Source organism: Mya arenaria, chromosome 5 (genome assembly GCF_026914265.1).
Source record: "Mya arenaria isolate MELC-2E11 chromosome 5, ASM2691426v1".
Taxonomy (NCBI): Eukaryota; Metazoa; Mollusca; class Bivalvia; order Myida; family Myidae; genus Mya; species Mya arenaria.
The window spans coordinates 75,481,851-75,551,043 of record NC_069126.1 but is presented as its reverse complement, the minus strand read 5'-3'; the positions used below and the strand labels follow the sequence as shown (position 1 = coordinate 75,551,043).

At 33.6% G+C, this 69,193-nt stretch overlaps 2 protein-coding genes and 3 long non-coding RNA genes across 5 annotated transcripts; 1 reads left to right on the top strand and 4 right to left on the bottom strand.

Moving 5' to 3' along the window:
• Nucleotides 1-22,478: 22,478 nt before the first annotated feature.
• LOC128236169 (uncharacterized) lies at nucleotides 22,479-24,532 on the bottom strand. Its single transcript, XR_008261274.1, has 3 exons — nucleotides 24,166-24,532; nucleotides 23,917-23,950; nucleotides 22,479-22,900 (listed from the first exon to the last, which is right to left on the bottom strand). It is a non-coding gene; the product is annotated as an uncharacterized LOC128236169 (long non-coding RNA).
• Nucleotides 24,533-26,316: 1,784 nt separating this feature from the next.
• Nucleotides 26,317-27,982, bottom strand: LOC128236249 (uncharacterized). Its single transcript, XR_008261301.1, has 3 exons — nucleotides 27,853-27,982; nucleotides 27,233-27,287; nucleotides 26,317-27,022 (listed from the first exon to the last, which is right to left on the bottom strand). It is a non-coding gene; the product is annotated as an uncharacterized LOC128236249 (long non-coding RNA).
• Nucleotides 27,983-37,586: 9,604 nt separating this feature from the next.
• On the bottom strand, nucleotides 37,587-44,545 carry LOC128233718 (uncharacterized). The gene is made up of 5 exons (XM_052947535.1): nucleotides 44,421-44,545; nucleotides 43,255-43,335; nucleotides 41,072-41,565; nucleotides 40,750-40,899; nucleotides 37,587-40,090 (listed from the first exon to the last, which is right to left on the bottom strand). The coding sequence occupies exons 2-5, from the start codon at nucleotides 43,307-43,309 to the stop codon at nucleotides 39,551-39,553; spliced, it is 1,239 nt and encodes a 412-aa protein (XP_052803495.1). The 5' UTR covers nucleotides 43,310-43,335; nucleotides 44,421-44,545; the 3' UTR covers nucleotides 37,587-39,550.
• Nucleotides 44,546-48,342: 3,797 nt separating this feature from the next.
• On the top strand, nucleotides 48,343-59,594 carry LOC128235966 (aromatic-L-amino-acid decarboxylase-like). The gene is made up of 9 exons (XM_052950750.1): nucleotides 48,343-48,543; nucleotides 52,001-52,129; nucleotides 52,670-52,807; nucleotides 53,918-53,984; nucleotides 55,215-55,309; nucleotides 55,622-55,641; nucleotides 57,594-57,675; nucleotides 58,534-58,635; nucleotides 59,388-59,594. Exons 1-9 carry the CDS (start codon nucleotides 48,343-48,345, stop codon nucleotides 59,592-59,594), a joined length of 1,041 nt encoding a protein of 346 aa, XP_052806710.1.
• A 6,433-nt stretch (nucleotides 59,595-66,027) lies between these two features.
• Nucleotides 66,028-67,662, bottom strand: LOC128236020 (uncharacterized). Its single transcript, XR_008261222.1, has 3 exons — nucleotides 67,453-67,662; nucleotides 66,733-66,787; nucleotides 66,028-66,476 (listed from the first exon to the last, which is right to left on the bottom strand). It is a non-coding gene; the product is annotated as an uncharacterized LOC128236020 (long non-coding RNA).
• Nucleotides 67,663-69,193: the final 1,531 nt, after the last annotated feature.

The following is a 69,193-nucleotide window of genomic DNA, read 5'->3' as shown; positions in this document are numbered from 1 at the left end:
AAAATAATTGAAATTAAACTTAATATGTGGAAACATAATAATAAGGAAAGCCTTTTTATGACAAATGTGGTTGCTATGGTCTTGGACTAAAAAAAAATTGTAAAAAATATTATTACATCCTACTTCAATGCCCACTGAACATAACATAGCTATGTCTATTCTTTTAATTTTAACATACAATTGTGTCTGGATATCATGGTAACACTTAAAACTATTGTCATCTGGTAGTAATTTTAAATAGAGCGCCTTATACACAATACATGGATTGTTGATGTATACGTGATTTCCGAAGCAAGAAACTTCAAAATATATATATTCAAAAGGTGAAAAAATAGTCGACGGGCTGAACGCACTAGGGTAGGCCGGGAATCCAGAAATAAACATTTGTGTTTCTCCTCACACCAGATCTTAGATCATTAGATACAACCGACAGTCGTTTTCCATTTGTTGAAACATCACCATTATCGTATTTAGTAACTTGCGTGTGTGAACGTTAAGATCACATTAACATTTGTGAAGGAAGACTACTGATTAATGACCCTCCATGTTTGACTTATGGTTTTTTTTTTCAAAAAAAGGTCAACACTACTTGAATCTGCAAGTAAAACTATCAATCATAATAGATTTAAAATATAATCATATTGGACTATCCCTGTACGTTTCATCTTTTATCATAAGCATTTTTAGTCGTAAAACAAACCTAATACTTCATTGTATGTATTGTAGTCGAGCGTCATCATCTTCTGTAGTATAGTCAATTACTTCAGCATTTTGCCAATATTAACCAAGATCAGGCAACCTAGCCGCATTGTCGATATTCACTTTGACGAGTTTTCGCCCCTCTCGCATAGTACTACAGAATAGACAGGATGGTCCGAGTTTTTACTGGACAGGACGACAAATACGTGTTTTCTCTCCTGATTGGAATTATAGAGACCAAGCTTTCTGCGTCCATGTTTATTAAAACACGTCCCTTTCAGGGCAACAAAAGTTGGCATTTCCGCTCCAATTTTAATCCGGTAGTTCGTTATAATAAGTGTAGAAATTTCATCTTTCGGTTCAAATAATGCAAAAATGCGTGGTCGTTTCCACACTTTCACGTTTTAACGTACCGCAGAATGCCTGGCCAAAAGTAAAGAACCTATAGAGGGTTATCACAATTAATTGTATTATGCAAGCCAGTGGACACAAGGCGCCAGTTATTAAGTTTGTGATGATATAAATATCGTCTAGTATATAACCAAAACATGGAAATTTCACACGCTTCGGTCATCATGAACAGCAGATGTTAAATTTATGTGTCGCGTAACTTTCATACTGTAGCGTTTGTCTCAACGGTATCAGGAATCACGAAAACTTTAAAAAGGTATGTATGTTTCAACTAATGAATGATTTTATGATGCATTCAAAACTTTTGCTAAAAGGCGCAAACTATTGGTTGCTGAAAAGATTTTTTTTAGTTTTAAAAGCACTTGAACAATGCTGAAAATGACAGTTGGTTAAACGCTTACTAACATTTTAGTCTGAAACGATTGTTTAGGAAAAAAAACATTCCGCGCTATTTGTAAACGGGAAAACCATTCCGCAAGGAAACTCGGCTGAGACAGGGATATTACACATATAAACACACCACAAACGCATCAACATACCTCTACCTGTAGACACGTGTAGTAAATAGTTTATTCATAATTACGAGCCCGCACTATTCGTACACAATAGGGAATCATGATAATGGGATCCCGGCGGTTTTGCTTTTAAAAGTGGAAACGTTTCTTAAATAAGGCAATGCCCAATTAATTAGAGCTTCGCGCCGTCTGAATAAAAGTTTTGGACTTAATGCAACCAACAGAAAAATTAAAATATAGAAATAAAAGCATTCATTAAAAAATATAATAAAGTAATTAGTTTATCAGTGTAATATTTACCATGGTAAAATATTTATCTTTAGTACTTTATGAACTTAAAGTTGTATATGTTTGTCCTTTATTTGTAAATTCCTGGATATTTTGAGTGCTTGTTTTAAAAGTGGTTGAGTTATTGTGTATGTTCATTTTTATTTGTTCTTGACAATTGTTTTTTCTTCTTTTTTAGTTGGGACCTGACACTATACGTAGAATGGATTTGGTACGGCCATACTTCTATATACACACAATTCACCCTACGCTCCCTCAACAGTATTTTCAGAAATAAAATAAAGATGGATAGACAGACAAAACGATTTTGAAATCCAGCTGTATTTTGTTTTCGAAGAAGACATTTCGATTGTTAACACGATGGTTAATCGAAACTATGTACAGGTTCCAAACGGAACAATTAAACTCATTGCACATATAGATATGATTAAGTTGGTCCTCACATTTGCTAGATATCATTATTTAATTATGTTAATATAATCTTAGATACAATTGTCCGTGTCAAGTTCGAGTTCGTATTCATGATTGTTCTTGGAATGGTTATATTGTCATGGAACCGAGGAATTAAACGTGATTATAGGGTTTACACACAAAAACACATATTAAACACTGTCAGTGTATTTAAAAATATGTTCAATTCCAACACGTAATATAGAAAAACCGAAATGAGGTTGAATAATTTTAGCAATTAGTGTATAAATAACGTGGAATGGCGATTAATTATTGATCAAATTATTGTGGTAGTTAATTTTACATCCCGTAACATACGTTGGCAGTCAAACCTACTCCATTATTTTGTTTCAGTGTTAAATAGTTCTGTGAATTGTTCTGAAAATCTGTTTGTCAGTTTACATTTCATAACTTAATTAAAGCTAAGCCAATTTTGATATTGTCGATATGTACTAGGGAAACTATTTTATAATGTACATTTAAGGCAACCATCATTTATCTGAATTTGATTGTTTGTATAATTAAAGCCAAATTAAAAAAAAAACAAAAACGTTTATACATAAGATGTCGAAATGAATTCATACTGAATACACATAATGTTTCAACTCGCAGGAGAGTAAGTCGCCAAGATTGCGATTTTAGAGTCAAAGTCAAAATGTGAATAACTAGCATTTAAACTAGCATTTACACTTAAGCATGAACGATAATAATTAGTATTACCACCGCATGTTTCTTCAATACTAATATGAAATGCTACCTATCCACGTAATGACCAAAGCATCGAAACAGTCTGTCCACCAACACGTCAGAATAAACATCTTGATTAGAATTTATAAAGGAAGAGAAACACAATCAAAATGATATTTATTCGAAACAGCAAATGGTAAAAGTTATGCACATTCATTTGATGTAAATCTAAAACAAATAATAAAAACATTGAAGTTCACACCTGCGAACGTGCATGCATGTACAACAGAACCAAATATAATATCATGCATACTCATATAAACAAATGGTCACATCTACACAGCAAAAGGTGCACAAGATAACGATTGAGATTTTATCCCTAAGCATACATTAAATTTACCTTTGCACACAAAATCATACATGGTATCTCATTTTCTCTCAAGGTTATACAAGTGCATCTTTTATAAATTCACCGGTAGACAAGCATATTATTCATTGCGATCACCTCCTTATCTCGCAGCATACACGAACGATATACGAATATACGAACGCTAGGTGCATAACACTTGGTTTTGCAAATATGGTGATTTATGAACTGAATTAGAGTAATGATTCCACAAAATGCACCGATATAACTGTACAGTTCTTTGTAGATTCCGTTACAATGTAGGAAACAATAATGCCATAATGTGTTCAAACAATGATAAAACATAGCTCCTTCAAGCTTCTAAACTTTCTCGACCGGAACCACAACTAATCCTTGTATTTCAATCGATTTGAGGGGTTTGAATGGCACAGATGTCAGCCTAGAGTTTTTGTGGCACCTTTTCCATAGGCGGCGTAGTAGGAAAATAATGGTGATGATCAACAGTATGGCCCCGCATCCAATCAATACAGGTGTGAACCATCCATCCTCCTCCAAACGAGCTGCAGGATAAGAAAGTGTTATTGAAGCACAATGCAAACTGATTTAAAGTTCTTTGTAATCAAGTACACGGTTTAAAAGACTTTGAGGCTTTTTGTTTATACTGAATTTTCAGCCAATAGCATAAGTGTGTTTTATTCGGGATAGTTGGTTAAGAGTGAGATTGTGCACACACTCTAGTTTAAATCCCAAATAAATGTACATTAAACTGACCGTTCTAACAATCCTTAAGTTTGTTTTTCTGCTCTATGTCATTGGCGTTTACTCTGTGCCATTGAAAGGTGTTTATTTTTTTAAGCATTCGATAACTGGACTTGTTTCTGTAGTTTTTCATATTGATATTGGAACAACAAGATCGACGTAAATATTAAGAAATTATGCATAGGTGACGATTACCATCGAATTAAATAAAAGAATAATTTTTATTTAAATTAACATGAAGTTATTTTACATCCTACGTACAGACATACAATATTTGTATCGAGTGAGAAATAGGCAATTGAAAGGCAGTTTGCATTCATAAGTTGCTTGAAAAGTAAATAATCCTATTTTTGGCATAAACAAACCTTTCTCTTGTTCACTGAATCTACCTGCCCATGCGTCCAGTCTCTACAAAGAAAACAAAAGTGACATATATATTCATACATACATTTATATACACACTTATTAACCTACTATGAACGTAAGATCTTTATTTCATTGATTCAAGAATATCATATTATGATATACTTCATTAAAAATCATAACTATACAAACCTTTTGACGATAAACAATATGATCCATTTTCTCTTACTGATTAATGTCTCGTCCTTGTGATAAGGAATATACGACATAAAATGTGATTTGTTTATTTACGTTTTTTTACGTATTGATTTTATAAAACGCGATCCACTTTCTGTTTAACATATTACGAGTACTTATTGTTTCAATACTGATTTAAGTAGGCAATACTGTTAAACCTCAACATGTTATCTGATATGTGTTTTTATGATTTACATGCGTTTCTGACATTAGTTTAGTTTAATAAACTTAGTACGCTCTTTAACTCTTAGGGTTATTTTGGTTTTCGTTATATTTTAACACATAATTTTCTACATTAGTATTAGTGATAAAGGCTTTAAATCTCATAGATTTAAGATAGATGCGTCCGTAAGAATCTTCAAATATTAGATCGTATGAGTTGAACATGTTAAGAAATAATCAAGTTTAAAAACAAACAAATATAAGCCCCGTTTAGATGATGCACAAGCAAGGGCACATATTAGACTTAACGAGAGACACAACATACACACACCACAAACAGACTATGTACACCAGGATCAACATAGCTGTATCAATGAATAGTGGGATTACCGCCTTTGAACGGTCAACAGACGTGAAATTTGAACTTATTTGTCTTCAATAACTTAAATTTGAATTTTTTTCTCTCGAACGTTTATCGGATGGAATATTTGACAAATAGCGAAATGTAAGAAACCCCAAGGCATGAAGGCAAGAAAGACAATTGAAAACTCAATAGGTTTGGCGAGAGAAAGCGGTATTGATGATATTATTGTAACAGGTGATTTCAATCTTAACATTCAAGTTAATAATTCAGGGCGTAAGATTCATTCTCTGTCACAGCAGTTTGGCTTTGAGCAATGTATCTCAGAACCAACACATTTTACTGAGCATTCGTCCTCAATTATTGACCTCTTATTCGTCTCTAACTCAAACTCTCTTGTCCATAGTGGTGTTGGTGAGCCTTTTCTCGAGCAAAACATTCGATTTCATTGCCCTGTATTTGGAATTTGTAGATACCAAAAATCAGTAAAGAAGTTCTCTCGTCGTAAAGTATGGAAATATGATATTGGCAATTATGTACAATTACGACAGAAGCTTTCGGATACTGATTGGACAACTGTTAGAAATGCTAATGTAGATCTGTTTACCTCTAATCTAACACGAACTATTACTGATATTGCCGGCAGTTGTATTCCAAGCAAGGTAGTAAATATTTATCCAAATGAACCTCCTTGGATGAACGCTAGAATTAAATTAAAAATCCGGCAACGAAAACGTGCCTTTAGAAAAGCTAAACGCTCAAATAATCCGACACATTGGACAAGGTTCCGCAGCTTGCGAAACGAAGTAGTTGCTCTCGTCCGTAGTTCTAAATCACTTTATTTTGATAAACTTGCTTCGAATCTCAAATCCAGTGAGCTCAGTTCAAAGGACTGGTGGAAAACTTTAAAATCATTCATTACTCCGACAACATCAAGGGGCATTCCGTCACTAGTCAATCCACTTGATGCTGAACTTGTTACGGATGAACAACATAAGGCGGATATTCTCAATGACTTTTTTGTCCGCCAAACATACGTTGACGACTCTAGTCAAGCTGTTCCCCAACACGAAATTAGAGCTGAACAAGGGAAACTAGAATCCTTAATCATTTTACCATCTGAGGTTGAGGATGCAATTAATTGTCTCAAGACAGGTAAAGCATCGGGCCCAGATGGCATTAATAATCGTATCCTACGTGAAGCATCTGTCCAACTTAGCCAACCTTTATGTGAATTGTTTAATGTTTCGCTTAATTCTTCGGTTATGCCATTAGAGTGGAAATGTTCAAATGTCTGCGCCGTCTTCAAAAAAGGTGATCCTTCAAACCCCTCTAACTATCGCCCAATCTCTCTTCTTAATACAATGGAAAAGGTCTTTGAAAGAATTGTATTTAAACATGTATTTAATTTTCTTCGTGATTCACACTTCTTTACCAGTTTCCAATCAGGTTTTATGCCCGGTGACTCTACTGTTAACCAGTTAACTTATCTCTATAATACATTTTGTCAAGCTCTCGACGATGGACTTGAAATAAGAGTTGTCTTTTTCGATATAAGTAAAGCCTTTGATAAGGTTTGGCATCGTGGTCTATTGTACAAACTTGAACTAGCAGGACTTTCTGGTCGTATACTGTCTTGGTTTTCCAATTACTTAGGAAATAGGTCTCAGCGCGTTGTAATTCCAGGAGCTACTTCCTCATTATCTGAGATTAAAGCTGGAGTCCCACAGGGATCAATTCTAGGTCCTCTTTTGTTCCTCGTATACATCAATGATATTGTTAAGGAGGTTGATTCAAATATAAACCTTTTTGCGGATGATACGAGTCTCTTTGTTATTGTCGACTCCCCTCAGTCTACAGCCTTAAAACTACAGAATGATATTAACAAAATATCTCTCTGGGCCGACAAATGGCTCGTTAAGTTCAATCCATCAAAATCAGAATCAATGGTCATATCTCGTAAAAGAAATAAACCCATTCACCCACCAGTGAATATGTTCGACACAGCTATTCCTTCTGTTGAATCTCACAAACACCTTGGCATTTTTCTCTCTGATGATTGCAGTTGGCATGCTCATATTAACTTTATCAAAGATAAAGCCTGGTCCAGAGTTAATATAATGAAACGTCTTCGTTATCTCCTTGATAGGCGGTCTCTGGAGGTAATATTTCTTTCCTTTATTAGGCCTATCTTGGAGTATGCAGATGCTATCTGGGATAATTATACACAATACGAAAATGACGAACTGGATAAAATACAAAACGAATGTGCACGTATAGTTACTGGTTGTACTAGATTTGTTTCTCTGCATTTACTACAAATTGAATCTGGTTGGGAAACTTTAAGTACTAGACGCGAGAAACACAAACTTCTTCTCTTCTTTAAAATGAAAAATGGTTTTACGCCAGATTACTTGTCGGTTTTGGTTCCCCAGACAGTAGGACAAGCTTCATCAAGAACACTTAGAAATTCATCCAATATATCTAGTTTCCGAGCCCGCACATCTTTGTTTATGAATTCATTCCTTCCTTCTACAATATCTGCATGGAATTCTCTTCCAGTTGACGCAAAGGCTATAAACAATATCGTTAGTTTTAAATCATACCTCTATTCTGATAAGCCCAAAACACTTAGAATATTTTATTACGGGAAACGCCGGCTTCAGGTCCTGCACACTCGCCTACGCAACGATTGTAGTTCCCTGAATCACCATCTCTATGTTAAAAATATTGTTCCCTCACCATTTTGCATGTGTGGAAGACAGGACACTACATACCACTATCTCTTTATTTGTCCTCTCTTTACTGAACTAAGGCAAAATATGTTTAATACTGTTCAATCTCTAACTGAAGTTACCCTCCGTTACTTACTATATGGTGTGACACACTGACTGAAGAGCAAAATAATACTCTGTTTGATGCAGTTCATCGTTTTATTTATTTGTCAAAAAGATTTGAAAGCCAGTGATCGACTCAAACCACCAACACTCACAAATCTTTTACTTTGCCTCTCATTCTTTTCTTCTTCGTTCTTTCTCATACTATATTTTTTTCTACCTCAATACATTTGATTAATTTAGAATAAAGTTGTTGTTTTTTTCTACAATAAATGTTTTTGCATTTAACGTCTATCATTCAATTGCCTAAATTTTAAACATCATTTAATATGAGCTTGTATATTAATATGATTATAACTCCATCACTAGTATCCGCCTCAAATGCTAATTGTAATTTATCATAACAGGGAAAGGAACTCTATTAGTTTATTTCTACCGTTCCAATCCTGAAATTTGATTATGTATTTGTATTGAAATGTTGATAAATTTTGCTCAATAAAATATGTTTAAACCAAGAAAGACAAAATATCAACTACTGCCCTTGGCGATGGTCGGTGTAAAACAGTAACATTGACCACAAAATATTGACGAGCGAAAACCCTGTTCAACTCATGCAAGGACAAGTGTGAGTGAGGGATTTGTCTCACGATTTTGACTAGTGTTTCCATAGACCGTGGCAAGGCGGCCACCCAAATACTTATTAAAACGATATTTTGATATTGATGTAATACGTGTTGGGTGTCTTGTGACGTTTTGTGACTCGCGTTTAATACGTTTAAGGCGTTGATAATGTAGAAGACACCAGGGGCTGTATTCAAAAAGTTTCTTAGTGAATATTTTCAACTTAATGACAATGTTTGAATTTTAACAACACATACGTTAAACACCCCCCCAATTTTCATCAAATGTATTCATACGCATTTATTATTTGGACTTTTGTCTTGCTTATGTTCATATTGTGGAGTGAAAACATTTTTAGTTTTCTTTAACCTTGCAATAAAGTATTTTTTCACTTGGTGGAAAATTTTCACTTAGAAAGTTTATGAAAGCGGCCCCTGAGCAATTTGGGGATTTGCTGAGAGCAGTGTTAATTAAAACCACTTATAATGCACCCATATGCTTTTATTTATTTATTTACAAAATAGTATCCTATCAGTGTATATATGCACTGTGTTGTTTGGGGAGTTTTGGTCTGTTGTTCTATGTTTCTAGTTTGTGATTGTTTTGTTTTGTCTTATATGTCTTCCGCATTTACCCTGTGCCATTAAACGGGACATATGTTTAAACTTTCGGCTACTGAGCTTGTTTCTGTAGTTTTTCATAGAAATTTTTCAATGATTGTTTGATCGAAAATTGACAATTGAAACTACAGGGACAGCCATAGAAGCCATAAAATTTAATGATGACCAAGTAAAGAGGCACGAGGTTAAAAGTCTAACTAAATTAATGCTCAAAGAGAGGCAAGTTTTTTTCACAGTACAACACACACAGAACACATATCCATAACATTATATTTATTGAATAACTATTGATGTTACTACCCTGAAACAGCCCGCGACACAGGAGTTGATTAAGGGCTTTAAATCGGTAAAGGTGTAATCAGCGCTATAAACGTACAATCATTTACATTCAGGGTCTGGAAGTAAACGATTTTAATTATAATGTGAAATTCAATACAAATTTCAACTGGTATTGATAAAACTACTTTGTATAAAAAATATGCTTGCAACAATTTAACATACAAATAATATGCAAAATTGAAGTCAAGTTCTCAGAAAATTGTGGTGTCATCTGAAACTATTGTTACGAGTGGCACAACAACGAGTGAACTTACAGTATTTCTATGATCACGAGAAAAATAAGGTACAACCTTAAATAGAAATCATCAATTTTCTGTCTTTTCCTACGCCGGGTTGTGGAGTGAAATGTCCCAAAAATTTCATTAAATTTACACGTAATTCAGTTAAAACATATTTTTAACTGATGTAAACAACTGTAGTAATTCATTTATGTTCCAAAGAATAACAGTAAATGTAAGAAAGAAATTAAATTGAAAATCGGTATGACACAATTACACTGATCGCCCGTTACTGAATGAAATGTTTGACCGTTCCAAGGAGGTACCTAACAATCATTGATAAACACCCCTAGTTTTTTATGTATTATATATATGTAGTGAGTTGTTTGTACAATTTTGTGCTGCTGTTCCATGTTTTTGGTTGGTGGTTGTTTGTTTTTGTGTTCTATGTCTTTGGCGTTGACCCTGCAGTGCCATTAAACTTTGTTTTAACCTTCGACAACTGTGCTTGTTTCTGTAGTTTTTCATATAAATATTGAACAGACAATAGTGTACATCAAACACATGTGGATTACTTAACTGTGGATTAACAATAGTTTTCCAAGTTATTAAGTTTGTTTCATGGTATATATCATTCTCACTGCCAGATATCAATCAGATTCGCTTGTAGACTGGTCGTTTACCTACAAAAGACCACACCTTGTTGTTGACATTTGACGTGTTTCAGATTCATGGATCTTTTTTGTTCATTTATTGTTTTGTGAGTTTCCTGAAAATTTTATTTAACAAAGTCAAACAGATTGAAGTGATATTAAAATTAGATAATTTAACATTAAATTTATGTTTGAGCATTTACTTAGTCAGATAGAAACAAATGAGCACTCAGCATCAAGAACACATTTTGAAAAACATGATTACCATTTCCGTAATAAACGCTTTGTTTTGTTTATACACTCAACGAAAATATAATGGTACAGTCTTATTATTTTCATATTTCTTAAACTTATTGAATTTATGTTACAAATATTGTCCTTGTATGAATTAACCGAGCGTAGTTGGGCCCAGAGTAATTCACCGTGCTTATAATGACTTTTAATAAAGGAAGAGCACGAGCCCGTCGTCGACTAAAACAAGGGAGACTGCACACTGGACTGGACACCCTATGACATATACTTACGAGTTCGGTAACATTGACTTTGTTTTTCTCAACGGAAATGCAAATGCCACAGCGACAGACCTGTAACAGGAGCAGATCAATGTCCTTAAGTGACCAGCCAAATCTCCTGACCTCAATGCAATTGAGACGATCTTGAGTATCTTTAGCCGTGCAGTACGCCGACATCTACATCCACAGTCTAAAAGCAGCCGAATTACGCGTTGCGTTTGCTGAAGAATGGAGTGCATTTTCGCAGGAACATATCCAGGCAACTTTCCTATCCATGCGGATGCGTTATATTCTATGCATTGCTATCGATAGACTACATATCCTATAGAGACTTAATCTGTGATTTAAGTTTGTACGGTATTTCATTTCACGTGTGATTTAGTGAAACATGTATTCCAAAATAATCTACAATTAAACATATCCAAAATATTTCTTTAAAAAGAAATGATTATTTAAGCATATTATTGACTGTCTCTAATGTGAGGTACTTATATTTGATAAAACGGAAGTAACTACAATTGTTTTTAGGTTGTTATTTCCACTGCTTAGGCTGCAGTAAAACCTTTAATGTTGTTATTCTGATAAAATTAAAATTTCATCGAAACGCATGAAACAAGTTGTTATTTTAATAATTGAAAATGATTGCTAATCAATCGTCTATGATGTATCGCGTTACATGGAATATTGCAAAAGCGCTACAAGGAACTTACGCAAAATTAAGGTATACATTGATCACAGTTCCCAAGCGTAAGCTATGAATCATGGAATTCCGATCGGTCATTCTGCATGATCTAAATAAACTTCCTGTTACGTTTTTGACGGTCTGTTTTCATAAATTATTGTTCCATTAATAAAACGTGTGCATCCAAACAGAGGATTTTGCTACTGTCTTAAAGTTTATAATGTCATTGTATTAAATAATTAAAATTTTAACATTTCTTTTGTGTAAACCGGTAATGTTCAAAGTCCACCCATGTTTTTCTTCATTTTATTACCGATAGTATACATGAACAATACTATCCTTTTATGTCAATTACTATTCTTTATATAATTACAGCAACATCAAATTATAATGTTATAAGAAGACTCAAGTAATATCAATAATACAACTGGATTTGTTTATCTAGGTAATGATCACAAGTCACTTCGTGTCACTATCATGTATGTCTATAATATACAAAATACCTCAATAATATCGCATTTTATAGCATTTAAAATATAAAATAACCTCTTAGGAAAGAAGTTATAGTACAAAATGAGTTTTAAAAGCTCAATAAATACTGCAAATATTTACAAACAGTTTATCAAAACAACGATTTAAACAATTATTTGCATGTACATTGGGAAATCAGTTCTAAAATATACTCTTATGTAAGCATTTAACAACAGTAATAACACAAATCGACAAATCGACAATATTCATACTACGTCACATTCACACAGTGGTGTAATTTGTATACATTGTCTGCAAGCATATGATTACACGTGTTTCCAACATAACAGCAAACCTGTTGTCGCGCATTTCCTCATCAATTGTAATATGGTTATGAGCAAGCGAACGTGATTCTTGTCTTTGAACTGTGATATATTACATTGATTGCAGTCGTATATCCGGCACCACTAACTAACTGGTTTATGTATCATTACGAGTTCGTTATCAGCCATATCCTTCAGATCACAACTTTTTATGGTTCTAAAGTATGCACAAAGCTGTACATATATGTAGCATGATTTTGTAGCATCACCTACAGGAAGCCAGGAATGAGAAACGTACAGTCTCTTGAAAATGTAGCACCTTGAAAAGTCTAAACTTTCTCCACATAAACTACTCTTAAACCCGGTTCTTCAACCGATTTGAGAGGTTTGAATGGCACAGATGGCTGACTAGATTCTTTGCGGCACTTTTTCCAGACGAGGCGCAGTAGGAAGATAATGGTGATTAGCAACAGTATGGCCCCGCATCCAATCAATACCGGTGTGAACCATTCATCGTCTTCCAGGCGAGCTGCAAGAGGAGATAAAACCCACGAAGTGCAAACTGTTCAACACGTTATAAAAGTATGATTGATTTATCGAATAACAGCACATTGCAATTATATTCTTGTTAGAATATGCATTTCAGTAATGTCAAAAATAAATAGAACAGTTTTAAAATGTAAGGTTATAACTTTCTAAAAATTTGAAAAAATGAGCAGTCAGTTTTACGCTTTAGATACGTGAGGAAACATTTTCTGACCTTAGAGGTTGAACATATGTAAGCTACATTAATAAACAGGTAATGATCACAATATACGTATATTTAGTATTTAACGTTTTGTGTATATTTGCAATACCTCGTTCATGCTCGTTTAATCTGTTTGCCCATGCATCCAGCCTCTGTAAAATCAAAACATACAACAGTTAACAGAAATCGAATCAAAACGTAAGAATAAAACATTTTATTTATTATCCATATATTCAAAATATGTCTGAATTAGGCAATGCTTACATACACATTATATTACATATTATACTTTGATATTAAATCATTTTTAAAAAACAATCACAAACCTTGTGTCTTAAATGTTTTACATCCATTTCCAATTTCTTGAAATTTTAAACCGTTGTGATAAGGCTTGTTGAAGATCTAAACTGAATAAGTTTTTGTTTTCATTTCCATTTATACTTAAATTTACAATGAACGGAATCCCAAGATATGATCATGCCTTAAAGAGTAATAGCTATATCACATGTCTTCTCTTTACATTGATCACGGCACGGATGCATGCTACGGTTTAAGTGGTTCTATTTATAGGCTACATAGACTAATAACGAAAACCAAAAGCTGGTTTACTTATTCATCTATTCCGCCTTATTTTGTTTATGAAAACTGAGGGGAATTTTTTATTCTCGCAACAAGCTATTTACTGTTTTGCAAAAATAAAAAGTACGCAATAGTTTGGTGTTAACGCGTTTAAAAGTTTAAAGTTTAACTGCGTCTTTTATATGCGCATCCTATTTAGGGTTGATCGAATCTTGTGAATAGTCAATACTGATTTACATCACTTGCGATGAAGGTAAAACGAAAGGCCAGGCGAACTATATATGTTGGTGTACGTTCTCAAAATCTTCTCGATTCTCAAGATAAATGCATTCTTGGTTTTTTCTAATATAGGCTGTGTACAAATGAATGTTTTAAGGATGCGTTAAAAACCTGTTGGGTGTAATTTTTCTTGTATGTCATAATTTGAGGTACCGCATAATTGCGGGAAATTACACATCTGTGGCCAAACGTAACGGCGAACCTATTCGTTGTTGTTGCGATTTATATATTCTCAGCAGAAGAGTAATCATTCTTTTTTATGATCAAGTTTCATGGCATTCTGCATGAACAGAGCTACATGCAGTATACCATAATAAATTTTATTCACTATTATTTCATTTAAGATTTCAACAAACTCATTTTGAGAAAAGTAATATGAATATGGATACACGTGACAACGTTTAAATTGGAAGAATTGTGCAATTTTATATAAAAAGAAGTAAACTTGATTCTATCTTAATCAATAATGATAATATGACTTTATCAACGTTTAAGTTGTGATACACGTATTTAAAATCAATACATACACATGTGTAACACACATACATTTTGAGTGATACACCTTTAATTTCTTACTAAATAATGCATTTATGGAAATATTAATTACTGATAACAAGATTGCAACCGCGTATTTAATACCTAAAAACACACAAATATTAAATGACTGGTGGGTCATAAAAGATTTACAGTGATCAACTGTCGTCTCATAAAGCAGAAAAAACGTGTTTTCTGCACCTTTCTTTCAAACTAATTCCGGTATCCTTCATCAAAATCACTGTTTTCGATGTATTCATCCTTTTCGTTCCATTTAAACAATTGTATTTATTGCGGTTCATCTTATTTGGGAGTAAGAGTGCAACTTTCAGACATCACATCTTGAAGAGGTGTGAACGAGTGTCAAGCGAATAACCATTGTTGACTTAAATTTGTGTATTAAACAAAATGTTGATTAAATAAATTATTTAAGAGTTATCGCCGCTTGTAAGAGCAAAAGTTAAGTTGTTGTGTGGGAAGATGATACTCATTCTGAAGAGAGGTTGGATATTACTTAGTGGCTTTTTGTATAATATATAGTATTTTAAATATATTGAAACTATTATAGCAATAAAATATATTCAAATCAAATCTAACAAAATCATTACTTCCTTGATTGGGTTGCACATTTGATAAGAGCATTTGGGCGTTCTACCCAAAACCCTAAAACAGTGGAACAATAAAATTGGATGCTTTCATATTATGAAAAACGTCAAAAATGTTCACACTTCATACGACTTTGACACATAGTTTGAGTCATTAATATAAGTATTGTTGTTCTTCCTTCTGGTTCGTATAAGGAAGTCTTTAAAGAACTATAAACACACCCGGACACTGCTCTTCAACCAATATATTTATGATTTCTTGAGACAATATTTATTGATTTTGTTGATTTAGATGTTGTTTATATATATTGATATAACCGCCTGACCTGTATTGGAATGCATTTAAAACATCTGCATGAAGTTTATTCATTCCTTGCAATGAGTTCACCTGAAGACTTAAAGTTGAGTTAAAAATGGGTTTGTGTAATTCAGTTGCTAACATTGCATTCTAAAGGTCGTTGGTTCTAGATTCGTCAGCAGAAATCTTATTGCCTCTCAAAAAAAACCGCTAATGATTCCTTCCACTTAGGAAACGGACACGAAAGTAATGCGTATTAACATAAAAAAAGCCGAATGCAAAATCGAGCAAGCAGAAACTAGTATACACTGTCAACTTACGTAAAAGTTGGAACGCATGCGCACACATTATGCAAATCATTATAAGTTTAAGATTTGGATGAAGTTGAGAGCGGTGGCACTAATGAACATGTCGTTTCCTTCTGGTGTGAGGTGAAGGCCGTCGTGAAGTAGGTGCAACCAACTTACCGTATGGGAAATGTATAACCTGCATTATGACTTAGTGGCGTTTGTTCAAAAGCTACTAAGATGTCGCCTCGTTTTGTTCAAAGCGACATCGGGTTTGTATTTAAAAGTTTAGAAAATACTACTTTATTGTTAGGAGGCAAACGATGGACCTTGTCGAGCAAAACAAAATAATATTTACCTATCTCCACTTTCATTTTACGTTTATAAATGTCGTTACCGGCGCAGTGTATAACCAAGACGGATGGAGAATTAGCATTAGCCCGGGCCAAGTTTGCCAACTTTCTTCCGACGTCCATTAATCGCATACCACCGTATCTTTGCCATCTTGCAAATGCCGCATTTAGAAATATGAAGTTATGGTTGTTGTTTTTTCTTTTAACTGACGTGCCAAAACTATGACTTTACGAATGAAGAGCTCACAGTCCTTTCCGATGACACATGTCTGACACCTAAATGATAAATAAATCTGTTCAATTAATTTTGGGATAACTTTAGCGCATACTGCTTTAATTTACGACTTATACGTCCCTGATTTCTATCATAAGCCAACAAATTGAAAATATATAATAGTTTAATTAAAGTAGACGTAGTACTCAGAATGGTGTGACAGAATCGTGTGATGAATCATTTGGAACCAGGAGTAAACGTAGTTCTTCCAAAGATGTCGTAAATTTCAGCTTAAAATCAAAATGATGGCAGCATCGCTCTTTGTTGCTTTCGATATCCTTCAAACGAGCAGCAGTGAATCCGAAATGATAAAAACGCAAGGTGGCTGGCATTCCTGGCTGTATCATTGTAAGAGGTTGTATAAACTGTAAAGGTTTTTAGTTTAGTTTATCAGAAATTCATTACTTTTTAGTTCGAATGTAGAACCATACGCTGTTAGGGTTTTTCTTTCAGGTAAGGTCCATTCATTCTCAACTTCAGCTCTTGTGAAACAGAAATTTGCTACTGAGCTCCGTTCTAGGACATAGGCATCTCTTAAGCCTGAAATATCTCTAGCAATTACTAGTCTGTTAGATAATGAACACTCTCTTGCGGATGCGAAGGTTTTGCGCTCTACGTTCGGAAATGCACAGACCCAAAGGCGCAGTCATGTAAGCCCAGTGTGTCCACTTTGCAAACAAGCAGGACGGTCTCGGTTCCAACACTTTCTGCGTAAGTGCAAGTTTCTTCCAAAAGATAACAGAAAGTATATCAGTTCTACTGGCAAGATCCGTCACACAACAAATTGTTCAGATTCTGAAGAAGAAGATACACGTACGGCAGATGTCCAAGAATCGGACACGGAGTATGCGGTACACAATCAACGAGTTGTACTTTCTTCCAGACGTGTGGTCACCAAAGAGTCACCTTATATGAAAGCTTTCTTTAAACATTTCCAATTGCAATTAACATTGGACAGTGGTGCAGAAATCAGTATGAAGCCATCGGTAGCAAAGTACATAGGCGCACCAGTAAAGGCCACACATCAGAGCGCTCTACAGACGGCATTACTCCATTAAATATTGTTGGTGAAACACATATAACTTTAACTAAGAGTAATTGGAAGCTCTTGTTGAAAATGACCTAGATATCGAGGTACTTGCTGGTATTCCTTTCATGACATGCAACGAAATAGCATTCCACCCGGCTTAACGTGAAATCTCTATTGGCAACATAACAAGGCTCATTATGGACCAGATCGAGACATTACCCGGACCAATGTTGTACGGCGTACGCAAGCTTTTGCTTTCATTTTGCCTGGGTCGTTCATGGAAAATCATTTACCTGCTGACATGGATCCTGCGGCAATTATGGCTGTTGAGCCCATATCTTTAGCTGACGAAGTCCAGTGGCCAAAGGCCCCAGCTTTTTGATGCAATCGATGGACGTATAAGGTTAAGTAATGATATACCTAAACCACAAATTGTCCAGAAGCATCAGCATATCGCCTAAGCCAGGATCACACTTCATAAAACTCCCAGCAGAAGTAACCAGCCACGATTTCAAATATTCACACTGTGTATCTATTGATCCTGACAACTTGTTATCTAAAAGTTGGTTCCCAAATCTGATTGAAAGGTACGATGATGTTTTTTCTCCAGATCAAGCTGGTTACAACGGTGCGGCTGGGAAGCTTGAGGTCGTGGTAAATATGAGTCCTGTACAACCTCCACAATGAAAGGGATTGAGGGATTGAGAATCAGATTGAGGATTCTGTTGTTCGTGCGGTAAAGGTAGATTACATACTGAATCGTTCTGTTCGTCTTCCATTTGTTGCGAGATCATCAAGGTTACAAAGCCAGTCTGACGGTCCGGATCTACGTCGTACACATGCTCACCTGAAACCGGGACTCGTCCTTCTAAGAAGCTCTCCAATCTTAAAGATGTTAAACGTTATCACCGGGTCGCGTCTATCGCAAAGGACAATTGGTCAATGGTGAAACGTATTGATCCATTACTCCCACCTGCTGAGTTGATTCTTATTCCAAAGTCAGTAGTGGATTGTCTGGTTAATGCTCTGCACGTAAAGCTAGACCATCCGACAACACACCAATTGAACTAGTAATGAAAGGACATTTTTTATTATTATTTTTTTGGTACAACGACAATGCTTGTTTTGCGTGAAACTGTGAAATCTTACACTTAAGCTTGCATCAAAGATGACGAAAAGAGACACACTATCAGGGAAGTCATGGCATGTTTATGTACAGAACTATATCCGTTAGATGGACCACCTACAGTTATCCGTGTTGACACTGCACCTAGATGTGTGGCTTAACGTTTGGATGAAACGTTTCAAAGACTTTACATTGTGCTTGAAATAGGACGCGTAAAGAACGTCATCAAAATCCAGTTGCTAAGAAAGCTATACAAGTACTTGAAAGTGAATTTGTTCAGTATGAACCAGGTGGAGTCGATTCTCAAAATTAGGTTTATCTATCTGTGTTGCTAGACTCGCGTTTACGTAAATCAGGTCTCTCCTCGCGGGAGCTGTGGACACACAGATCTCAGTTCACGCACGACCAATTTCCAGTTTCAGATAATGACATCATTTTCATAAAAGCATGACTCTCGAAATAAAAATCATTCATAAAGTGAAAAATCAAAGCGTATTGGAGAATCTACAGACCAGTCAGATTGCGTACGTGTCGGTGACCTAATGTATGTGTATCCCGACAAAAGCAAACTTAAGGCTTGAAACAGTTATCACGTTGTATCGTGTGAAATGGAGTGGTGATTTTTAAGAAATTCGTCGAAAATCAGCTTTGTACTATTTCTTATAAAGTGAAGCAAAGTGAGTGTTACCGTGTATCAAGTGATATCAACTCTTCGGATCGATCAATAATTCATGCATGCTCTGATAATGAGTCGGACCTTGAATGAGAACCGAAGTGTTGTGACTATCAACCACCAGCACCGGCTGTAGTTTCGGCAACGTTGACTAACCAAGAACGTGCGCCTGATCATGAAGATCTAGTTCCAATCGTCATTTGTCAGCCTATTATGACACAATCATCTAAAGCTGACGAACCTAACTCATCTCCACAGTACTTAGATACATACATATTAGGTTATGTAATAGTTCTAGACCTAAACGCCCAAAGAATTCTGTACTTTGACATAAGCTTGACATAAACTTGTTTCCATTAGGGCTGAGGAATTTGGTCAAGATTTACACTTAGAAATGCCTTTTCTTTTGTGTAGAGAGAACATTATCTTGAAAACATACTTGTTCCATTTCATGTTGTCATGCGTATAAATAATGCGTTTTTCTACTTATATTTAACAAGCTGAGGTCACTTGTGTAAGTGTATGTCACTGGTAAAAGTGATTGTATAATGTCTATGGTTTTGTTTGCATATGTCGAATTACAATATATTTTAAGGATTATAGATAGGGTTTTTTGCCTTGAAACAGATGTGTGCTAAAGTATTTACCAAAACTAAATTTATTACCAAAAACAATACGATCTGTTTATTCCATACATATATTGCCGTGTTGTTCATGCTTAGTACATAAGTTTATATATTCATAGGTTTCTGGATTTAAATTTGGTATCTTTAATATTTGTTTTGTATTATGTACATGTGTGTGTGTAAGGATCAAGACAGTATATACTATGTTAATTTGTTTTTAAATACTTGGGGTTTACCTATTAGTTTATTGTTTTATTATTAAGTTTCTTTAAGGTAATGCATACGTTGATAAGATTGATCTTTTACGTTTTTGCACGTAAACTGGTTTAAACTCCAAGTAAATTTATATTTTACTGACGGTTCCAAGGCTTCTTACAGACCTTGATAAAAATACCTAGTTTTTTTATTTAGTATATAATTATTTGTGGAGTTTTGTGCTGTTGTTCCATGTTTCTTGTTTGTGTTTAATTTTGTAAGTTCTATGTCTTGGGCGTTTACCCTTTGCCATTAAACGGTGTTTATGTGTAAGCTTTTGGCTACTGAGCTTGTTTCTGTAGTTTTCATTTAAATATTTATGTTTTTAGTGTCGTACTCATTTATTTGTTGTTCAAATTATTATTTTTCTATAAAGGAGAACATATAGCGCCAGTATAATCACCTTTTCTCTGTAATCATTTATAAAATGGTTCAGTCCTTTTGAGATATTAATAAAAATCCTCCTTCACAAATATAAAATAGCATGATTTAGGAACAATAGGGATGTAAAAAATGTATAAACAGTTTAAGAAGTAAAGAATTTTAAGTCAGACAATATATTTAACAAAAAAATAAAGTGAGGAGAATTGAAATCAGTGTTAACACATTAACAAGAACAAGTTTAATGCAGGCATTGTTTTGTGAAAAGCTTTATAACACCATATTTGATCATTTTTACGGTAAAAAATAACAAATGCTTCAAGGAAAATATATACAACAGTATAAAATACATCCTGCCAATTGTTCACTGTACGTATAGAGTATAATTCTGAACAATATACTGTTCTCTATGATTATAAATTGTAACGTTCATAAGAAGGATAGTTCATTTTAAAAGCATTTGATGTAGGTATAATACAAAAATACAAAATATGAATAAGTATAAAAAAAAATTGTGAGTGAGTTTTATGATTCCATGTATCAAATACAATATATCACCAGACTTAAATTGAAACGTAAACTAAATCAATACTATGATAGTCGAAAACATAATAATTAACAAGCCAAGGGTTAAGATTTTTACCATTAGTTATTTTACTTGTCTGTGACGTAAAGCCGATACATTAAATTACTCGAATAAAAAACATCAAAGAAGAATATGGACCTTTCATGAAGTTTTCCCCCTTTTGGTTAGGACATAATGTTACACTTTACGATATTTATGTCTTGACATGTCCTCGTATTAATTGTCTACAAATAGGACATTGCCTCAGTTTGTGACCGTACTATTCGCAGGCAACAAAATGGCCATAGGGCCGAAACACGACATTTACGTCTCGTTCCATGCAGATTTTACATAGCAACTTGTCCAACATCTTACGAAGTTCATCCTCTTATGACGACGATTCACCAGAAAAAGATTAAATGGAGGTTATAGGCTTACCGTTGAACATGATTTTTACAAACTTGGATAACAACCAATTCTACATAGAATAGATGGTTGCTTTTGTGTCAAAAACATATGAAATCTTCATTACCTTTCACCTACTGTATAGGTAATGGACAGTCATGACATGCACAGTCAGTATTTCATATATTGGACCCAATGTATGACTGCTCATCGAATTGAGTTATTTTTGAAAAGATAACTGAGTTGGGGGGATCAAGATTTGGATGATTGGTGTGATTCCGTGAAGGGATACTTGGTAAAGCTTAAGGTATATCTTGGCAGGGGGAACAACGGGGTTGTCATGTTGTTACTCGGCTCAAAACTTTCCTGCGAAACACATTCCGATTGTTGTGTTTTGACATGAATACTGGACTTCCTCTTTTGCAAAACTTTCTTTTGTGCAAATTCGGGGAAGTTGGGATGAGGCAGCAGCGCCTTTCTTCACATTACACCTTTTATCCACTAGTGCGTGTCTGTTTGCGCAAACAATCAAATGTGGGCTAAGTCCTTGATTATCAGAAGCCTAAATGAAGTGCCTACTTCAATATCCAAATGACCAACATCACTTTGTGATGTTGCCAGAACCCATTGACAAGATTAAGACGGTCACAATCAGTCACATATATTAACAAAGGTAACATAATTGTGTTCAGTTTAGCTACGGTTTCAGATCAACACTGACTCACTCGTTGTTTTACCCCAGAGCAACGCACTTTGATGCCATTATACAGAGGTGCAATCATGTTTATATTTATAGCAAAATTATGTTCTGTTTTATAAATAACAAATGTCGGAATTCCGTGTATATACGCCATTGTTGGGATTCTTTGGACATGCAAAAGTCAATTCATGTTTAACGTTTATTTCAGACGCAGGCATTAGTTAACATAAATAAAGATGATGTTGATGCTATTATAAATGGACAAAACGAATTGATTTGATCGTCATTCAGTTAAGTGTAAACTGTTGTATTATGATTGATATAAATCACATCTTATCTCCTCGACCTTTAAAGAATGATCAGGACTATTTCCTTGAATTAAACATACTCTGAAACATAGTCATTTTCCAATAAATAATTGTTAAACATATGTTGACGTATTTTTTTTTTAAAAACTTTTCCGCGTTTTCTATCTTTTTTTCCTTCCTTTCTATGCATTTTCGTCTGACTTCGGCAACGACTGCGCATGCGCAACATGTGAGAACGACAATCCCTAGGAGCACACACCCAGCAACAAACACAGACGTTGGAATATACGGTGTTTTATCTGTAAATATTTATTATAATATTGAATCTAAATACTCAGCTCATGATTAATCATGCTCAAATAAAAATATCAATGAATATAGAAAATTTCGTTTAATAAACCAAATTTATTGTATGAATATGCGACAGGATTATTATGGCAACGTGAAGAAACATAAAATATGCCTGTACCTTTCTCAAAAGCAGGATGTCATTGCAAACTGGTGTGATTTTTTTTCATTACATGTTACGTGATGGAACTCATTAATGAGTTTAAAACGCTTATTATTTGTTTATTAGAAAGGTTTTATTACATTTTATCTCAAATGCTGCAGGCTTCACAGAACGATATGTGAAACAGATTGTCAGAAAGATGACCTTATATAACATAAATAAAGAAAAATATTGAATACGTAAAACATAATAATGACAGATGTGTAAGTAAGCGACAACTAATGGATGAGGGTATAACTGATTGTTGGTTGATTTACTTCATTCGGAACTCATTGGCAATTTTCTCTCGAAAACAACATCGGATATATGCCGGTTCATCAGTAGAAGTAGTTCGTATTTTTTAAAATAATATTATTAATTAAATGTAGTGTTTTTGCTGGTATAATTAATGATATAAGTTTAAATTTATTTACCGTTGAAGTGTATTATTGCAAACATAATTAAGAGCTATTCCCAAGAGCAAAGTCATTAACTTTAACTGCTAAATTAAATTACTACGCCATCTACTTGCAGCGGACTAAAACATACCGATTTCTGAGTATGTAAACCGTCCATATACATCCGAGGTTGTTTTCGAGAAAAATGGCCGAGGAGCTCCGAATTCAATTACTTATTGCATAATTTTACTAAAACTCGTTTGTTTGTTAAGATATTTAATTTATTGTTCTATTTCATTTACACCAATTATAAAATAACTGATATCAGTATGTATATGTGTCATTGCCATTGCTGTAGCAATGGTCCCAGATTATACTCACTATCCATACATACCGTTAGTTTTTGATATGATCAGCATTGACTCACCGGGATCTAAATTATACGCCCATCCAGTAAGCTTCTGAAAACAAAACACACACAAACCATGAACTAATTTTGAAAGTGAACAACAAAAAATGATAAACTCGGAATCTTAAATAGAGATACTTACACTTTCAATATTGCTTTTATTGGCGAATATTTAGATACTATAAACGTTAAGTCTTGTGCCTTTGTAAAGCTCATGCGTGAAATAATATGATCATAAATATACATACTAACAACAACACCACTCACCTGTGCCGTATAAGTTTTATTACTGGCGCCGATAATGTCCATTTTAAGACAATCCCCTCACACAAATAACACAGTTTATGTCGTCATTCAACAGACGCCGGGAAAAGGACTGTGTATTGTTTTTCCAATGTTCTGCTATATCATTAATTTTCCAAATTCATCATGTGACTTCCATTGCGTAATAATTCGAGGCATACGTGGAACATCCTGTTCCCGATAAATAATTAATCACAGCCTTTGTCTTATATATTATGCTTTGCCAATAAACATTGTAGCATCATCTTGAGCTAGAAAATTGTTTACTGCTTGGCTTGTCCAAGTATTTGCATTTTACGATTATATCCTCACCAGAATCCAAACTTCGGGTAAAATGTTAATTGAAGTGTTTTGGTAAATTATGGGATAGTTGTCATTTCCAATGTCAAGGTTGATAAAATCATTTTATCGAATTTCCATTCCAGGGAATTCAAATTTCAAAATAGGGATACCTATTGATTACTAGCCATCACATACCTTGGGCGGCCAACGATGGCTTACGCTTCCATTATTCAAAATCGATCACTAACTCGAATTTGAAAAGTTAAAACTTATCGTTTTCGTTGATATGGCAAAAAATATGATGCCATGAAAAACATCGTTATAAAAAATCCACCAGGGACCATGAAGTACTGGAAAAGACCAATTGGGTGTAGGGAAAGTGTTTAACAGCACATCGGAAAGAAACTATGTCCGAAACATGTCCTCGCAGCAGCTCACATCGCTCAGCTCTTGCGTTAACGAACATGTATACTTACCCTATATTATCTCATATTAAAACATTGAGGCTTATTTGGCCTGCTCTTCAGAACAAAAAAAAAAGAAATTTTAAAAGGTAAGGCTACCTTTCCATGAATATTAAAATGCCTCATCCGAAACAGGGTCTTGATTTAATATGCTACTGGGGTTTCCCTGACTTTCCCATGGTATTATATTTTAAATACATAATAAGGAATCATGTCTAAATATAGCTTTGTTTTCTCACCGAGGGTTCCCATTTGTTGTAGTACGACTCTTCTTTACAAATTCCCCTCTACTACGCGGTAATGCTCTGTCTTTGATAATTGATGGAACAATTGCTAATGAGAGCAATATCGGTTTCCCAGCGTTTTACTTCGCAGATGCGGAGATGCAATGTCACATCCTTTAAAGGGACTCGCTCAAGTTTTGTGACCATATATTAGCTTTCCCCGTAGTGTATCTGAAAACATTATTCTATTATTATTTTACTCTATGATGATATCGAAATTGCAGAAAAATGAAATTAAAGTATGAAAATAGTTTGGTTTTAGTGGGGTGCGAACATGACCAGGTAAAGTCAAGAAAAACAGAAAAACGACGGTTTATACATTAGGTCATTAGGACTTATACAACAGTACATTGACCTTTTAACCTTTTACCAATGTAATGATAACATCACGTGATATTGTCAACCAATCACGTAATACTGGAATCACTCAATGCCTTTAAAAACACAATTGAAAATTGCGGTCTCCAAAGACGATATTTGAGCAAGTATCATCATTTGCTGAAGGGCTCTCGCCGTCAGCATCTTTGTTTTAACACTCATCATGATTTGCCTCACTTTGTTTCGAAATATGAAATGCGTTTTACAAACCATGAGCATGTGCTAGTCAGACTGATATTCATCCACCTATTTGGTACGCGGTATTCAGGAGGTACTCGGAACAGACGAGGGCTGTACATAGTACGCATACATTCATTATTTGGCGTTAGTCGGGACACAGAATATCAAAATCGTTTTATAATACTTGTTGCAGTGGATTCGGGCAGAACATTCATTACGGAAGTGACAAAGCGATTACACCTTCCGTATTGGAGCCAGAATAGCGATAGATTGCCTCGAAATGTAATTAATATTTTTTTCTTGACTGTTCTACCATTGTTTGGACAAATAATACATTATTTTTGCATGAATATATAAAGTGTCTTTTGTCTTTATTCTAACAATGATCTTGATTTAATATAATTGCTTTTTCAATACACTAGTGAGAAATCACAGATAATTGAAGGTTTGCACATATATAAAAACGTGAATCACCAATAAGTTCTAACGAGATTGGTTTAAAAAAACAAACCTTATTCGTTGTGCGTTTTATTTATGTACACATGTCTCATACAATCAATTTAGAACGATGGATATTGGGTTCTAAAGTATGAGAGTACGCACGCACGCACGCACACACGCACTTGATTGAAATAGATCGTATCTAGATACATCTATTTGCACTTATATATGATTTTAAAATAAATGTGTACATAATATAAAATATGGTACAGTCACGTAAGACCTCAAATCAAATGTCCTCCTATCGTTCGTCTTAACATCAAAAATTGGCGGTCACAACTGTAACAACATGACCTCTGGTCGACGTGCAACAAAAATTGCGTGACCCCAAACTTTTTACAATCAATTTTGATCATGTATCACACAATATTGCACAAAAGTTATTTTCATTATTCGCCGGACAGTATAAACAACTCCCTTTCTGATGCTAAATCTGAGTCATGCTGTACATTAATTTGATCCAACAATCGAAATGTCCTTTGTTCGTCAGATGTTGAATGTTATCGACACAAAACGTCGTAATCATATTTTTTTCTGGCCACACTTTAATTCTTTTGAAATGTTGCTGAGAACTTTTTTCCCGCCACAATGACTGCTAAATGACGTCGAGAAAGTGGTTGTAATCCTTGGAACAACGTTGTCGAATTCTATAGCAGCCTAGACCAAGAACAAAGAATATCACGACCACAAATAGGAATACAAGGAGGCGCAGTGTCACAAACATAGGATCGTCTGGAAAAGAACGAAAGTAGATAAACTTATCGTTTTATAACATAACTTCAAGCAGGGTTTGATAAAAGAAAGAGTTCTAAAACACAATAGGTACCAAATCTAACCTACATGTGTATTCTTTTATTGCTTGACCACAAGAATTGCATCATGAATAAAATATATATTTATGATTTTAAAGTTAATCTATCGCCTGCTTTTTCAATACTTTACCATTATTATTGTTTGTGGTGTTCAGGTAGGTCACAGCCGTCGACTTGAAGACATTCTGAAAAAAAAACTGTATTAGAGCATAAGATCTATTAATACTCATCGTACAGCGTAAAACGGACAATACAATTCTGCTTGAAAAAGGGTCTTTTATAAAAAATACTTATTTCTTATTTAGTTCCTGAAATCATGTATTCTGTATATGTAGAAACAATAATATTGTACGAACACACTACTTATTTTTTGGTACTCTACAGGCACATATCGAAATTGATATAGAATACTTTTGTACACCATCTGTCCTAAGAAGTAATCGTTATTAAAATATCACATAATTATACACTCCAGTGGTATTTAATTTCATGTACTGTTTTATTTTTTAAAGTTAGTATATCCAGCCTGGCCTTTATTTACCGAGAGAAGGCCATTTACTATAGAATTATCAGTACAATTTCATTTACAGAATTAAACTTCCATTGACTGTAAAATACGAACTATTTTCATACTTAACGAAATCCTAATTAAACATATAATGATATGTTAAACGTGTATGTTCGTTCAGAATACTAAAAACTTTTATTTCTCTTTTGTCCAAATTAAGACAAACACATTGAAATGCTTACTTGTATCATACTAGTAGGTGTTGTATTCATTTTTATTCTTTATGAAGTATACCTAGCCGAATAAGAAGTGCGTGTTTAATATTTTGAATATAAGTCTTGGTTTTAATAAGTTGATTGCCCTCCATTATACACATCATTCGAGCATTACATGGATATAAACATACACTATCGCTAATATAAGAATAACTTAAGGCACAGAAATAAATAATACCAAATCAGATCCAAAACGAAAGCAAATTTCCCATGACTTGTACGTTATAAATTAGTACGCGCTTTCTGTGGGATTCCATCTGATAGTATGCTATATGTTATATAGAATTAATTGTCAGTAACAACGGAATTGATGTCCATACATTTCTTCCTTTTTATACGTTTTTGATTTTTTAACATACATGATTACTTATCTGGTCACATATTTTATTCAACTACTTGTAGTTAAGAAAACTGCGTTACATATAAATCAATAAAAGCAAATAATTGAACATCTGGTATTAAAAAAGCGTACAGTGTGCATCATGTACACGTCTAAGCAGTTCATCGAGTTATATCAAAGAGTGTAACCACGACATTATAAGTATTATGGGTTGTAAAATAATAACAACTGCAGGCACGTTTCGTTGTTATGTCGACGACACACGTTGTAATGTTATGAGTTTATTTGATTTAACTTTAAACTGTTTAAAGTATGTTGGTAAAACACTTTGTTCAACAGACAGGTCTGATTTAATGCACATCAACTATCAAACATAGATTAACTTATGATATACATAGTTTTCAATCAATATTACGTAGTTCAATTTCCATATTAATCTAAAGATGAAATATCACGTTTCCTCTTAGGATTCAGAACAAATTAACAACTCTATTCACAAATAGATTTTGATATTCACATTTAAATAACGTGCGGTATTTTAAGTGTTCAAACAGGCATGATTTAATGAACAAATAACAAATTATGACATCATATTATTCCATATGACGTCAGAGTTTTGTAATATTGTAAAACGTATAGTGTTTATTTTATGATTTGTACTGGATTAGTATACATCTTCTCATCAACGAAATTAATTCGATCGGATGTAGCTCTTGTTTTTAATTCTTCCGGTACTCCGGGTACATTTCTGCATTGCATGTTGCGCAGAAAATTGCATTGCAATTTGGAAATCGGATCATCAGCAATCAAAGAGAAACAGGTTGGTCTTCTTTGCTATTGTTCATCGGAAAAAAGACCTGATCTCCGTTAGGCCACTCCTTTTTTATTTTTTGGTTTACAAGAATTTTTGGGAAAAATGTCCACCGGGCGGTCGAAAAAAAAAAAAAAAAAAAAAAAAGGAAAAAAGTCACAATACATACTCTTAAAGGGTAAAAATCAGAGAACAACATAAAAACATTGAAAATTTATATCATTTACATGACATTTTAATTTTTTAAACTGCTATTAATGCATGTTTTAATACACTCAAAGTTTCAAAGTTCTAATTAAACACACAGAATCTTACATACTGTGCATATAAAACATCAATGAAATTGACTATAAAACATGTTTACATGTATAAACTACACTTTTTATCAAAGATACATTGAATATCACTCAGCAAGACATTTGTTAAGCTTCAATGGTATGCTAAAGCAACAGTGAATGCAGAACACTAAACTGAACAATATTAAATTGAAAAAAGAGAAGGCAATTTTACGCATTAAAATACAAAAAATTGCACTGTATTAATTTTGATACATAATATTTTCTAAACATTGTTTCAGTTATTTCAATATTGGAAAATGCCAATAAAGTGAAATAATTACCAATTTTGTAAATAAGGAAGTAACATTTTATGAAGACATTTGAGCTTTAACATTGTGAAAGCAATTCCTGAAAAACTAAAAACCAAACTAGACCTAGATTTGAGTTTTAATAACCTTTACCATGGTGGGTCCTAGTTGTGTGTAACCCGATCCATGCTAAGTTCGGATATTTTCGGACCGGGATATTTACCATGGGATGTTCACCAAATCCATTTCAAATTCAAATCTTGCAGCAAATTACCTCATCAGTACATAAAAATCACATAACAAAATAATAAATCTAGCATGTGACTTAACTTTATGTATCAATGATAGTAACAGAGAAATCCATAATTATGTATCGGATATTTTCATCTTCTCCCAACTCCGCCATTTTGTGTATACACGAGTTCACAGGGCATCCATACTTCATGCTTGTTTATTTTTCATTTTAAAGAGTATTCCTTGGTTACAAGAACAGATCTCATTTATAGTGAAATATCAAGTTCATTACAAATTGGACTTATTCAAAATAGTTTTCCGTGTTGTTTTATCTAAATGTTTTGCACACAACTCCTGGCATTAGTATTAAAATGTCATTGAGACATGTGTTCAACTCTTTCATTGTTTTTACTCTACTATTAACCCAAACATGAATAAACATGTAATCTAGAATAAACACAAGCTTTACATTGACTCAATAACAAGTATTTCCAAACCATTTTGTGATTTCAAATCCATAAACACCATCGACCGAACTTGTGAAATTAGGTCACCGGTGTCAATTTAGAAATTTTACTTTCGATTTCACCACTCGAACTTAGTGCACTGTTATTTGATATTTAACCATAAAATGTTATAAAATGTTTTTCTCACACATAATTTACAGATATTTGTGTCTACTAATTCGATGGCAGCCGCTGACAATTTTATTTTTTATCTATAAACAACAATATTTTCATGACCTAAATTGGCGTGGAATAACAAGAATCACGTGACAGTTATTGTTTGTGTCGGCTGTTAAATTTGCCAATGTTTATTGCTATTGTTATTTTAACAACTCCTGCATATTTTAATTAATTATTTCATACAAAGAATGACTGCTATCGTCAATTCCGCCATTGCCATCGGCGCTGCCATAACAGTTGACTGGCTCACATGCTATCACTATTAATTGGCAAATACGGCCACGGAACAACAAACCAGTCGAGATCTACTGCATTCGTATTCTTATCTGGGCGTTTATCTTTCGTTTCGCACCAAAATCAATAAGGTCGGGAAAATAATTTTGAAAAAATAGTGGAATTCATTTTTTTTTTTTTTTTGTACTTTTCGGAAAATTAGACTCGCCGGTTTTGTAAACCAATTTATATAAAAGTAGTGGCCTTATCATGGAAAACAAAAACAAAACAAATATTTGCTGTAAAAATTACTTCGATATACCAAACCGAAATGAATTGAAAATTTTACAAACAGTCTTTCAAATATGATGCGGCATTAACTCAAAGGACAAGCACATTAGCCAACACTTTAACAATATCCTGTTTAGTAAACAACCTACATTTACAGCGAATGAAATTGCAGAATAGCAATCAATTAATTCTAGGCCTTATCATTAAGCTACGCTCATTCCGCCCATTCCTAACCATTAAGATTTTAATTTATATCATCTAAAATTACTTAGAGGTACAAAGTTAGGGCCTTACAGACACAAGAGACACAGCTTAACATTGGAACAAATAAATTATATGAAATAAGAACTAAAATGTTTGGTTTATGCATTGCTTTAACAGGGTATAGTGGGTTGAGAGAAAAACAAAGAGTATACCTGTACTCCATTTAAATAACAAAATTAGATAGCTCTAAAACAGCGGTTATGTTTGATTTCAACAGCTCGGGACTCGTAAGTTTATACCTTTTTAAGTATTATGTTACGATCTTTATGGAATTTCACTAAATACTAGTTGCTGCTTAGTTAAAACTATATATAACACTATGCATAGATGATGTCAGCCCAGAAACTATTTATACGGATGTTCTGTCACATAAAAGGAAATCGATAATCATGGCATTTTTGGGGGAAACCAGTTTGCTGCTTTATTAAAACATGGATTATATTTACCCCGATTCCTTGAAATGCTTTTTGGATATATTTGAACACAATGGGAAGCCGACATTGATGGCATTTTATGGAAAGCCAAGCATGATTTCTTATCTCTGAGACGATTCTTATTCTAACAACTTACTCCAATAGCATGCAAAACTATGGTTTCAAATACGATATATCTTTTCAAGTGGAAACCAATTTCGTAAAAACTTACTTTTGAAAGACAAACTGACAGAATAAAAGAATATTTATAAAAGTTAAACATTTAAAGGAAAAACAGACATCAGATTAAACTAAAAAATGCTTGCAAACTTATTGAACCCTCAGCCTTAGCTTGATAACCTAGTGATCACCTTTGTCCCCATGAAGTGTGCTTCGTAACTAGCGTTTTTTAAGGATTGATTCTTATTTTTGCGCGTTCATGCAGTATGAACGCTCGGCTGCGATTTTGGATATCCATCAACCGCGCTTTTTATTATTTGTTTATGTTTTCGACCTAAAGGGTTCGAGAACATGTCTTTAATTGCAGAAAAGGAACAATGTAAATGGTAAGAGCACTTGTCGCCCTTGGTTATGAAGCTTGGCGTTCTTTTTATCATCCCCCAAAAAAGTCCAAAAATAATTTGAAGTAAAAAATAAAAAGTCCAAGATTCTTTTTAATCATTTGGTAGGTACTGTAAAACATGTGGTGGTAATAATGATTTCCTTTGTTATATTCTTGTTTTGATTACGGAAAGTATCGATGTAGTGTAACTTCTTTTTAACATATGCATGACCAATGTTAGTGGGCACAATAAATGTTGACACGATGAGTTTATGGATTACATTCAGTTTAACAGTTACAAGTAGCGTCAAAATTCAGTTGTTGTCTTTTAATGTTTTCCGTCAAATTGAAGCTTAATGATGAGAAAGTGTTCTGGAATTGACACTTTAAGACGATTGTTCTTACTCGAAAAATGCATGACAATTCGACAGGTTCCAATCATTTCAGGAATGAATTCAAATGTTGTTTTGAAATAAGTTATGATATTTTAAAATATTCTTCTTTATTATTAGGGATACCATTACATCATACTTACGATGAAAAAATGCATTTCGACCCTTAACGTATCAAATTTTTTAAAACGTGACACATTTACAGTGTCATTGTAACAGTTGTTTGTGTATATGTGCCGTGCTATATTTGAAAAATATTTTTATTATAAATATGCACTTTGAACTGTATAAATTACTAACATGATATTGAACGTTTCGCTACCCGGGTCATGTAATCATCTAATTACTCAGTTCAAAAGAACTTCTGCAGATTAACAGCCATCGGAATTTTAGGATAATATATCCATCTTCCAAACACTCCACTCTAGCCCGCGAAGAAATTAGCCTATCATACGTTGTTTTACTTTATTTTTCTGTTTTCCTAGATTTGTTTACCCTTAACTCCTGGTTTCAGAGTAAGGTTTTAAAACGGCTCATTTCATTAGTTCATGAACTCCGCGAGACGTTTCACGTACACGTGTCAATAACTGATATATTTGGACCGAAAATATAAAACACAGAGAAGTCTTTGGCATTAAATGCCGTTTTGAGTTACTTAAGCGTGCTTATTTCGGGTCAGGGTGGTTCTGGAATAACACATTTTTCTTCTTAGCATAACAGTGATTAACCAACCTCATGTTTGTGTCAACAAGCTTGGAAACTAAAATCCCTTTGCCTTGATGCTTGTGGCCACGAGCTTCGAAACCCAAACCTGTCAGTTCCAATGATTGTGACCAGAATCTTTGAGACCAAGACCTGTTGTACCTGAGCATGTGGCAATTATCATGGAAAATATGTGTGTTCTCCTGTTTTCTATTAGAAAAATGAAAGCATTTTGATATTAATGGTGTTGATATAATAACATCATGCCAGGCAAAAGCGAAGAAGTATGGCTCCACGTCGATGCAGCACTTGCAGGGTTAATGTTTATTTGTCCAGAGAACATATGAGAGTGTTTTAAAATGAATTTTTAAAAAACAACTGTTGTGCAAAGAAAGTATTTTGATTTAGGGGTGCGAATCCACGCCAGTAAACTCAACAAAACATAAGAAACCCGACACCATAATCAAAAGCCATCAAAAGTGGTGGAATATTTTACTTCTTTGACCATACATTGATAACATCACGTGATAACGTGAATCAACCAATCACGTAATAACAAAGCCGTAATTAACTGACCATTTTTATGTTGTTCACGCTAATTCAAATTGTGTCCTTCGAGACAATATTTGTGAAAATATCAAAATTTGCTTGAGTGTTCCAGCTTTTGGTTATACGTTTTTATACTCGTAATGATTTGCCACACTTCATTTCGAAATACAAAACAAAAATGAATGTTACAAAACCATGAGTCCCTTGAATGTGAATGGAATCAATAAAACTGAGAAAATAAGATGCATCGATATTTCATTTGTTATATTATTATTTAGCATTATATATTATTTTCTATGAATAAGGAAATATGTTACTTTGCTCATGGTGAAAATGAAATAATTTTTTTTTTGATAGCTTGAAGATTCGTTTGTTGTCAACCTCTACAAGTGGATGCGAGTAAGTTATCAAGCAAGCGCCTTTAGGTAAGACAAACTTAGTTTAACAAGTCAATGTAAAACAAAAATTGGAACATGACATATCATTTGCAAATAAAAAACTGATAATAGGTACGATAAGATTAGTTTCACATAGGTTGAAAATAGAAACTGGCAGGTGGAATAAACCACAAATTATTCCATATAATTTTCACACTCGATGACAACTACAATTTTGTCCTAAAATGTTAATTACAAACACTTTATCTGTAAAAGTATTGTTGTAGTTGTTGTTTAGTTATTATAGAAAATATGGAAAAACCATAAATAATGTTGAATAAATGTAATTAAGATAATATACAATATAATTGTTCTCAGAAGCATTGCACATAAATTCATTTATTTTAAAAATAATGTTTCATGTGTATAATTGATTAATAACAGGTTATAATTACCTTCATGTATACATGTAATGTGTTTCAAATTAATTATGGTGTCTTAATTATATTTCAAACTCAAACGGATCCAAATGTATTTTGTTTAAGATGCACTTTTACTCCCAAAGTGATCCTAAAAGATGATTGTAGGCTAAATTCGGTATTTTATTGGGAGGGTGGGGGGTGGGTGATTGGGAGATCTTATTACTTTTTGCAAATAAATTTGAAAACTGAATATGTATATAAAGTCTTCCACTCGACTTTTCACCTCTAAGTTATCCATCAGCAAATGAGCGTTTTCTTTTACATATCATCGTTGAACGTACTACTAAGGAGCACGATTGGATCATTAGCCTTTCGGACGGCACACATTCACTGCCATTAAGCCGCAATAAATGAGTAGTAATGATAAACAATACAACATTTTACAGTCTTATAATGCTTCCAGAATAAAGCACGTACCGTCACTGTTGGCGAAAATTTGACCACGTCTCACAGACTTGTTTATTTAGATCAAATATACGTTCGTTGGTAGAAGCAGATTTAAACTTCTAAATTAGGACTTGTATTTTTGTAATGCATTCTTTGGTGTTGCAAAATCGTCTAGAAGTAAACGAAATAGCAGGTGAACAGTATTTATTTTACATATAACAAATCTATACGTTAGGTTTTAAAAAAAGGATTACTTTTTATACGGTTACTCTAAAACTCGAACATGATCAGTAAACATTAAATGCATTGCAGTTTAATTGTCTGTGTTCATTGCTGTGTCCATGGCAAAAGCATTGATTAGATGTACATGCACCATAAATGTTTATCAAGTAAGATATTTTTTGTTTGCTAATTTAATACCTTACCTATATAATTGTGCATGGTGTTTAAATTGTCACGGTTGTTGCCATGGTGTCATTCTGAAAATACATTGACAAACATAGATGTTTTATGAAAATATAACATCTTACAAAGGTCAGGCTATGATTGAAAGCGAGCGACTGATGTTGGCAAACATCTCATCCCAATTCTCTTTCATGTTTTGATTTATCATGTTCGTTCCAAACATTGTGTTAAACTTTGTATTGATATATTTTCCATGTTTGTTTACATGCAATAAAATATAATCGCAAATAATACTCCGTTTCCAAGGCGTTAAATCAGAAATAATTAATAACGACAACTTTATGTTATGTTCGTGTCTTGTCTCTCATTTAATACATTTAGCTTTATCCTAAACAGGGTATTGATTTAATCATAAGCTACATAACTTGTCCATGTACTTTTTACCATTTTAATACACTAATGGGGAGTCACGTTTAGTCATATGCTTGTTTACTCATTGAGATATCCCATACATAGACAGTTCTTTACGTATATCCCTTTTAATACATTTCAAGTCCGGTGGAAAGATTTTCTTATAAGTCAAAACTGGGTTCCCAGCGTTTTACTTCGCGAGTTAAAAAGTGTATGTTTAGTCTAAATAAAGTCCTTACTTTTTTTGTCAAAACGATTTTTAAAGTCTTAGATTTCGGTTTCCATGGCAAACAAGTGACTTTAAGGCAGGGTTAATTTTTACCTAAGGGGCATAATTTGAACACTCTTGGTAAAAGGACACTTAAATAATGTTACACACCAAATAATTAAGCTGCTTACCTCTTTGTTTCATAATTTCTATATCCATTTAATACAGGTTACCACTGGGGATGGGCCAATTTGACCCCGGGGCAAATTTGAACACTCTTGGACGAGGTATAATAGATTTTGTTTTACACCAAATATCTAAGTTCAATGCCTTTCTGATTAAGACAAAAATAGTATCATAGTTGTTTTTCTATTTATCTCTCTGAAGAACAGCTGACCCCCTTGGTTGGACCAAGTTTTACCCGAGGGGTATAATTTGAACTAACTTGGTAGAGGTCTACCATATATGCTATATAAAAACGGTCTGGGCACAGCTGTGTCTCACAAGATGATATTCAAAAAATCTTATGTATCTCTATGAGTAATAGATGACCCCCCGTGGCGTTGTCAATTATAAACCCAGGAATATTCTTTTAACAATCTTGGTATAGGACCACTAGACGTTGTTACCATCGCAGCCAGAGCTATGAATGGAATTCATTTCTTTAAACAATTTCGAAAGGTCAAAACCCAAAGAACTTTTCTGTAAAATGTCATTAAATTGGCCAATTTGTTAACGAGGAGATGTCGTTTAAAGCAAATATTTCCTCTATTTATCTGAATAAAAACAGAGCTTACCCCCGGGCGTGGTCAATTTTGACCTTAGGGCATAACTTCAACAATCTTGGTAGATGGTCACTAGACAATGTTACAGACTAAATTTCTGAACTGTCTTTTTAAGAATGTTTTTTTATATTATTTTTATTTATTGTATATATAGTTTTACGTTTTCCTAGCTATGGCATCAAAACTTCTGCATGGCATTCATTCGTTTAAAGAGCTTTAAATCGTAACCACCCATGGAAAATCTCTGTGAAGTTTCATCAAAACTGACCAAGCAAGAGGAGATGTCGCTTAAAATGGAATTGATGCAAGTCACGATGTACATTGAATGTCCTCAAACCAATAAAGTATATGTTTATAATGTCTTAGAATGAACAAAACATCGTGGAAAATAGTTTACATTTGAGAAAGCGTTGCGTATTGTCAGTTTTATACCAAATATAGATAACACACTTGACACAGATTGACTGGTTATTTTTATTTTTCTCCTTAAAAATCACATCGCTCTTTCTTACTCTGAATGTGAGCGCTGCGTTCATTCTTGATTCCTTTATTTTTATTCGCTAAGATTTTCTTTCTTCAACACTGACAAGAAGTAACAACTGGTAGATGAAAATATTTTTATTCCAAAGATAGAAGTTTTGATAAGGATTATCCACAATTCGAGCAATAAAATGAACTGCACTGTATATGTATCATAAATTTATTCATTTTGTAAATTTTTTTTTTTTTGGATTAGTGGCCTTTGTATGAAAATCAAACAATTTAATTATATTGATATACATAGGGTTTTTTTTATTCTAAAATGATCAGTGCAGCTTCATTTTACAGTACAACGTACAAACAATATTGAAAGTTCATACAATGTAACTTACACAATGATTTTATACACGTGAATACATATAATATATTTCATCATATGCTGTACTTTGTTTCCATTTTAATAAAGCCATCACGTATTTTTGTATAACACATGTGAAACTTAACATTGGTTTTGTTCTGCTGGTCAGAAAAAAATTACTCCGAATGTTTACATTACAGGTTAATTGGCAAACATAATTGCTTAATTGGCATTATTCCAGTCGAGTCATATCGTTTATTTCTCACTTTGCATTTATGATAAAGATATATTTAAAATACAATAGTGCATTTTCAATCCAAATCTTAAAAGAAAACGTGGTTTTCGTCCTGATTTTGTAAAAGACATTTATTTTTATTACATTATCAAAGGCTTTCAGTTGTGCTAAAACAGGAGAATACGTCATGAACATTTACCAAATAATGACGTCATATTTCTGGAAAAAGGAAAGCTTTTTTTGTTAAAAAGTATAATACTATAATGTTTGGTTGTTATTCTTACTGGATACAAACTAAATACGCATTCAACTTATAAACATATTTAAAACGATGTACCTGTGGATGTAAATTATTTCAGGAACTACATTTCATCAATGCATGTAGAGCGGAAAACTGGCATTGCTGTATGGTATAAGGCTAGAGCAGGTGAAACAGGTAGATAGGTTTTGCTTTTTCAATGGAAAAAACATGTGATAAACAGTATTTGGCACAAGTCATCATGTAATACGCACTGTTACTCAACTCGTGCAAGGAATGTGTCAGTACGCTCGTCGGACGGTCGCTTACTTACATATTTCCTGAAGTTTTGAAATTGTGTACTAGTATATGACGACTCGTTACATATACTATATGTTCGTGTAGGTTTAGTAAGCTAGTAAACTTTTATTTTTCTTTCTTTCAAGTTAAGGAAAAAACAAAATGCTCACATGCTTACTTATCAAACATGCTTAACTATCATACGTGTTGAATTAGTATTTATTTCTAATGAAACATACAGAGCCGAGAAATAAGTTTTCAAGGTCTTAAATTTAAGTCGGTTTTAGTAGTTTAAGCCTACAACACAATAATACGAACAGTTCTTGGGTATAAATATACACTACTGCTACAATAACATTCCTCCCACTGACTTATTTTAAATTAAAGACAATAATAACACAAGTTGTAAATGAAAGCAAATAGAACGGGTGTATATTTTTGTTATAAAATGTTTCTCATGAGATATGTTTGACTTAAAGTGTGTTTATTTTCACAAGTAACGTTTTCATCGCATGTCTGTTAACAACGATGTCAATAAATTAATTGAGATCGTGTTTTTTGGCGTGTTTGAAAACTTCTTTTGTCCTACATTATTAACTTAAGACAATAAATATAACAACATAAAATTATGATGCTATGCTACTGTATTTAATTACACACGCTTACTACACGGACATGCCCTCTATAACGAAGTAAACAAAACGTCCTCTTACTTAAAAAAATGCGCGTGAAGTAAACTAAAATCACACTCCGTATTTTGTTACTAAAAAAACGATGCTATAAAAATTATGTACAAGTAGAAGATATTCGCATTGGCTTTCAAAGTGTAAAGTTAAATATACTACATAACATTTTACAGTGAATAACCAATATAAATACAAGATATCAGGTTTCAAATAATTTGATTAAGTATTAACTGCCTGCTGGACATTGTGCTGCAATCATTGTACATTTTTCTAAGACCCTGGAAATCTCGGAAATCGAAGAAGTTGTGCTGTCCAACTTCCGGAAGATGTTGTAGACATACCTCGCTTGTAAATTTCACTTTCGGTCATCGACATCGTAATTGATCGAGCTGTCGGTTGAATAAATTCAGTTACAATATCTTGTATGGTCGAATTTGCAGTTGAAATTTCGAAGGCCCTTCCTGTAGATGCATTTTTGCCATGGACCAGAAGAATTTCGACTGTCTCCGCTGGTCCGCAGAGGGTCGGCTCTGTCAATTTAGGATCAGCTGCTTTTGATTCGGTTTCAGATGTGATTCCATAAACATGTTCCGCGATCGCTGACTGAATTTCTGTCGTGTATGATGTTAAAAGACTGGATGAAGTGTCGGTCGTTTCACTCGGTTGCTCATTGTGTTCCATGCCTTTGTCGTTTATCCAAGAAAAAAATGCATGTAAGAGGCAGCCAATTCCCCCTGCCTTGGCGATTGCCATCATGTTTCCAACGATCTCATCAAGCTTTTTATCGATAAACCCATTGGACCGAAGTTTCTTAAATATACCAAACACGTGATATGTTAGGCTTATTACAAACATTAAGTTTAAAGCAAATAAATGCATGCATATTATGAAACTGCAATTTTGCATGCATAAAACTATTATTCAATGGTATTACGAAACTGTTGAAAACTCCATAAAGGCGTAATAATTATCTTATCCCACAATGTCTTGCGCCACAATACCAAACACCATTCTATTTAACTCAACGTCTTTCGTCACTGTTATGTTTTGGTTTCAAACCGCCTGCTTTACTGATCTGCTAAAGAAAATGCTTCTTAACGTATGTGCTACGTTTGTAATAACGTTGATCTATAAATAAAACGAGTGAAGGTAAATCCTAAAAACAAATTAGTATTAAAAACACCTTAAGAAACGAGAGTGACGACGTTAATAAGGTCCTAAAATCGGACGTGATGACGATTATAAAACCTCAAACCGTAATTGTTGCCTTGACTTTTCAGGGACCAGGTGAGCCGCCAAGACACCAGGGGCTCAAAGCCATTTAACTACTTCATGACATGTTATTTAAATGAGGGATTTCGTACGCAGCTAACTTCTGCCTGCATTATGCCCGATCATGAACTCCCATGTTGAGGCCATATGGATAACAAAGGATAAGGTAATCTATTAAAAAAACAAACATAAATTACCCTTTCAATAGTCTGGCGCATCTCTGTTGCATCCTCCTTTGACATATTGGTATCAGCAAAATTCAGGAAAACATCGGCCATCTCTCGCAATTCTTGGTTTGTTGTACGCAATTTCGACAGATGAAACATATTATTCCTTTTCTCGCGGACCTACAAGATAATATACATGTTTACATATATATAGATATTCATATGTATTAATATATGTTCTTGAAAAACATGTCGGAGATAATATTTTTGATTCAAATGAAAGTTCTATATAACCATATTATATACTGGTACATATTTTTATTGTAATTCAGATATAATTTTGCATGGACACCTGTTCACATGAATCTTTTCCACAGAAGACCATGCAGTTCTCCATTATGTTCATGTTTGCACTTAAATCTCTGGCCGTATATGCATCTTTAGTAAAACATTTCAGAATCTCCTCCGGATCAACACACCATTTGCGAGCATCTGTGTTCTTGAAAGATGGTTTTCCGAACCGGTGTAAATTTATGATTTCTTCTGCTATCTGCGTGCAAATTCCTTTAGGACATTGTCGACTTTCTTTAGCAGGATCCGTAAAATCATGGTACTGACACATGTGCGGTCTAAATCTGCACCAGGCATTGCCATTTCCACAAGGACTTGCATTTTGTGTCGTACACTGGTCACAGTATGGACTGTCTCCGCTACTTATAATTTTCTTCACTGTTTCCAAAATCGACGAATGAATTTCTTTCCCCTTTTCTGTAACCAAATTGGTGGCAGCAGAGTTTGTAATATCAAGCAGAAGGGTACCAAGATCAAAATTTTCCTTGGTGGAATCTGAAATATAATTATCAGGTAATATGCAAATATAATTACTTGACCTTAGCATCAAATGAACTTGTAAACAGTATTATGTAATTTAATAGTTTTGACTTCAGGCGAATTGGCGCTCTCAGAATTTCAGGAATATAAGTAACAGGTAGACCGGCAGACATATTCGGGAAATAGACTAGATTAAATGCAGATTGTTGCCAATCGCTTTGATAGGTTTTCGCAATGTGTATATAATAAGAATGGAAGAAATATTCATCTCTACAACAAAATACTTTAAACATTGAATTAATGAATTATTCTGCATTTAACCGAATATGTTTGATTATTGTAAGAGGCACGTTGGTATCGTTTTTGACATTTCGTTGCCGATGCGCTCAAACTTAAATGTGCTTTGTACTTTGGAACATTTTTATCAGCGAGAAAAAAATATATACTTAATTGAAACTGTCTTAAAACTGGAAATGTATTTAATGTTTACCGCTCGTCTTCAAATGTGTATACTCTTTAAACTTCAACAAGTACTTCTGGTATTGAGCACCGCGGAAATAGTAGGTCAACAAATAAATCCACTGTCCAATGACCTCTTCATTCGACTTGTTTACCTTACCATGGGATTTTTTTGTTTGTATTTTTTAATATACTTCCAAAACATGCGAAAGTTCTACTTACTAAAGGACCGCACAGTTCTTTCCTTTATTATAGTACGTATGTTAATCTTAACCTTTTAGCGCGACAATATTCATTTCTAGGTTGCAAAAATAATAGGCTATTTGCTTCATTTCGATTTGTAGACAATAATCGATCAGATCAGAGTAGATCATGTACGAAAACAACTACGTTTTTGTAATTCGAAAACAACAATCGAACAATCACATGTTAAGCGTTTATGTTTACATTTATGATTGGGAAACCACAATTACGCAATAATATAAAAAGTGTTTATCACTCTGTTAAGTATAAATCATCTTCTCCATCCAAACAACATTTCATTAATATTGACATGCGCAATGATTGCTTTTAGATTTCTTCCAAAAATGTTCATTCTCACACAGCATTTTCTTTTGACATTTGTGTGCATACCTAAACTGCGAAAAAATCAAAGATCCTGAAAAATACGATGTCGATTATGGGGTTTGAACCCGCTTCGTCAATTTAGTACAAATGATATAACAAGAACGCTAAACTCTAGACTATAGAGGTTACTAAAGTACTGGGCTTTTGGAGTATATTTAAATGAAATATGCGATCAATACCGGTTATTTATTTTTACTCATGCGTTATTCTGTTCAATCATTTTAAGAATTCAGTATACTATACATTTTGTAAGTTACAAAAAATGGTTGGCACTAAGTGTTCCCTTATTCAATTAATCTTTAATGGTCTGGGGTCAGTGGTCAAAAAAGTGACAAGTGAAAATAGTGACAAGTGAGGTTAGAGGTTAAAGTATGCTAAGCAAGGGAATCATATGAGAGAAGTTAGGAAAGAGCCGGTCATATATTGAGTTTACTAGAAATCGCGAAATAGTAGGTTCACAAAAGCATAGCCTGGTAAGGTAACAAGTCGAAAGTGGAGGTCATTGACAATGGATTCATTTGTGGACCTACTATTTCCGCGTTGCTCAATACTATATTGTGGTTTAGTTGGGAAAACATTCGTTATGAAATTCGAACTTAAGAAATACGTTTCACTTACATCGTGTATCAACGAACTCGTTGAGCATTTCAAGTGTTTTTCCTGGTGTATCCATCTTTGATAATTATCGTCCAGCACTACCTGAAAAAAAATTAAAGATATATATGTGCTCAAAAGTCATTTTATATCTGACATGCCACTAAACCTGGTTTATGTTTAAACTTTTTGCTACTGAGCATGTTTCTGTAGCTTTTTGCATATGGTTATAATGCTTTTCTTTTTCAGGATACCAATTTATCTATTTATTATTGCACATAATATGAAACCGATATTGATGACAGTTTTGGGAAAGCCAGTTTGCTGAAAGTTAAAACGCAGATCAATACAACAAAACATTGATGATATCAACCTCAAAAATAATTTTAAAATGCTGCCAAAAATATATTTGATTATAGATAATATAGATATATATAGATTATAGATGACAGTTTTTGGGAAGCCAGTTTGCTGATGGTAAAACGCAAATCAATACAACAAAACATTGATGACATCAACCTCAAAAATGTCTTTGAAATGCGGCCAAATATTTGATTACAATGGCATAATTTTTAGAACTTTGAGAAAACCCAAGCATGATATCATACCTTTTAAACGATTCTACTTTGGTTAAACGAAGTTAAACGCTGAACTATTTTACAAATATACTGAATAACTATGGGTTCAAATACGACATAACTTGTTTAAGTGGTACACAAATTATACAAAAACAGTTGAGAATAATACGTTGATTATTTAGCAAATTCCTTGTTGATAATGCTTTAATAACGTTAACAAAGTGTTAAGCATAAAGTTAAACATTTTATCGTAAAAACTGGTCCCATTACTGTGGCAACATAATACACAATTACGTTACATTATATAATGTTTCTTATATCTTGCTGCTTATAATAATAATAATAATAATAATAATAATAATAATAATAATAATAATAATAATAAGTATAATAAGTATAATAATATTAATAATAATAATAACAATATCATTAATAATTAATATTTATATCAATAATTATGATAATAACAATAATTTAATAGTAAAAAAGGTAAACTTCTTTATTAAAAATATATTTGAAATGCCAGTTCTACTGCTACATTAGCGTTAAAACATATTTCAATATCCGATTTGAAAATATGTTTATTTTTTAAATGTACAAAATTGAGAGTACCTTTTCCAAGCTTTTATAACTCCTGCAAATACCGGAGTGTTTTCCCCAAATGTTCAACCATTGACAGAGCTAACATACATAATAATAAGTAAGGTATCAATGCCCGCTTTTTATTTGGACTGTCACATGGGCATAACTTCACGGTCAGTGCATAAGCTATATTTATCGAAGACACAACTGTGTAATTATGTAATTTAAAGTAAACAGTTTCGCTCCACCCTCGTACAACTTATGTAAATAAGCTCCCTGAAATCTGATATTTAAACACCCAATCTGTTGAGGCCAAGGAAGCTTGTTGGTAATATTTGTTTTTGTTGCAAAAGATAGTGTGCACATAGGAGTTTGTGATTTGTTTTGCAATATTTTTAACAGAAATATAATGATGATGGTATAATAGTTAAGAGAAATGTCGCTGTACTCCAGGTGCATCTTTAATTTTGACACTATTGCTATTTTAAGGGATTGTTTTGCAAACAAAGGTAGATAGGGGTAAAAATGAAACCTCGTCTGAGAATAGAATCAGAGCTCACTGCGTCGCCCCAGCGCAAATAGGCTTGTGCGATCGGATGTAGATTTTGTTTTCAATTCTCCCGGGTACTATGAGTACATTTCTGCAATACATGTAGCGCGGAAATCGCATTGCAATGTAATACTCGGCTCATAAGCAGCACACGTGAAGCACGTAGGTCTTGTTTGTTTTTGTTAACCGGAAGAAAAACCTGACTTTTGTTATCATAAAATTGTTTTTAAGCAAGTGAAACAAAATAAAATCAAAACAACAAATATTTATGTAAAATATACTTCGACATATAAAACCGATACTATTAGAATACTTTACAAACAGTCTTTCAAATATGATGAGGCCCCGAAAAGTCCAACTAAAAGGACAAGTTTAGTTTGTTAAATGTATGTGTTATCAAAAGCAATTCTAAAGAAGCAAAACAATGTACTATTTTCAGATATTGCCTGTTCAACAAACTTGTGCAAGCCACACTGTACATTGCTTTAAGAAATCTAAAGAGTATAATAGGAATACCTTTAAATAACAAAATAGGATAGCCTAAAAAACAGCGATCGTGTTTTATCTCAATATCTTGGGTCATGTAATGTCATACAGTTTGAAATAATATCTTACGATCTTTCAGGAATACCACCCAAGGTAAAAGGCTGCTTAGTTAAAACGATAATTAACACAAACAATGGATGATATCAACCCTAAAATTACTTATATTATATAATTATACTGCCACGTAATAGGGAACCGACACTGATGACATGGTTTTGGAATACCAGTTTGCTGCTTAATTGAAACATGAATGATTTACCACTTGAAATTCTTCGAATGATATATTTAAACACAATGGGAAACCGACATTGGCGGCATTTTTAGAGAGGCCAAGTATGACCTTATATCTCTGAGACGATTCTAAATAAGTAAACCATTCACCCCAATATCATGAAAAACTGTGGTTTCAACTACAATTCTTTTTTATCTTTTTCATATTGACGACAAGTTTGCAAAATCTTATTTTTAAAATACAAACTGACTTAAGTAATGAATATTTTATCAAAGAATGAGTTAAAATATGTATTAAAAATCGAAACAATAGATACAAGATTGACCTTACCGATGCTTACAAAACAATTGAACCCTCAGCATGTATATTGATTGGCTATTGATATCCCCCTTTAGTGTGCTTTTATAACTACGTGTAACGTATATGAACAAAATTACCAGATTACCAAAGTCTATCTGTAAGCGCAAACTGTTTATGGTCACTTTCTTATGAGAAGAGGAAAGCCTTGAGCATAGAGTTTGCAATACAAACATTGTTCAATAACTCTAAAACCAACGCTTACAAAACAGTGACTTCTTCATCCATAGCAACTAATGACTTTCTTATGAATTAATGACTTCCTTAGCAACCATTCATATATTTCTTGTTATAAGTCACAAACAACTAAGAATATAATATATTCTCAATGATATGTTTTTGTAGATGTTATGCCAGAGTTTACATAAAATAATAATTCAAACATGTACAAGCAATATTCTCTTTCATTTTTAGCGCTAGTGATCCTTTTGTTTAATTCATTATTGAGTAAATGTTCGGCCATGATATACCTTGATTTATGATGTTTTTCCTATTTTATTCATTCTGTTTTTTGCATATTTTTCTATTGCATTTGTGTTCTCCAATGCACAGTATTTAATATTTATGCGAAAAGCTACAGAAAAGTTAAATAAGAAAGACAAATTTTTGTATCAAGAATTGCATAGATTTTAAGATACACTCCTTTATAAAGTCAAATATGATGTGTAACTCAAATTACTGATGATATTATTCTAAAGTTTTTTTATTTATGAGTTTAACAATCAAGCAATACTGTCACTCTTTTGGAGCATAATATTTGGGCATTATATACCTAGTCTAGTCGCTTTTATTTTTAATAATGTTTTTCTTTATTTGTTCCCAGTTTTAGTACAATGATGCTTTTAATTATGAAACTCTATGATCACACAGTTTTAAACCTTTTAAGGCAGACTGTGTGTGAAGCTTTTGGTTTCTAACGATGACTGCATCGTATCTTTGAAAAGTATTTGCATTAGGTGCTCTGAATTGTTTCCCTCCGTCTGCAAATAGAGTTGGGATCTCTAATCATTGAAGTACTTGGGGTTTACCTTAACGTTTTTTATTATTATTTGTTTTATTGAACAGTTTCCTCAAGTTAATGCATACTTTGATAAGATTTATCTTTTGCGTTCTATCTTTATTAAGAATTGTTGGGATGAGAGTGAGGTTTGTGCACATAAGTTGGTTTAAAAGTAAATTTACATTTTACTGACCGTTCCAAGGCGGTACCTAACAATTCTTGATAAATATACCAATTATATATATATATATATATATATATATATATATATATATATATATATATATATATATATATATATATATATATATATATAAATATAGTATTTATGCACTGTGCTGTTTGTAGAGTTGTGTGCTGTTCTATGTTTCTTGTTTGTGAATTTGTGTTCTTTGTCTTTGGCGTTGCCCATTGCCACTAAACCGGGTTTATGTTTAAACTTTTTGCTACTGAGCATGTTTCTGTAGCTTTTTGCATATATATTGTAACCAAACAATACAATAAATTTCGTGTCAAAATGATATTGAAATAATTGAAAATTCCTAAAAAATACACAATTTACAAACACGGTGCAACAAAAAAAGCATTACCGACAAGTTCTGATAGGCCCATCACACTTAACACTTCATGTACGGGTACGTGTCGTGACGACTTCCGTTTGTGTATTACGTCATCAAGGTAGGTGTGCAATGTACAAGGTTCGGATTAGCGACAACAATTTACTCTTTAAAGTTATTCACATAAATCACTAGTTCAAAGTTGACATATTAACAAAATATTCATAGTTTATAAATTGATATACTTATTACGAATATATCAATAGATTTCCCAATGTTGATTAAGGTAATGGAAGAGAGCGTAAGACCGTGATAGTCCTTTGATTTATCATGTATGCAATTTATGTATTTGATAAATGTACTAAAAAGTATAAATATTGTTTAAACCTGTTCTTCGATTGCGGGCTCGATGTATTTAGTTTAATATGAAATACTATCCAAATGGATACTTAATTATACAATTAATTTAAGTGTTTTGATATACGGATTCATGCTGCCTTAAATAAGAGTTTGATGATCTATTTCTTCAACTGTTATAATTAAACACCAATAGATATGCTTCATTTTACGCACATCAAGCTTAAATCGAACTACTCATAGTCTTGCGTTTAAAGTAAGTAATGCTCGAACGCTTTAGTAACGTTTCTATTTGCATATAGATGGTCTTAACTAAAATAACAAATTCATTGTACAATTTACGACCGTATACAATGGACGAAGATGAGTTTAACGTTCGGGCAAAAGAAGCTTTAGACATGGTGTTCGATTATACCAAAAACGCTCGAGATTATAATCCCCTACATGATGTAAAACAAGGGTATTTGAGCGATCACATTCCACTAGATCCACCAACTGTTCCTGAAAAATGGGAAGACATCGTTACAGACTTTGACCGGTATATCTTTCCGGGGGTAAGTTTATGCTATTCACATAAAGACAAAGAATACTGCGTTTGTAAACGCCCCATTTTGAAATTTCTTTCTATTTGTCTATGCTAATTTCAGTGCCGCCGTCTATGCTCAGTTTTGTTCTGACATTTGGTGTGTCTTATATAACCAATTAAAACTCTATTTCCCTGTAAAACTTAACTAATGTGTGATTAAGTGCCTTTTTAACCTATGTTGCCACTAGTCGTAATTTTCGTATAATGCCGAACGACTGATGTCTAGTGATATCAGTTTGTGATGCTTCGGAATAGTTATTTCTTATTCAAGTTAAAAGTAACTTTTATAATATTGTCGTGTAAACTGAAATATACATACCATCCCCTTCGACAGAATTATGGTAAAGTCAGTTATGTTTAAAAAAATCACCGATGATTTTTTTAACCATACTCTTCTGTTTTATATTGTTAAGCAATCAACTGTAAAAAAACTTGTCAAAAGTTTATCTTTTTGCTAGCAAGTTCATTTGACGCATTTTTAAAGTTGTGCATTTCGTACATAAATTGTGTCATTTAACTACTCCTACTACTACTACTACTACCTACTAACATAATGGTGTTGCCCAAAGCCTTTAGCACACACTTAATTGCCGGTCAAAACACATAATAGCTTTCAAAGGTTAATCTTAGGCTAGGTGAGGGCAACTCTTACCTTTTTGAGAAAATCTTACCCAATCAAATCTTACCCAAAAGTAATGATTACTCCCACCCATTTGAAAAGTAAACTTTTACTCTTTAAAAAGGTGTAATTACTCCCACCCATTAAAAAGGTATAGTTTTACTCTTTAAAATAGGCAACACTTTTATGAGAACTACAAATGTCATCAAATGTCTCAAAAGGAACGTTAATAGCTTACTTCCCATTGCGCAACATAACGCATACGCGTCGATTACCTTTTTTAACCAGGGTAGAAAATTGTTTAGATAAATTAATTATCACTTCACTTCGCGAACTGTCTCCTCGATTATTCCCCGAGTTCAAGTTAATTGTGTCGCTTCTGTGTAATTTTACATAAATAACTATACGAGTAAAGATTTAAAATAGCGGTTTTACATACACGAGTAATGATTAATCCACTCATTTACTCCAATCTGATTGATAGTGCATCTTAAGATATATTTCCATATCAATTAAGTTTCTTCCATACAATTAATTACCCAATAGTGACGCAAAGAAAATTATATACGCCTATACATGATATACGCCCTTTCGTTACAGTCTCGTCAAAAGGACTTAATTATCATAGTGCACATAGTTCACAATAATATTGCAAAACACGTTATAAATAAGATCGTTTACCGACTTAACATCTGTGTGCTTTTTGGCGCTCTTTATTTATTTATTTGTTTTATGTTGGGGTGGGTGTGCGTGGGGTGTACTTTAACTAAAAGAAGTGGGTGTACAGGGTAGATTTTACTACTGAATACGCAAAATCTAAAAATAAAAAGATAACCTAAGTAAATTTGAAAAAATGTAAGTTGTCAACAGTTTATCTTGAACAGATACATTTTCAAGCTATATTGAAAACCTATGGGTTGCATGATGTCTTACAGCTCTTAAAATAGAACTTCCGCCAAATGTGGGTTAGGACTTATCTATTTAAATTGCACCACAAACTGACTTTTAAAACCCGAAAACTCGTTTTATAGTAGTCCATTAGTAAGGTTAGCTGTCAACACGACATTCATTCTGTACATTACAAATGCTGTCTGGCTAATCCTAAATGGATTATTTATACATCATATAGAAATAGAAACTATTTACAAGTTTTAAATATTACAAAATAACTAAGCTCTTTGCGGTTTATGCATACTTTGATAAGATTGACCTTTTACGTTTTTTCTTTATACAGGATTGTTGGGGTAAGAATGAGGTTTGTGCATGTAACAATTTAAGTTTTACTGACCGTTCCAAGGCCGTACCTAACAATCCTTGATACCCCCCCCCCCCCCCCCCCCCCTGTCTTTTTTATTGGTTTTGTATGTGCTTAGTCACGGGATTTTTGGCCCGAAACCACTTTTTTGGGTGAATATGAATTATAAGTAATTCCTGACAGACCAGTTCTTTGGGAAAATGACTGTTAATCATGTGTTAAATACATCCTATTTTAAAGGAAATTTTGGCAAAAACTAAAAGGTAATTTGTTTAAGAAACACTATAAAAAAAAAAGTTCAACATTTTTCGTTATTATTTCATTCGCGATTTTTGGGATAAGAGTGAGGTTGTGCATATTTACTGGTTTACCCCCCCTGTGAATTTACACTTTACTGACCGTTCGAAGGCCGTACCTAACAATCACCCCAAAAAAGTCTCGTCTCTACCCCCTCTGCGATTCCGTAAAACACGGCATTATTTCTCCTTCTTCGTGCCTCAGCATCAATGGAATGAAACGTTATCTTTTTAAAATTCTGTTCTTGGGCCATATACTTATTTTCTATGCATTCCATTCTTTCGGATTTATGATCTATGTCTTTTGTTTATATTTCCGCTATATACCTGTGCTGTGACACCAGTTTTTTAGCATTTTCCATAACTGACAGGATCAAGCTTTTAAGTTTTTCATCAGAGGTCACGCTGATATGCGACTGGTTCATACTTGTCTCTGTCCTTTTTTCTTTTCTTATGGTTTTCTTTACCTGTCACTGTCCGCCATTGTTCACCTGTCCGAAAACGTTTACTAGTCTCAATGTCACCATACCCGAACTCTGTGTCGCTCCCACATTCAGCTGTCGTTATATTCTCACCCCTCAGTATGTCCCTTTCCATGCCTATGTTAACTGCCTTAAATGCCCTTTTACACACTTAAAATTATTTTATTGTTTATTTTTTTCAAAATATTAAAATTGCGCCATTCATCACCGGAAGTTCATTACGTTAAATCCCCTCGAAAGAATAGACAAAAGAGAAAGTTTTTCTCTTATCTAAGTCTCGTATTACCAATAAAGTGCATTTTGGTGTATTTATGTCTTGTTTTCTCCCATTTGTAGGGTTTGTGCGCGCCGGGAATGCCACCCATGGGACGTTCTAGCACATAAATGATGTATGCGCTCAAATACTAATTTAAACTCAATGAAAATCTTAATCATTTTGTATAGGCATTATTTGTTTCTTTTATTCAGATATTTCATGCTTCTCATCCCCATCACCATGGATATACACCTTGGGTTATATCGCATCCTGCCACAATAGCGGAGATATTTATTAATGCTCTGCCAACAATACCTACGGAATGGGTATGCAACATACATACTTTGTTAATAAGTCTTTAAAAATAAGCAGTTCAAAGCTTTAAATCCAATAGCCTTCTTTTTGAATGTACAAAACATTAAGCATTCTTATATGTATGTGTAAAATGTAGAAATAGTCAAATGTTAAAAATAGCGCTGTATTGTTGATAATCATTAACAAATGCATCCAATCCCAGAGCCTTTGCCCTGCTGGTGTGGAGTTGGAGGTCATTGTTATGGATTGGCTGGCCAAAATGATAGGTCTTCCAGATCATTTTCTCTACTACAACAATAGTGACTTCAAATATGGTGGAGGATGCTTACAGGTAAAACCATGAAGAGCTCAACAAGAAGGCAGTTGCCATTTTGCATTAAAGTTGTCCATTGTAGATTATAAAATTTGTCTACACAACTAATTTAAAAGGGATGATATGATACTCTCTGTTGTTTAGAAAACAAAAAAAATCTTTCGGAAAAAAAGACAAAACGATTTAATAGAATGGTTCTTCATTAAATATTTAAGTCTCTGTTTGGATATCTTTATTAAAATTATATTTACTGATCAAACAACGATTAACGGCCTGTAATATTAAATAATGTTTTCCTTTTATCGTATGTTTTGCTTTGATCTTGAGTCAAGCAACCATAAATCAAATTATTTTTCTGTCAAATGATTTAATAGAATGGGTCTTCATTAAATATTAAGTCTTAATGTATTTGGATTTCTTTATCATAATTATATTTACTTATCAAACGACGATTACCCAGCCTGTAATACTAAGTTAAGTTTTCCTTTGATCGTATGTTTTGCTTTGATCTTGATTCATGTAACAATAAATCCAATTATGCGAATGTTTTGTTTGTAGAATACAACATGTGAGTCAACTTTAGTTGCTCTACTTTCTGCCAGAAAAAAGGCTTTGCTAATACGCAGGAATTCTGAATGTGCTGAAGTCGACGATTGGATGATAATGTCCAAATTTGTGGCATACAGTTCAGAAGAGGTAAACACAATTATTTCTCCCAGTATCAATTTTGTAAGTAGTGAAAAGTACTATTCATTTTATCACGAATTCATAGATAAGTGTAACCGTAATATATATATATGTATATATATATATATATATATATATATATATATATATATATATATATATATATATATATATATATATATATATATATATTCTAAAACTGTCTAGAAAGACAGCTTAAGACACCTTTTTTAAATGTGGATATCTCAGAGAATAGCTAGACAATAAAATACATTGAACTAAGTCATTGTGCCATTGTCTCATGATGTATGCCATCAAGGCATTTATCCCTAAGCATGTTTAATCGGAGGCTGCTACGCTTTTTTTCCAGTTGTATTTATTTTTATTTAAGGCTCACTTTTCATTTGACATGGCCTGTTTGATTGCCTGTATACGACAAAGAAAGATAGATACAAACGAAGATGGATCGATTAAAATTGCAAGACTGAATGAGAGACTTGAAAAGGATAGAAATAACGGCCTGATACCAATATTTGTAAGACTTACCTTTTGTGTGCTTTTAGCAGAATTGTAACGCAACATTGATACATCCCAAATCCAAAAGTACTTTTCTCTCTTATAGATCAAATATCGTATAGAATAATGATATTTTAACCATACGGCCACAAAAACAAAATAACTGGGCGTTGCATCCTATATTTTATATAGTGCTATGCTCACTAAAGCATACACGTCCGTCGGGGCTTCGAGGAGATATAACATGTACTATATGTTATCCAATGATTCAAAACAAAATTTAAGGTAACACTTCCGTTTTAAACACTTTCACAAAATGTGTGTATGGCAAAGACATACCTGCATACCATATAAACGATGTATTCCTTTTAGCCAAGTATTTTAGCCTTCCAAAAGAAAAGAAACCAGCCATTTGTTTAAGAAATTAATAATATATAATTACTTGATAAACCATTTGGAAAACCATCAAAACCATGAGCTACTTATATATGTATACTTATTATGTACTTGTCTCTGCCATTCGTATCATGACTATACACTGTTGTACGCACATATTTAAATACAGCTCAATTTAAAAGATGGTTACTCTGTATTTCCACACAGGTGATGGCAACGCTGGGTACGTCTTTTCTATGTGTCTTTGATGACACGCATGAGCTCGGACAAGTTTGTAAGTCGACGAAAGAAACGTTTTAAATTAACGCAAACATGCATCATACTATGTATCATAGGTTGTCATGTTGAATAGTAATGTATTGAGTGTTTATATACTAGACTTAGAGGATAGACGTTTACGGGTTTACACAAACACGCTGCCAATATCTGTTTTATGTGTCTGGTGCAATCGGCAAGATAGATTTGGTAGACAAATAATAACATTGTTCTGCAGCAAGGTCGCATTGAAAAGCCAGTTAAGTATAAAAAAGCCAATAAGTGGAGATGTGACACATCAATATGAGTTAATGATATCATGTGCCAATTCATTTGCGTTGACCCCGTGTCATTGAACGGGCTTTATGCTTCAAGTTTCGACTACTGGAATTGTTTATGTAGTCATTCATATAAATGTTAACCCCAAATTCTAGCCAACTTCTGTTGAAGTCAATAAACTCACAATTATATTTCGACTTTACTATTTACACATTTGGAAGAAAAAGGATGCCTCTTAACTATTTCCTATTTTATATGTAAGGTCGTCAAATAAGATTGCATTAGTGAACAAACCGCCAATGACGTCAGGGTATGAGTCGGCTGTAGCTTTTGAAGTCATTAACAGAAAATAAATAAAATCTTCATTTTGAACGACGATTGTGGGCTGTGATAAAAACAATCTAACATTCGTTGCCATTTAAAAAGGCTCAATTTAGGTAAAACAAATATTTCCGTAACGAATCTACACCTTTCAATGTTTTTGTATTGAACTATTTTGTGTTAATGTTTAAAATTCAAATGAACATATCGAATATCTTGCATATGTATTTCAATGTACACAAATGTTGTTGGTCAAGGTTTTCGAGATATTCTTTTCTGTATTTTGATTTTGATACGTTTGTTTAAAAAAATCACTTGCATAAATAGGAATAATTAAGTATTATTGTTTGAAATTCTTGTCAAGTGTTTGAAATAAAATGATGTTTATTGAAAGGTTTTTGTCTTTGAACACCTTCTCCTTTAAAACTATTGACCATGCAATATGATGATTGCGTGTGGCCCTGGAGCTTGGAAACTAAAATTCCTTTGTTTCCATGTTTGTGGCTACGAGCTTTGAAACCAAGACCTGCTGGTGCCCTGGCATACGGCCATTATCTGGGAAAACAAGATATATTTGTGCCCTTGTTTGTCTGAGTATTACAAAAACATTTAATTGTCAATGAATGTTGATGTTGGGACATCTTTTCAGGCAAAAGCAAAATTATATGGCTCCATGTCGATGCAGCACTTGCTGGCTCAATGTTTATTTGTCCAGAGAAAAGACGCAAGTTAAAAGGAATCGAGGTAAATGTTGCAAATACCAATTTCATAATATGAAAGCGCTTCTAAAGCATCCCTTTAAATGTATGATCAATATTGGTTAGTAGTTGGGTAGTTCTGAGCGTATTACTAAGTCATACCACTCAATATAAAGAAACTAGGACACTGATTTTACTGATGCAAGAGTACTTGAAATAAGTCCTTTATAAGCGAGCAACGCAACACTCTAAAACATAAACATCGATGGTTAAAAATTTAAACAACGGCATTCTCACAAATTTCATCCTACTGACTTGTGGGTTATGGATATGCAAAACAATCATTATATTCATACAGCTATGCTCTCTTCTCGACAGGTCCGCTTTAAATTTTAATTTGATGAATGCGAATAACGCCTCGCTGATAAAAAAGAGATTATTTTAAAGAAACTCACTCATGTTTAAGAGCCAAAAATTAGTTTTCAAGGTAATGCATCTGAAATCACGTTTTAATCATTATTTACAATTATAGTTTAAAAAGTTATTTTGTTTTTTTTGGGGGGGTGCGAACCCACGCCGATAAATTCAAGATAAAATTAGAATAGCGACGCCTTAACCACTAGGCCATCAGGACTTCTACAAAAGTGATGGATATTTGACGTTTTGACAATACAGTGATAACATCACGTGATATCGCAATCAACCAATCACGCTACAAAATAAAGTTACCATTAGCATTATTTCAGGAATGAATTGCGGGAGTGGTAACACACTTGACTATCATTCCAGGGGTCGCTGGTTCGATTCCCGTCGCATCACTAAAACAATATACTAATCGTCTTCCGCGAGGGACGTTAAATGGGGGTCCCGTGTGACAGTGCTATACACTGGTGCACGTAAAAGAACCAGGGTAGCTCAAAATACAAACCAAAAGTGCATTTTACAAAGACATGAACGAGTATCTTTAAAATGTGAATTGAATCGATAAAACATACATTGTTGGGTCGTTCCTGAATTTTTTTTTAACACAAGCATACACGGCGATATTTCAATTGTAGCATAACTATTATTATTTATTTAAAATTATTTATCATCTATTAATGACGAAAATAATAAGTTAATTTGCTCATGGTGAAAATTAAATACAATGTTTTTGATAGCTTGTAGATTCGTTTGTTGTTAACCTCTACAAATGGATGAGAGTAAACTCTCCAGCAAGCGCCTTTTGGTAAGACGAACTTTTACAATACAATGTAAATAAAAAATAAACATAATATATCATATGTACAAAACAATTTCTCTGAACATTAATAGTTTCATTTAGAGATTACAGGTTTAAAAACAAATCTGCAAAAATACGTATGTTTTACAGGGTAAAGGATCTACGTCTGAAAACAGACACGCTTGCTACCGATTCCATTGTTCTTTCCCATGCTGATATGGATGAAATGCCGAAATTTTATGTAAGTAAATGTCAGTATACCGTATGTGTGTTAAGCATAATTAATATTTTTATTTCATTTCATTTTTATACTAAGTACAGAATTAAAAGTTAACACGACTAAGAGTTGGTTCACATTGATTGGGAGAAGTAAATGGCAGGTGGCAATAACCACAAACTATACCAACAAATGAACGAAAATGTCATCTTTGTAATACACTCGAGAACGAATACAGTTTTCTCCTAAAATGTTAATTATGTAATGATTTACGAATATTTTACATCTGGCGCAATTAAAATTATACCAACTTATCTGGAAAGAAAATGTTAATATAATTCAAAACTATGTTGCTCTGCTCACAAAAGTTTGGAAAGATGACAAATTGATAATATCACTCGGCTGCTTTGAGATCATTCTAACAGTAACGATACGGTTGTTGTTGTTTATAAAAACTATGATTAAAGCGAATATTGAAATTGCATGATGTTGAATACATGTATTTAAGTTTATATGCAATAGTATTGTTCATAGAAACAATGTATATATAGTATGTTTATGTTAAAAATAATGTTTCATCTTCACAATTGATTAATTACACGCTATACTAAACTACATGTAAACATGTGATATGTTTCAAAATAAGTGTGTTTTAATTATACTTCAAACTCAAACGGATCCAAATTTATCTTGTTTACTCAAAATTACCATTCTTTAACATTGTTGTTCTAAAACTCTTAATGAAAGTGTACATGTTTTAAAATATGCAACTTATGGACCGTAAGCTAAAGCTGCTTAATTTTCTGCTGCTGTCTTAAAATAGTTCTGGTATCTGTTTTTTATTAGATTAACTTCATATCAATTAATCTTTCCTATGTTTTTATTTTTTAGAACATGCAAATACCATGCACTCAAGGTTTGGTTTGTCATAAGATGTTATGGACGGAACGGACTGCAAGATGAGATAAGAAAAGTAAAAAATAAATTAGAATATAACATAACATTAGAGATCAATAGGAAATTTGATGAATGGTAAAGATATTGTATTGTCGGAATAGTAGTATATGAACAGGAGGAAATAAACGTAATAGAATGAAGTGAATTTTTGCTAATTGTATAGATAAAATATACAATTGTTGAATTATCACTCGGACAAGCTTGGTCTACCGACGGACCAACCGTCCGACAGACCGACCGACATTTGCAAATCAATATACCTCTCATCATCAAAGGGCGTATTATAGAGTGAATCCTTAAAATGCCAACAACACAAATCAATAAACTATGGTCAAATGTCCAATCTGAGAGCATTTGGCCTGTCCTTTTTAAGGAATCTTCAAATGTTGCTATTGAATAAGGGACGTTGCAATGCGGAAAAATGAAATATCAACTTTAAAATAGTCTTTGTTTTGACTTTGACTTTGCAATGTGAACAAAGATCATGTTTGACACAAATCTGGCAACTTTTGAATGGAATTTTTTTAAGGGGCACAACAAAGTTTGCACTTGATTGATGAATAGCGCATTATATCGTTTATTTTTTTTACTTATTGATGATAATATATATTGATGAAAATAAAAAATCATTTAATTTGTACACAGATATATAGTAGGTAGCGATACTTTGGCGCATTTTAACACAGGCCACGCATGTATTATTTGAAGAAGCCATTTGTAAAGGGTATTCCTATAATTGGTCTCAAATTATATTCTTCTTTAGTTTTGAGTATTAATGTCAAAACACTTACATTGTAAATCAAATTTGTACATTTTTAAGTAAAAAACCTTTGCTCTGCCTTACATGATGTAATATGTTGGAACTATGTTACAGGACATCAACTTTGCCTTGTACTTTAAAGACTTGCTGACCATGGATTCAAGATTTGAAATCTTAAATGATGTTTGTACCAGCATAGTGTGCTTCCGCTTAAAAGTAAGAACAGGTTATCTATTCATCTCAAACATAATAAACTTAATTAATTTCCTTGTAGAAAAATGTAAAGTAAGTAAATTAATAGAATTAATTTAGTGTTATCGCCGACGGGCGAAAACATTGTCAGTGGTCGTTTAAACCAATAATTACCATGAACTTAGTACACATGTTACAAGTGACAATAGACACTCGTGTAACAAAGTCGATAACCCGAAACTAAATATGTCGAGATGTGTCCCTTGGTCAACTGAAAAAGTCGAGCTTTGGCCAGTCAACCCATTTATGGCCGAATGTTCGTTTCGGATAATCGTCAGCCGTGTTGCCATTTCAGCGAAACATTCAGATTTCTTTAAATTCATAGATACTGTCAACAGGATTACACCAGGAAAATATTAAAACACAACCCTGTTAAGAGGATAACATTCAAATAGAACGTTCGGTTCAAAACGGTCGATAAGAAAGAATACTGGTCCTTGCTACAGTGGAATGGGTCAATATATAGGCATTTTTTTAGAAAAAATCCGCGCTTAGATATTTAATAAACATCGATGGCATTTTTGTCATCTTGAATGACAAAGTTCAACATTGCAACTTACCGAAGAAGCGCTTATGCGCCTAAATAAATATAAAGTTATTAGAGTACAAAGGTTAAGATCAAAATGGAAACTAACTAACTATTAACAATTAATAAGCATTTCGTGGTTGGTATTGAGAATTCATAATTGAAGCTGTTTATTCTTTTATATTTTCAGGCACCTAATACAGTGAACAAGGCTTTGTATCAGGACATTTTTTACAACAAGAAACAAATCCATATCAGTAAGGCAGACTCGAAGGGCACTTTCTTTCTACGGTTTGTTTCCCGAAGTTCGAATCTAACGACCAGAGAGGACATTGACTTTGCATGGAATATCATACAGACGACTGCTGAAAATGCATTTAAGAAGATCACCTGCTAACTGCGCATTTAAGACTTTTAAACATTTGTTTAGCACGGCACACGAAATCATACGATGTTGTTAACGTGTATAAGGATGTTTTATTGTTTTATATTCAAATGCGTCACACATGCATAGCATACATACAACTTCCGGTATGAAAGAGGCAAGAGCCTTATTTGTATATAAGTATATCTTACCATGACTGTAGGCGTAGTCAATAGCATGGCTGCTGTATAGCTCAGTACAGCTTCGATCAAGAGCATGATTTTGTTGTATTTCTCCTAAGATTTTATAAACTCGGTTACGCTGAAAAAAGGACCTGCATAATACCAGGTTAAGTTGTCCTTCGATAAAATGCACTTATTATTACATTAAAAAATACGAAAAAGGTGCTTGTAGTGTGTGCTTGCGTGCGTGCGTGCGCGCGCGCGCGCGTGCGTGTGTGTGTGCTTTCTAAACTTTATAGAGAGGCCAAATACAATTACATCCGACTTTTTGTAAAGCTTTTTGCAAGCACATCACACGTCAAGACTTAACCCATATTGTTCTTATTTTAGATATTCTCCTCCATGCGATGATAGAAACAAATTATTTGCTCAACATCTGGTCTGGGATTTAATACCCTAAAACACGAGATAGTAAGAAAAATTAAATAATAACTCTTTGAAAACTATTTCTCCGTCAGCTTCGTCACCAGCTGTCAAAAACTTTGCCTTTCGGGGGTTTCACTGGCAGTGGCGTTCATCAAAAAGAAGGTATTTTGAAAAAAAAACCAGTAAAACCCCGAAAATAAGCATATTAGAAGAATCAGGAGTTTTGTTGATTTAACTTTAAGATCGTATTTAATTTCACTCGTGATCATATAAAAACTATATTGGCTACACCATTCGGTAAATAAAGTACGATGTTCACTGAAATCAACAAATATCCTCTATACCTTTGTATATACACCTCTTCTGAGGATGAACAATTCAAAGTGGTGCTACTGTCTTTTAACCACTACTGTATAGTGATATTATACACTTGTTACAACTAAATGTTTAATTACAATTCAGTTATACACAATGCATCTACAAAATGTGCTTTACAGAGCAAAATTATTCCTATTTCTCATCGAGTTATCTAAATTGTTGCCAAGCTTTATTATAACGTTTCTATGTTTTTCGGCAGTATGGATACACACTCGTAAAATGAATAACATACCGTTCAATGCTATTGAAAATGTTGTCCTATCTATAATACAAGTATCATGGATATTTGGCAATTCGTGTCAAGTCCGTCGCCCAAATTAATCCTGTGGTGTCACATGCGTGCTAACAACTTTTATAGTATATGTTAAACTGTGTTAAATACTATTAGATCGAAAAACAGCTATTTGTTAAGAAATGTTTTGTCGGTAGCATCACCACTTACGAGGCCATGAATGAGCCTAAATAGTGACACATCTGTAAAAAGCAATTGATATTACAAGTTTAACGTGTTTTCATCCAGTATAAAAAGAAAATAATTGATCACAAATTAGAAAGAATTGTCGGCCCTTTGTGTAGTCTTGAGCAAAGACATATAACTATAATTATATAGGATGGATAAAGCTTATAATAATACAAACTCATTATTGTGAGACAAATTTGCACGTCAACTTCTGTAGTAGTGTTTAAAAATATTGAACCTGCATTCATGAGTGTTGTAGAACTAAATGAATACTACCGATATACCGGCAAAGTGTACCCGTGAACAGGGCGTACTTGTAGTTTAAATCATCACATCCCGACAACTGGAAACACCTACAGACTTTCTGAAAAGAAGATTGAACATCCAAGAAAGGAAACATTTCGCCCCTCAGAAACAAGGAAAGAATTTTAGACGTGATTTTCATTTCTTTGAAAATGCTTACTCCCGTATGCTATAGAATATATACACTATCTCTAGCATGGTTTACAAACGTTGCTTCGGTCAAGGGTCCCAAAGATGATAGTAGAGAGATGGGGAGATTATTGTTTGAAAATGAATTTAGAATCTGATATTGGTCTGAAGTCTGTCAATTGAATTCACACGTCGAAGAAATCCGACTGCCGCCGTCAGCGGTTCAGCGTTTTCTTTTACGTATCAACGTTGAACTTTCTAGGAGCCCGAAGAGGGTCCATTCATACAATCATTCGTTTCGTGTTTCAAATAATCCCGCCAACTAAATCGAAATCTTAAGTTATGCACTTTTATATGCTGAAAACGTTCTGTTCGAAATCGCTTTTCGGGCGGCACAAATTCTCTTGCTGCAAAAGGAAAGCATGCGACGAGTACGGCCATGAATACAGACGGAGGTCTGGACTTATATGAACAGTACAGCACTTCACATAGTCACTATAATGCACCAGTCAATTGTAACCACGCCCCCCCCCCTCCCAGGTCCGGGAGTATACCGGGGATAGCCGGGGAAATGGGCCGTGTTTTTACCTGTCAGGTGGCCCCGCAGTGCCAGGTGAATGCAGTGGTTTTGTTTTCGCGCAAAATATAGCGGGAAATGGGCCTTACCTAGTGTCCCTGGGGTGCGGGGGCATTTGGCGGGGATTTTACCATCAGTTCGTCCCCGCAGGGCAGGGATTTTACCCAAGGTTGGCTAGACCGAAAGTCAAAGTCCCCGCTATTCCCTGGACCTGGGGTGGCCGTGGTTACAATTGACTGGTGCATAAGGTTTCTAGATTAAATCAGGAACCGTCACTGTTGGCGAAGTTATGCCTCGTCTCACATATTTTTTATTTAAAATGACTCTCAAATGTACGTATGTTGGCGAAGATTTAAGTACTTGTTTGCTTTCTGAATTAGGACTTGTATTTTTTCTAATGTAGTCATGAGTGATTGTGTTGTATGTATTAGGTCATTCATAAAGAAGCATTAGTAGTGAACGTCAAGTATATATGAGGCATTTTCTTTAAATTAACTTCGTTTTCCTAGAATGAATAGGTTATCAGACGTATATAGCTTTTAAACGCAGTAAGATTGCGACAGTGGTTTTCCTTGATGTCATTTTATTTATTTTTATTATGTAAACATTATTCATGGAGATCATTACTGGGTTCCCAGTGTTTTATTTCGCATGGCAGTGAAACAATTTAAAATCTTGTATTACAAAGGGCTAAAAAAACTATATCAATAACATATGCCGTTTTCAGACGACAGGAAGCACAAATTTAAGGTCATCGATAAACAATACCCTCTGACATAAAAACACTGAATTGTTCAACTATTGTGGGGTCTTTCTAAACTTTCATTATGTTTGACATATAATTGTAAGTTATTTCTTAGTATCTATTTTGTCTTAGTACATGTAGTACCTTTTTATCCAAAACAAATCCTTTTTCAACATATACGTCAGATTTAAAAATATTTCCAAAAGGTACTACATCTATCAAACGAGTTGGAAGGTTTTTGGATTTCTTCTACTCCGCAAAAATGCCTTCGTGTATTGTTTTTGCCAAAGAGATTTGTAAATCATCGTAGACAGAAAGTTTTTGCGTAATGGTAAAACAGGTCAACTCAACTCAACTCAACATCTTTATTTCCCCCATGGCTGGAGATATTCATGATATATACAAACATTGATAGACATAGAACATATATAATATATATACAATAAAAGTACAGTTCAAAATTATAGCTTATTGGTGTCAAAATATTTATACAAATATTGTAGGATATAGCTTCATATCTAAGTATAAATAAAAAGCTTATATTCTACATGCAAATAAAATTAGTCTATTTGACTTCCATGATAGTAAGGTCGTATGTGATTCGCCGCTTGGATGCAGAAATCTTGTCAAAACAAAATACAAGAGATTTACAGCAGCGAGTTATGGCATACATAATATTATTTATGTTAGAAAGATAACATGAACATGGATTAATTGATAAGTATAAGTATAATCAATAAATTGCCTAGCAGTTTTATACGAACTATGTCACTACATGTATGTTGCATGGTCGTTCCAGCCTAGACGAATCAGCACAGTGTAGAGCTTGGATTTTACTAAGGAATAGTTAGTAAAAGCATCTGTTTAAACAGCGTGTAATAAATTTAAAACATAATTTCAAAAAATCGACGTGTTGATCTATTTCCAGTAGTGGCTCGATTCGAGTCTCCCTATATACACTTTTTCTTGAAACAGAGTATATTATAGAAGGCGAGACTACAGGATGGAGGATTCGAAACAATATAAAGTCACGGTCATTTGCGGTGCGATTTTCCCAGCAGTTGAGTTCTAATAATTTGACTGAGTTATTAACAGTCCGTTTCCATGTCGTTTTTAGTGGGAATTGAAATGATGCAGTTATGTACTCATTAAGTATAAAAAGCAAATTGTATTTTGTGAGTATTCTGCATATGTCCGGGATAAAACTAAGTTTAACAGACGTATTGTCTTCCAAATACATACAATATTTTCTGATGAAAATCTCTTTCGTTATACAATGTTGAGACAAACTTAAAATTTTATACAAAAACATAAGTTTGCGTTTATCGATTTGGCTACAGAGGCGGTTAAGTCCGAGTATGGATTCCGTCATATCAGATCTGACTTGCGAGGGAAAACCTTGCACTTTCTTTGACCAGAAGTGTTGAAATCGATCGACTGTTTTTGTGTCATTTACGGTCATGTTATTCCATAATTCAGAGCCGTAAAGTGTTATCGGGACTATTATCTTTTGGTATAAGGTGCATGAAACGAGAGGACCTACACCATAAGGATGGACACCCTGCCCGATCATAGAGAATAGGGCATTTTTCGCTTTTTGAATGCGTTGTGTTATGCGTCCGTGCAGTTTTAAGTTTAAATCCTGCAGTATACCTAGATGAGTAGAGGATGTGACTTGTTGGACGATACGCTCACTGAACATGATAAGGATTTGGGGGACGCTGCGGCGTGGTGAAAATTCTATTACATCTGATTTGTTGACATTCATTTCTATGTTCCAACGTTAGCAATACGAGTAGACTATATCGACCATACACTGGAGGTCGTAGGGACAAAAAGCGACAAGTGTTATGTCGTCTGCGAATGCGGGTCTTCCGGAATTCACAGACAGAAGTTGTGCCCCATGACGGCAACTGGAGAGATGTCGTAATAACGCGTTTATATACACCAGGTAGTAGAAAGTGGAAAGTACCCCACCCTGTCTGACGCCACGTACGACGTCGAAGGCGTCTGACGTTAGGCCTTGACCGACGCGGATAATACATCTGAGGGATTAATATGAGGATTGGATAATCCGTAGGGGTTTACCTTTGATACCAAGTCTACCTAGTTTAAGTAAGAGTGCTTGGTGCCGGACAGTATCGAAAGCAGCCTTTTAACCTAGGCATGCCACGTACGCGTGACTACCATTGTCAACAGCGTGATAAATCATTTCCTGGAGGTTAAATGCGGTTGTCAAGCAGCTGAGACTCTTTTGAAACCCGTTTTGTTGGGGACTAGGAAATAGGTAGATTATCTTAAATATTCATTTGTTTTGATAGAATTGTAATTGACACATTGTATTCATTTTGTTGTGTGAAGGTTCATATTTTAGAAAAAAAACTCGTAGAAACACTTACGTCTTTAGTCAGAGTTTGAAACTTAGACCCATAAATTTCAAATTATGTTCTCAATGTCAAGAACTATCTATAGTATGGCTATATTTTACAATGTTTTTCTAGAAAAAAATAAACATAAAGTTTGAAACATTTATGGCCAATTTAACGATAACTGTTGCTCTAATAATATGATTGCACAATAAAATGGAGATTTACAGTTTCAGTATTACTCTTACACTTAGAACGTTAGTAAATACGGACTGGCCTTTTATCTAAAGGCATTATATCCTTTTATTTTCGACCAAGTTTCGACTTTAGTCTGCAATGCGGGTACCACTATACATTGCCTTACGCGCAACCTGCTGTATATTTAAGGCCGATTGATGGTTCTATTTCATCTCAATATAAATTATATAATCGTATGTACACCTTACCACTTCGCCAAACTATTTGATAAAATAGCCTAGGCTGCAATGTTTAAGACAAGGTCTGATATAAATACAACATTCATACAGGGCAGCTCACGAAATGTGGAATGCGTGAAGGACTTGTTTCACGTTTAATTGTGACATACATTAATATTCGTGACCTACATTTCATGTTGTTTTTTTCTATTTAGTTTTAATATTCACATCAGTGAGTGCCAAAATAAGTCGACCTGTACCTACATTTGATGGTGTTAAAATTGTAATACATAGACTTTTTGCCATTGTGCCGAGATAGGGTAAACGTTAAGAATTTGTCTAGTAAAGAGGCATTTCTATGAAGATCCCGTTATATTCTTTTTCATCAAAAAGTAAGAACAATACCACGAAATCAGATGTTAGATCCAAACCCATTAAGTAACTATAATTGTCATTACAAAAGAAGAAAATAAACATACGAACATCGATTTACGAGCATTTAATCACATATATTTTACATGATAAAAGCTTTTGAAAGAATGTTTGCACTGTTAATAATTGCCAAAAGTATATTTTCCCCTCACGTTTTACAATGAACGCACAGAGCAGTATCATTATTCTCTGTGAATAGTCAACATCTTCCTTTCTCACGGTGATTCGATGTCCAACGATTTTACACTTGCTCCAACATGCTTAAGCCCGTTTGCGAGCTAGATAGTTAATCTCATTCACGTAAACGACGACAAATACCATACTTTCAACAACTAAAGCCGTATTTGTCCAGACGCTAACAAAGTTAAATGACGTCGAGAAAGCGGTAGTCATCCTTGGAACAACGTTGTCGAATTCTATAGCAGCCTAGACCCAGAGCAAAGAATAACACGACCACAGATAGGAATACAAGCAGGCGCAGTGTCACAAACACAGGATCGTCTAGAAGTTAACAAAAAGCAGTTGAAATAAATATAGTGTATATATTACAAAACTATATATTGGTTTTGATAAAAAAAAAAATTAGTATTAATACGGTTACTCTGAAACTCGAGCAGAATCAGTAGATTGAAATTGAATGCACTCCAGTTTACTTATTTGACTCCATTGCTTGGGCAAAGGCGTTGAATTACATGTACATGTACCGTAGGTATATATCAAGTGAGATACTTTGTCTTTTGTTATTATAATACTTTACCTGTATAGTTGTGTGTGGTGGCAAGGTTTGTCACGGTTGTTGACATGGTGTCATTCTGAAAATACATCGCAAACTTAGATAATATATTAAAACAAAAGGTCAGCGTACATCGTTAAACGGGCCATAAACGTTTAAATTACTGAATATATGTACACACTGATTCTTGCTATGGAAAAGTATACTGTACATACATATGATGTGATCTTTTATGTAGAAAATATAATAATGTAAGTACATAACACTTACATATTTAATTGATATTTAAATGGCTAACATTTAAAAGCTTTATTTTCTTTTAAGCCAACCCTGACGAAGTACGTAAATTAATCATTATGTAAAAAAGGGAGGTAGTCATGTTTGTTAAATATGATCTGCTTGTATTGGTGCATCCCTGTGTCACAAGTTTTCAAGTACTGGTCTGTTTCGTATACAATGTAATTTGAGACGATAGCCTTAAATAACCAATTAAACAGTTGACTTTACTTTATAAGAGAAATAGTAAAGGCATTTTATTTTCAAAGTAGCAATGCAATCTCATTTTATAACACAACGTACAAACAATATTTAAAGTACATTCATTGTAACATACAAAATATTTTCAAACATAACGTAAACCTAATAAAGCACATATGATATGTTTAACGTGTATGTATAGTTTCAACTATAAAAGGTTTACTTCTCTTTTGTACATGTAAAGGGAAATAAAATCGAAAAGCTTACTTGTATCATTGGTGTTGAATTCATGTTAATTCCTTATGAAGCATTCCAACTCATGTAAAATACGTTTGCAAAGTCTTGAATGTAAGTCGTAGTATTAATGAGGTGATGCATTTCCATATTCAACATCATAAACATACATTTCCGCTTAAATAAGAATAATTTTAATCACAGGTAATAATAACAACTTGTATATGAAACCAATTGTCCCATGACTAATGCTCTATAAATAACTTCTTGTTTTGTAAACATGGGATTCCGTTTATCTTAAATGTGTTTATAAATAAGATGTCAAGTAATGATGCATTGATCGCGTGTTCAAAAAATAATCCTGAAGTATTGTTTACATTTTCTTATGTGTCTTCATACTTTTACAATTAGATTAATAAGTTTAAAAAGAGATACATGTTCGTATTCTTATAAACTGCAAATAACTGGATTGTATCCAGTAACACTTCACTATTTCTCTCATTTAAGCCGGTTTTCCCGTAAAAATGGACATAAGCCCAGCAAAAAGAATGACGGCTTAATTTCTAGTTATATATCGATGACTAAATATTTTTTATAAGTTTTGAGAATGAAATAAAAGTAACTAATTGACTCGTGTCCACGGCACAACTTGTGGTTCTAACTCTGTGTACTACTTTGCCATTTTACACAAAAACAAACAATTATGCTTAAGTCTAGTGCTGTATGAGAATATCTATATTTAGAATACAACCTACATTTTCAGCCAATTGAATTGCAGATAGGCAATCCTTAATAACTTGGCTTTATCATTTAGAATTATAACTTTCGCGGGTGTTTAAAGGTCCGCCCACTGTTACTCATCCGATACACATTCCATGTGTCAGATTTTGCGTTGACAATGTGTCGGCCAATGAGGTTGTATCATATGTCAGTAAGATGACCTGAAGTTAAATCTTCACGATACGTTTACACTTCCCATTTTTAATAATTAAGAGTTTACTTCATACCATCTAACTTTTACTTGTTCGACAATTTACAAATGTATTTTGCACGCGTAACACTGATATTGCCCGCCATATACCAACTTCCCTATGAAAGGGATTATCCACCAATTAATGCATGCTGCTTTATGACATTTCTCTATCTAAACTGTTAGTGCATTCGTTTGAATCGTAAGTGCCTTCATGCAATTGCTTCGTTCGTGTTTGTAATGGACTACCGCATGTGTCTATGTGTACAACTTTTAGTTTCCTTTATTTTATTGCTTACTGTCTACGTCTAAACGATAAATGGCACATGTCAAGTTTTTACTTTTAATTGACTATTGTGTACTAATTCAAATACAAGAGAACAATTATACTTCTAATATTATTACTAATAATATTTATATAATGTAATAAGACCATTAAAAGCTAACTTAATTATACATCAATCAAACATAGCAGTATGTATTTGCCAATAAGCATATAGACGAATACATCTACAAGAACGCAACTTAACGAATGGAATTAAAAGGGAACCAGTAAATATTGGTATCCTGCGACAGCAATATTAAATGGGAACAGAAACTAAAGGCTGGTACCTTCTTATCCACGGGAGAGCACTCTCGCGACTTTTGCTACGGTATCAGCCAACAGTTTCCGTGCAGGAGCTGTCAAAATTATATTAAAAAGAGGTAATGTATGACATTATCTGACCCTTAAAATTTAATACTGCTAGATGTTATTTTCTGCTGATTATTTTTTTCCTGGATGTTTTTATTCGGTACTGAGTT

Excerpts from the sequence above, each read along its gene's own strand:
- LOC128233718 (XM_052947535.1), bottom strand. The coding sequence starts at position 43,309 with ATGGATACACCAGGAAAAACACTTGAAATGCTCAACGAGTTCGTTGAT. Across the intron at positions 41,566-43,254 it reads CGAGTTCGTTGATACACGAT|ATTCCACCAAGGAAAATTTT; the intron begins GTAAGTGAAACG and ends ATTATATTTCAG. Across the intron at positions 40,091-40,749 it reads TGCGCCAGACTATTGAAAGG|AAACTTCGGTCCAATGGGTT; the intron begins GTAATTTATGTT and ends GGTATATTTAAG.
- LOC128235966 (XM_052950750.1), top strand. The coding sequence starts at position 48,343 with ATGGACGAAGATGAGTTTAACGTTCGGGCAAAAGAAGCTTTAGACATG. Across the intron at positions 52,808-53,917 it reads TGGCATACAGTTCAGAAGAG|GTGATGGCAACGCTGGGTAC; the intron begins GTAAACACAATT and ends ATTTCCACACAG. Across the intron at positions 55,642-57,593 it reads CTATGCTCTCTTCTCGACAG|AACATGCAAATACCATGCAC; the intron begins GTCCGCTTTAAA and ends TTTATTTTTTAG.